Here is a 72089-nt window from a genome sequence, read left to right on the forward strand (position 1 = left end):
ATCCCATTTTCCACTGGCAAGGAGCTCAGTATAGTCCCTTGGATAACCAAACTCATGTCCAAATCCCATCTATGTGAGTCTATCTCCAGGGACCCTTCTTAGCATATCAGTGTCTAATCAGGAGATGTAAACCACTCAAAAATTTAAAGTGTGTAAAATTTAATACAGAGAATTATTCATTATAACAGGGGAACAACATAATGAGAGACTGGCTAGCACAAAGTAAAGAGAACTCTAGAGAATGTAGGACTAGCCCTGGTCAGGCATGGTGGCTCATGCCTGAAATTCCAGCAATTTAAGAAGCCAACACAGGAGGACTGCTTGAGGCCAGAAGCTAGAGGCTGGCCTGGACAACACAGTGAGACCCTGTCTCTATTCAAAAAAAGAATAAAATTAGCTGGGAGTGGTGGTGCACACTTGTAGTCCCAGCTCCTCAGGAAGCTGAAGCAAAAGGATAGTTTGATCCTGGGAGGTCAAGGCTGCAGTAAGTCATGATTATGACACTAGAGTCAAGCCTGGGGGACAGAGCAAGACCCTGCCTCAAACAAAACCACCACCACAACAACCATTTACAGACAGAAAAGAAATAGAGCTAATAAGCTAAGGAAAGATGTTGAAATGTGACAAAGTAATATGAGGTCTTTTATCTATTTAAAATAATCAAACAAAAAATAACTTATTAAATTATAATACCCTGTGCTGGCAAAGGTGCAGTGAAATGGACTCCTTCTTATACTATGAGGGGTGTTTAAATTGTACCTAAGCCTTCCAGGGTAAAGCTTGGCAATTTTTTAAAATAATAGAGACAGGGTCTTACTTTACTGCCTCCTCCAACTCTTGGCCTCAAGCAATCCTCCTGCCTTAGCCTCCCAAAATGCTGGGATTATAGCCAGGAGGCACCCAAAACCTTGTCAATTTATATCAAGGGCAATGAGAATGTCCATTCACCATGACTCACAGTAATCTCACTTCTGGAAATACCTTGGGAGACAATTCAATCTAAACAAAAGGTCATCTGCATAAACATGGTGAAATTCTGGGAGTAATCAAAGACAGAGTGGTTAAGTGAAATAAGAAACAGTTATAAGAAATTATATTATGGTATTTATAGGCACCTAGTAAAAGGTCAGTTCATGTTAGCTGCTACTTTTTTGTTGTTTTGAGACAGGGTCTCACTCTGTCACCCAGGCAGGAGTGCAGAGGCCTGATCATGACTCACTACAGTCTCAACCTCCCTGGGCTCAAGTGATCCTCCCACAGCTGCTTCCCAAGTAGCTGAGACTACAGGAACATGCCACCACACTAGGCTAATTCATGTATTTTTCTGTAGGGATGGTGATTCCTTTGGTTTCCAAATCCTGTCTGAAACTCTTGGCCTCAAGCCACCCTCCTACCTCAGCCTCCCAAAGTGTTGTGATTACCGGTGTGAGCCACCACACCTGTCCAGCTGCTACTTTTATTATTATTATTATTCCACTCAATTAAAAATAATTTTCATTAAAATTATCATTTTCAAGGTTATGGAACAATATGTGCCCTACAGCATAATTGTAAAAATATATACAGTCATCCCTCAGTATACAGAGAGGATTAGTTCCAGCTCCCCATCTCTGCATATACCAAAATCCATGCATACTCACGTTTCACTTTCAGCCCTCTGGAACCCACATATAGGAAAAGTCCAAGTATTAGTTGGGCATAGTAGCAAGCATCTATAGTCTCAGCCACTTGGGAGGCTGAGGTGCGAGGATCGCTTGAGCCTGTGAGGTTGAGGTTACGGTCAGCTGTGATGGCACCACTACACTCCAGCCTGGACAATGGAGCAAGACCCTGTCTCAGAAACAAAACAAAACAAAACAAAAAACAAAAAATGGGTTAGAAATTGTAGTGAGGTCTATTGGGCAAAATTCCATATAAGCAAAGTATAAATTAATGAAGTAAATGGTGATAAATTAGTATGATTGACTTTCTGGAGTTTCTGACAATAAAGGTAAGAAAAATGCAAAACACAGAGACAGAGGGTAAAAAAAGAAATTAGGGAGGCATTCTACATGTTTAATAAAATGACACTGGCCATGTTCATGCAGCAGCAGTATGTCATGATATGACATACCTTGGAGAGAAGTTAACAGATGAGGAAGTTGATAAAAATGATCAGAGAGAGGCCGTGCGCGGTGGCTCAAGCCTGTAATCCCAGCACTTTGGGAGGCCGAGACGGGTGGATCACGAGGTCAGGAGATCGAGACCATCCTGGCTAACACAGTGAAACTCCGTCTCTATTAAAAAATACAAAAAACTAGCTGGGCGAGGTGGCGGGCGCCTGTAGTCCCAGCTACTCCGGAGGCTGAGGCAGGAGAATGGCGTGAACCTGGGAGGCGGAGCTTGCAGTGAGGTGAGATCCGGCCACTGCACTCCAGCCTGGGCGACAGAGCGAGACTCCACCTCAAAAAAAAAAAAAAAAAGATCAGAGAAGCAAATTACTGATAGTGATAGTTAAGTAAACCATGAAGAATTTCCACAACTGATGTCAGCAAAGTGGAAATATTGTACAGTGTGTGTTGAAGTTCCTGTACAACATTGTTTATTTGCCTTTTGTTTGTAAGAAATGAAGAAATGTATCTACTAAAAGTTCTTCTTGCTGTCGAAAGAATATGTGTGAATAAGTCATTTGAACTTATTCTTCTGTTTTTCTACTTTGATCTTTCTGCCATCATCCCACAGCCTTACTATAGAAATTTCTTATTTTTTTAGAAATTTGAACAAGTGCTTGTTGTGGTGGCTCATACCTCTAGGATGGGAGGCAGGGGTGGAAGGGTCACTCGAGGCCAGGAGTTTGACACCAGCCTGGCCAACAAAGTGAGACCCCATGTCTACAAAACAATTTAAAAATTAGCCAGGTATCATCATGTATACCTACAGTCCCAGCTACTCAGGAGGCTGAGGCAGGAGGAGCCTTAGCCCAGGAGTTCAAGGCTGCAGTGAGCTGTGATTGCACCACTGTACTCTAGCCTGGGTGACAGACTGAGACCCCATCTCCCAAAACAAAAAAGAAAGAAAGAAAATAGATCAAGTAGCAAGTTGTATGTGGCTTACTCTGAATATTTCTTTTTTTTTTTTTTTTTTGAGACGGAGTCTCCCTCTGTCGCCCAGGCTGGAGTGCAGTGGCCAGATCTCAGCTCACTGCAAGCTCTGCCTCCTGGGTTTACGCCATTCTCCTGCCTCAGCCTCCGGAGTAGCTGGGACTACAGGCGCCCGCCACCTCGCCTGGCTAGTTTTTTTGTATTTTTTTAGTAGAGACGGGGTTTCACCATGTTAGCCAGGATGGTCTTGATCTCCTGACCTCGTGATCCGCCCGTCTCGGCCTCCCAAAGTGCTGGGATTACAGGCTTGAGCCACCGCGCCCGGCCTATTCTGAATATTTCTAACTAGAAGTTCTTAATCTTTCTGGGTCTAGCATCCCTCTACATTTTTTAACTTTGTTGAAGATCTCTAAGACTTTTTCTTTATATAAATAATTATATTAAAATTAGAAAATAAGACAAAATTTTAAAAATATTATTCATTACATATTAATAATAGAACCATTACCTGTTGATAGAAGTAATACAAGACAAAATTTTTAAAATATTTGGCGGGGCGCAGTGGCTCACTCCTGTAACCCTAGCACTTTAGGAGGCTGAGGTGGGCGGATCACAAAGTCAAGAGATCAAGATCATCCTGGCCAACATGGTGAAACCCCACCTCTACTAAAAATACAAAAATGAGCTGGGCATGGTGGCACACACCTGTAATCCCAGCTACTCGGGAGGCTGAGGCAAGAGAATCGCTTCAACTCAGGAGGCAGAGGTTGTGGTGAGCTGAGATTGCACCACTGCACTCCAGCCTTCTGACAGAGCGAGACTCCGTCTCAAAAAAAAATAATAAATTTATTATTTATTACATATTAATAATAAAACCATTACATGTTGATATAATTTTTTTTGTTTGTTTTTTGAGACCGAGTCTCATTCTTTCGTCCAGGCTGGAGTGAAGTAGCGTGATCTCAGCTCACCGTAACCTCCATTCCCCAGGTTCAAGCAATTCTCCTGCCTCAGCCTCCTGAGTAGCTGGGATTACAGGTGCCCACCACGCCTGGCTAAGTTTTGTATTTTTTTTAGTAGAGACAGGGTTTCATCATGTTGGCCAGGCTGGTCTCGAACTCCTGACCTCAGGTGATCCACTCACCTGGCTCTCCCAAAGTGCTGGGATTACAGGCATGAGCCACCATGTCCAACCCGATTAATATATTTTTTAAAACACTGATTAGTCTGGCAACGACACTGGGCAGGGGTCTCCTCATTCCCAGTGACACAAGCCCCACTGTACGGCTCCAGGGTTGCAAGGGCTGGAGAGCCAAAAGGCTCTGACTTGAGATTTTATTATTTTATCTGTATTTCTATTTGTGTTGTGAGACAGCTCCTGCTCTGAAACCCAGACTGGAATGCAGTTGTGCACTTATAGCTCACTGCAGCCTCGACCTCCTGGGCTCAAGCCATCTTCCTGCCTCAGCTCCCCAGTAGCTGGTACTACAGTTGAGTGCCACCATACCTGGCTATTTTTTAAATTTTTTGTAGAGTGAAGGGTCTTGCTATGTTGCCCAAGCTGGTCTCAAACTCCTGACACCTCAAGAGATCTGCCCACCTCAGCCTCCTGAGTAGCTGGGACTATAAGTACACATCACCATACCTAGCTACATTTATTTTATTTTATTAAATATTGAAAAATATTTTTGGCCAGGCGCGGTGGCTCACGCCTGTAATCCTAGCACCTTGGGAGGCCGAGGTGGGCAGATCACCTGAGGTCGGCAGTTCGAGACCAGCCTGACCAACATGGAGAAACCCCATCTCTACTAAAAATACCAAATTAGCCGGGCATGGTGGTGCATGCCTGTAATCCCAGCTACCCAGGAAGGCTGAGGCAGCAGGAGAATCGCTTGAACCCAGGAGGCAGAGGTTGCGGTGAGCTGAGACGGTGCCACCGCACTACCACACTCCAGCCTGGGCAACAAGAGTGAAACTCCGTCTCAAAAAAAAAAAAAAAAAAAAGAAAAATATTTTTGTAGAGAGGAGGTCTTGCTATGTTGCCCAGGCTGGTCTTGAATTCCTTTTAAGATACTCCCATCTCTGCTTCCCAAACAACTGTGACTACAGGCATGAGCCACTGTACTGAGCCTGAAGATATTTCTTTAATCTAGCATCCAATACTTGATAGGATTGAGAAAGGCAGTAGTGTTTTTAAAAATTACTTAATAATTCAGTAAGAATCTATCTCAACCTTGACCTCTGCCTTCTCTCACACTCCACATCCAGTCTGTCAGGAAATCCTGTGGTGTCTTCAACATGTATTGAAGATCTCCACCCAGCAACCCCCTGGCCTCCTCCCCTGCTTCTCTCCTCTGACCATCTCGTACCACCACTATGACCCTGGTCAGGACCACTATCATCCCCCGCCTGGATGTTGCCGCAGCTTGGCCCCCATGCTTCTACCCAAATCTTCCCACAGTCTTTCTCAACTCAGCAGCCAGAGAATGCTTTTAAATCGGGAGAGAGATCATGTCGCCTCTCTGCTCAGAACCCTCCCACAGTTCCCATCTCAGTCAGAGTAAAAGCCAAAGCCCCAGCAATAACCTCCCAGGGCTTACACGATCTGTGCTGATCCCAGCCCAGCAACTCCCTGGCCTCCTGCCCTAATTCTCTCCCTCTCTCCTTCTGCTCCACTGACCTCCTTCCAGAGCCTCAGACACACCTCAGACACTTTATTCCGTTGTTTCTGCCTACAATCCTCTTCCCTCAGCACCTCGGCCAGCTCCTTCCCCTCCTTCAAATCTTGGCTTAATTTTCACTTAGGAGGCCACCCCTGACCATTTTATTTAACATTGCCATCTGTCCTCATGCCCACCATGCTAATTTCTTCCTTCCTTCTTTCTTTCCTTCCCTTCCCTCCCCTCACCTCCCTCCCTCCCCCCACCTCTCTTCCTTCTTTTTTTTTTTTTGTGTCAAGATCTCACTCTGTCACCAAGGCTGGAGTGCAGTAGCACAGTCACAGCTCACTGCCACCTCAAATTCCCAGGCTCAAGCGATCCTCCCACCTCAGCCTCCCTAGTAGCTGGGACTACAGACAGTGCATGCCATCATGCCTAATTAATTTTTTTAGAATTTTATTTTATTTTGAGACGAAGTTTCACTCTTCTTGCCCAGGCTGAAGTGCAATGGTGCAATCCCGGCTCACTGCAACCTCCACCTCCCAGATTCAAGTAATCCTCCTGCCTCAACCTCCCAAGTAGCTGGGATTACAGGCACGTGCCACCACGCCCGGCTAAGTTTTGTATTTTTAGTAGAGATGGCGTTTCACAATGTTGGCCAGGCTGGTTTCAAACGCCTGACCTCAGGTGATCCAGCCTTCCAAAGTGCTGGGATTATAGGCATAAGCCACCATGCCTGGCCATTTTTTTTATTTTTTGTAGACACAAGGTCTCACTATGTTGCACAGGCTGGTCTTGAATTCCTGGTCTCAAGTGATCTTCCTGCCTAAAATTCCTAAAGTGCTGCGATTGCCAGCATGAGCCACCATGCCTGGTTTCATGTTCATTTCTTCTTGCTGTTGCAACATAGTTTGCAGTTTCCTAAATTTAGTGGCTTAAAACACTACAAATCTACCATCTTACAATTCTGGGGCCAGAAGCCCAAACTAGGTTTATTAAGGCTAAAGTCAAGGTGTCAGCAGGGCTACATTCCTTTTGAAGGCTCTAAAGTGTACCCTTGGCTTTTCCAGCTTCTAGAAGCCATCCCCATTCCTTGGATCATGGCCCCTGACTCCATCTTCAAAGTCAGAAGTGAAGCATCTTCAAATCTCCCTCTCTGACCTCTGCTTCCATCAACCACATCTCCTGCTCCAGTTCTGACTCTCCTACCCTCATTTTTTTTTTTTTTTTTTTTTTTTTTTTTTGAGACAGAGTCTCGCTCTGTCTCCCAGGCTGGAGTGCAGTGGCCGGATCTCAGCTCACTGCAAGCTCTGCCTCCCGGATTTATGCCATTCTCCTGCCTCAGCCTACCGAGCAGCTGGGAAGGCGCCCACCACCTCGCCCGGCTAGTTTTTTGTATTTTTCAGTAGAGATGGGGTTTCACCGTGTTAGCCAGGATGGTCTTGATCTCCTGACCTCGTGATCCGCCCGTCTTGGCCTCCCAAAGTGCTGGGATTACAGGCTTGAGCCACTGCGCCCGGCCCCTCTTTCTTTTATAAAGACCCTTGTGATTGCTGGGCATGGTGGCTCTCACCCATAATACTAACACTCTGGGAGGTCAAGGCAGGAGGAACACCTGAGGCCCAAAGTTTGAAACTAGCCTAAACAACATAGTGGGACCCCACCTCTAGAAAAAAATGAAAACAAATGTTAGCTGGATGTGGTGTGTGCCTGTAGTCCCAGCTACTTAAGAAGCTGAGGTGAGACGATCACTTTAGCCCAGGAGTTTCAGATCAGCCTGGGCGACATAACTAAATTTCATCTCTAAAAAAATGAGCTGGGCATGGGTGACATGCATGTGTAGTCCCAGCTACTTGGGAAGCTGAAGTGGGAGGATCCCTTGAGCTCAGGAGGTCAAAGCTATAGTGAGCTATGATCACATCACTGCACTCCAGCCTGGATGACACGGGGAGATTCTGTCTCAAAAAAAGAAAAGAAAAGAAAAATATATTTGGTCTCTGTCCCTGGTTCCTGGTACAGAGCTTCTAAAGCTTTTATAAAGACCTCAGTGATAGAGGTGATAGGAGCATCTTTTGTTGTAATATTTGGTCTTGGTCCCAGGTTTCTAACACAAGAGCCTCTAAGAACTCTGGGATCTCCAGCATGATAAGAATGCATTTGGGGATGTTGTCGAGATGAATGGGTGGCTGCAAGCTCCTAGATCTCTTCAGGAGGAGGGCTGACTGCCAGAGGATGCAACCAGATGATTAGAGGCTTGGAACTTTCAGCCTCACCCGCTTAACTCCAGGAGGCAAGTGGGGCTGGAGATCGACTTAATCACCAATGGCCAAGGATTTTATCAATCATGCTTGCATAATAAAGCCTCCATAAACACCCTGAACAACAGGACTGCAGAGCTTCCAGGGTTGCTGAACACAGGAGATGCTGGGAGGGTAGCATGTTCAACGGAGTGCATGGGAGCTCTGTGCCCCTCCAAACTTACCTTGCCCTGGACATCTTTCTTTTCTTTTTTTTGAGAGGGTCTGGCTCTTTTGTCCAGGCTAGAGTGCAGTGGCACAATCTCAGCTCACTACAACCTAAGCCTCCCCAGTCCCCAGCTCAAGGCATCCTCTCACCTCAGCTTCCCTGTAGCTGGAACTATAGGTGCACACCACCACACCTGGCTATTTTTTTTTTTTTTTTTTGTAGAGACAGGTTTTCATCATATTGCCCAGGGTGGTCTCAAACTCCTGAGGTTAAGTGATCTTCCCACCTCAGCCTCCCAAAGTGCTGGGATTACAGGCATAAGCCACCACATCCAGCATGTACATCTCTTTCACTGGCTGTTTCTGAGATGTATCCTTTACAATGAACCAGTAATAGGAAATGAACTGGCCCGATGTGGTGGCTCACATCTGTAATCCCAGCACTTTAAGAGGCTGAGGTGGGAGGATCGCTTGAGCCCAGGAATTTGTGGCCAGACTGGGCAACATAACAAGACCCCATTTCTACGAAAAATAAAAGAAAGTAATTAGCCAGATGTAGTGGTGCAGACGTGTAGTCTCAGCTAATAGGGAGGCTGAGGTGGGAGGACCACTTGAGCCCAGGCAGTCGAGGCTGCAGTGAGCTATGACTGCACCACTGCACACCAGCCTGGGCGATAAAATGAGACCCTGTCTCTCAGAAAACAATAAACTGTTTTTCTGAGTTCTGTAAACTGTTCTAGCAAATTATTAAACCCAAGAAGGCGGTCATGGGAACCCCTGATTTATAACAGATTGGTCAAAAGTACAGATGACAACCTAGGACTTTCCACTGGCATCTGAAATGAGGGTGGTCTCGTGGGACTGAGCCCCTCATCTGTGGGGTCTGTGCCAACTCCAGGTAGTGTCAGAATAAAATTGTGGGATACCCTGTTAATATCCAGAGCATTGGAGAATTTGGTGTAGAAACTCCACACACACATTCAGTCAGAAGTGTGTGAGGAGAGACAAACACAGGCTTTTCTTTCACCTGTCTACCTGCTTAACTGCATAGGAGAGGCAACACGTGGTGCTCATGAACAAAGCAAGCATTAAAGTCAGACCAGACTCGACATTTGACTCAGTCTTAATATCCAGGCGAGCTTGGGCAAATCACTCATTATCCCTAAGTCTTCATCACTTCATTCATAAAATGGGGATAACTGTGGCACCTGCCTGTGATTTTATGAGAACTAATGAAATACTATGCTTGGTGTTAGTGTGATCATTATACCTATTCCAAACTATCTGACAAGGACAGTGATGCATGATAACATCAACAAATTAGAAATTGTAATGAGGGCTGGGCGCGGTGGCTCACGCCTGTAATCCCAGCACTTTGGGAGGCCGAGGTGGGCGGATCACAAGGTCAGGAGATCGAGACCACAGTGAAACCCCGTCTCTACTAAATATACAAAAATTAGCCGGGCGCGGTGGCGGGCACCTGTAGTCCCAGCTACTCAGGAGGCTGAGGCAGGAAAATGGCGTGAACCCGGGAGGTGGAGCTTGCAGTGCAGCCGAGATCGTGCCACTGCGCTCCAGCCTGGGCGACAGAGCGAGACTCTGTCCCAAAAAAAAAAAAAAGAAAGAAATTGTAATGAGTTCTCTCAGGCAAAATTCCATACAAGCAAATTACTGTCTCTCCAAAGCATTCCCATCATACTTAATTCACCATTCCCTGAACAAAATGTGCCGTCTTCATTGTCCAGGTCTTTACAGTGTTGGTTTCCCTGCCTGGGCAGCTCCCTCCATCCCATCCCAGCCCATTCCCCATCCCTCCACCTCCCCCTTCCCTCTCCACTCTCATACAACTCTTCCTCATCTTTCAGGACCCGGCTTCAATGTCACCTTAATTGGAAGCTTCTGTCACCCTCCAGAAGAGCTTCCCATTGCACTTGATGCATGCACTGTTATTTGATCATTTCTGAGTCATAGTCCAAGTCTTTTTGTACCTGAATAACATGTTGCCCAGTCAGTCTCTCTTCCTGGATTCTGAAGTCTTTCATGGTAGATCCAGCTAGAAGTGACAAAAAGACATTCTTTTGAAAAAGAGGGATGACACAGACAGACATAAGTTCTTAAATGTTTTAAATGGTACGTGAAATTTTAACAAAATTCAAAGGCTTGTGGGGAACACTTAGGAGGAAAAGTTACTAGGAATGTTATAAAGGGTTAATTTATATTTGATTGTACTTTATTTTATTTTATTTTTTGAGACAGTCTCATTCTGTCACCTAGGCTGGAGTGCAGTGGTACAATCAGGGCTCACTGCAGTCTCAAACTCCTGGTCTCAAGTAATCTCACTTAATCTTTATTTGGTTTAAGAAACTCAGTCTTGGTTGAGCATGGTGGCTTATGCCTATAATCTCAGCATTTTGGGAGGCTGAGAGGGGTATATTACTTGAGTCAAGCAGTTTGAGATCAGCCTGGGCAACATATTAAGACCCTGTCTCTACCAAAAAAACAGAGTGAATTTATGGAAGACAATTTTTCCACAGACTGGGGGTGGAGGGAATTATTTCAGGATGATTCAAGTGTATTACATATATTGTGCACTTTATTTCTATTATTATTACATTGTAATATATAATGAAATAATTATACAACTCACTATAACATAGAATCAGTGGCATCTCTGAGCTTGTTTTCCTGCATCAAGACTGTTCATGTGTGGTGACGGGAGACAGTGACAGATCATCAGCCATTAGATTCTCATAAAGAGTGTGCAACCTAGATCCCTCACATGCAAAGTGCACAACAGGGTTCGTGCTTCTATGAGAATCTAATGCTCCTACTGATCTGACAGGACATGGAGCTCAGGTGGTCATGTGAGTGATGGGAGGGGCTATAAATACAGATGAAGTTTCCCCTCACTCACTTGCTGCTCACCTCTGGCTCTGTAGCCCTGTGGTTGGAGACCCCTGCTTGAGTGCATTCAAAGGGATCCATCCCATGCCATTCTTCAGAGTCATCTTTACTGCCATCATGGTCAAATGTAGCACCCCTAAGCTCACACGGCATATGCCTCAGGTGGCATTTCATCACAATCAACAGTAAGTGGTAGCTTGAGTCATTGTGAGGTCAGTTCCTGGAAATCACCAGCATCCCATGTCCCACTGGCAAGGAGCTCAGCACTGCTCCGTGGATAACCAAACCCATGCCCAAATCCCATCTGTGTGGGTCTATCTCCTGGTATCCTTCCTAGCATCAATTCTGTATTTGTAGGAGTCCAATCAGGAGACATAAACCACTCAAAAGTTTAAACTAGAATGGGCACGGTGGCTCAAACCTGTAATCCTAGCACTTTGGGAGGCCAAGGTGGGTGGATCGCTTTGAGCTTAGGAGTTTGAGACCAAACTGGGAAACAGGACGAAACTCTGTCTCTACAAAAAACACAAAAATTAGGCGGGTGTGGTGGTACATACCTGTAATCCCAGCTACTTGGGAGGCTGAGGCAGAAGAATTGCTTTAGCCTGGCAAGTGAAGGTTGAAGTGAGCAGAGATTGTGCCACTCCAGCCTGGGCGACGGAGTAAAATCCGGTATCAAAAAATAAAAGAAAAAATATGTATGTAAATTTAATATAAAAAGTATTAAATTTTGGCTGGGCGCAGTGGCTCACACCTATAATCCCACGACTTTGGGAGGCCGAGGCAGGCAGATCACCTGAGGTCAGGAGTTAGAGACTTGACCAACATGGAGAAACCCCGTTTCTACGAAAAATACAAAATTAGCTGGGTGTGGTGGAGCATGCCTGTGATTCCAGCTACTTGGGAGGCTGAGGCAGGAGAATTGCTTGAACCTCGGAGGCGGAGGTTGCGGTGAGCCGAGATGGTGCCATCGCACTCCAGCCTGGGCAACAAGAGCAAAACTGAATCTCAAAAAAAAAAAAAAAAAAAAAAAAAAAGGTATTAATTTTAACAGAGGATCAGCATAATGAGGGACACTCTAGCACAAAGTAAACACAAAGTAAATATAGAACTAGCAGAGGCCAGGCATAGTGGCTCAAGCCTGTAATCCCAGCAATTTGGGAAGCCTAGGCAAGAGGATCGCTTGAGGCCAGGAGTTGGAGACCAGCCTGTGCAACATAGTGAGACCCTGTGTCTACCAAAAAAAGAAAAAAATTAGCCAGGTGTGGTCGTGGTGCACACCTGTAGTTCCAGCTACTTGGAGTCTGGGGTGGGAGGACCCCTTGAGCCTGGGAAGTCTAGGCTACAGTGAGCCAAGATCATGCCATTGCACTCCTGGGCAATAGTGAGACCCTGCCTTAGAAAGAAAAAAAAAAAGAAAAGAAAGTGCTAATCCCCCTACGGGAATCTCCTCTTCTCCTGCCTTCTCTGGAACCTCACTTGTCAGTTCTTCCTCCCACTTCCCCGTATCATTAACCTATCCCCCGCTTTTAGCTCCTTCCCACCATCATTTAAACTAATCAAACTTCTTATATTTTAAAAAACTTTCCCTAAACTCAGTGTTTCCCCTGCTTCAGGTCTCCAGTACACCCACTGAGCCATCTGCTTTCCCTGATGCCTTCTCTACACAGCAGCCTGGACCACATCTCTAATCCATGAATCTCATTATGTTACTCTTCCCCCATTTACATCACTCCTCCTTGCCTCAGGGATTAAGTCCAAACTCCTTAACAGCCCCTGCTCTGCCCTGCATTCCAAGGCAGACTCACTGCTCTTGCCCCTCTCCATTTTACCTGCTGTGGAGTCCAACTGAGCCACATCTGCCCCCTGAATGCCCACTCTCACTCCTCTGGGAGGCTCTGAAGTGGGTGATGCCCTCTGCTTAGAATACGCTTCCCCTTAAACCTCTACTCTCTTCCTGGGTAGCTTCGGCTCCTCTGTCACTTCTCTGCTTTGGCATCATCTCCTCCTGGAAGCCTTCCTTGACTCCCCAGATTCTCAGGAGTATGGGAGGTGAGGTGCTCCTCCCATATATGAATGGAGATTAGGGAGTATGTGTTATTCATGTTTAATTCACCAGTGCTTAGCTCAGTACCTGGCACAAAATAGTCACTGTGGTGGCCAAGGTAACGACAGCCCTCCCACCCCCCAGCAATAGCTCATGTCCTATGTTACACTGCACAAATACATAGGAAGGGGAATTAAGAGTGCAGATGGAATTAATGTTGCTAATCAGCTGACCTTAAAACAAGATTATCTGGCAGTATCTGGGTGAGCCCATGTAATTACAAGTGTTCCTTAAATGTGGAAAAGGGAGGCAGAAGGTTAAGAACCAGAGATAGTGGGCACAATGGCTCATGCCTGTATTACCAATACTTTGGGAGGCCAAGACAGGAAAATCCCTTGAGTCCAGGAGTTCAAGGCCAGCCCTGACAACATAGTGAGGCCTCATCTCTACAAAAAACCCCAAAATGGTGCTTACCTGTAGTCCCAGCTACTGGGAAGGATGAAGTGGGAGGGTCACTTGAGACTGGGAGTTTGAGGCTACAATGAGCCATGATAGGACAACTGAACTCCATCCTGAGTGACAGAGCAAGGTCCTGCTTCTAAAGAAAAAAAGGACATTGGAATTAGGGTCCCCTCCATCCTAAGGTGCCTACAAGGCATCTCTCTCTGCAAACGAGTAAACGTCATCCTCCAACTCCTCACAGAGTGGAGCAGCAGGAAAACTCCCTCACCTCATTTCTGTGTGGCTTGGGAGGCCTGACAGCCCAATAACCAGCTCCTTGCTGATGAAGCAATTGGGAAATGGCTCGAGTTGAGTTAAGGAGAATTTGGATCCTTCTTTTGGTTCTCATTAGGCAGGGTAGGGGCCAGGCATGGTGGCTCATACATGTAATCCTTGCACTTTGGGAGGCCACGGTGAGAGGATCGCTTGAGGCCAGGAGCTCAAGACCAGCCTGGACAACACAGCAAGACCCGGGTGGCATGCACCTGTAGTCCCCACTACTTGGTAGAATGAGGTAGGAGGGTTGATCACTTGATCCCAGGAGTTTCAGGCTTCAGTGAGCCATAATGGCTTACCACTGCACTCCATAATGCACTGTTCCATAATGGGCACCACTGCACTCCAGCCTGGGTGACAGAGCCAGACGATGTCTCAAAAAGTGACAAAAAAAAAAAGAGAGAGAGAGACTATAGGCAGCCACTGCCACATCTGGCTAATTTTTAAATATTCTGTAGAGATGAGGTCTTGCTAGGTTGCCCAGGCTGGTCTAAAACTCCTGGCATCAGGCCAGGCGCAGTGGCTCATGCCTGCAATCCCAGCACTTTGGGAGGCCAAGGCAGGCAAATCACCTGAGGTCAGGAGTTCAAGATCAGCCTGGCCAACACGGCGAAACCCCGTCTCTACTAAAAATACAAAAATTGGCCAGGCAGTAGTGGCATGTGCCTGTAATCCTAGGTACTCAGGAGGCTGAGGCAGGAGAATCACTTGAACCCAGGAGGCGGAGGTTGCAGTGAGCCAAGATCGTGCCACTGCATGCACTCTACCCTGAGTGACAAAGTGAGACTCTGTCTCAAAACAAACAAATACAAACAAACAAACAAACAAAAAACCTCCTGGCATCAAGAGATCTTCCTGTCTCAGCCTCCCAATGCCCTGGGTTTATATATTTTTTTCAGTATAATTGAAGACACTTGTTCTTATATGGCTTTAAGAGATAAAGAAAAAAAAAAACAGATAATAACAAATGTTGGTGAAGGCCGGGCATGGTAGCTCAGCCTGTAATTCCAGAACTTTGGGAGGCTGAGGTGGGCAGATCACTTGAGGCCAGGAGTAAGAGACCAGCCTGAGCAACATGGTAAAACTCCATCACTACAAAAACATATAAAAATTAGCCAAGCATGGTGGCATGCACCTGTAATTTTCAGCTACTCAGAAGGCTGAGATGAGAAAATCACTTGTGCCTGGGAGATCAAGGTTGCAGTGAACTGTGATGGCATCACTGTGCTGCAGCCAGAGAGACAGAACAAGCCCCTGTCTAGAAAAAAACAAAAATGTCAGTGAAGATGTGGAGGAACTGGAACTCACATACATTACTGGTGGGAACATAAAATCATGTAACCACTTTGGGTATTTCTTTTCGTGTCATTTTAATTGGATTTTTTTAAAAAATCAAGATAAGGTCTCACTATCTTGCCCAGGCTGATCTTGAACTTGTGGGCTCAAGTAATCCTCCCAGCTGAGCCTCCTGAGTAGCTGGGACTACGGGTGTGAGCCATTGCACCCAACTGGTGTAGCCACTTTAGAAAACAAACTGTCAGTTCCTCAAAAGGCTAAATATACAGTCATCATATAATACCACAATTTCACTCCTAGGCATATATCCCAGAGAAATAAAAATATATGTCCACACAAAAACTTGTACAGCAATCTTCACAGCACCATTATTCATAATGGCTAATACACGGAAACAACCCAAATGTCCACCAACTGATGAACAGATAAACAAAATGCAGTGTGTCTCTACCACGGAGTATTATTCAGTCATAGAAGGAATGAAATATTGATACACACTATGACATAAAGGAACTTTGAAAACACTGCTAAGAGGGAAAAAAGCCACAAAAGATCACATATTGTACAATTCTATTTGTCCAGATTAGGAAATTCTACAGCGACAAAAAATGAATCAATGGTTGCCTAAGGCTGGGGGCCAAGGCAGGTGGGGGGAGTAGGAGGTACTGGCTAAGGGGTACAGATTTCTCTATAGGGTAATGAAAGGTTCTAAAAGTGACTGTGGTGATCGATGCACAGCTCTGGGAATACTCTAAAACCTACTGAATTGCAGATTTCAATAAATAAATAAATGGAAGAGTATGTGAATCATATTTTAATAAAGCTATTATTTAAAAAATAAGTGGCTGGGCAGAGGTGGTCATACCTGCCTGTAATCCCAGCACTTTGGGAGGCTGAGGCAGGAGTTTGAGTCTAGTCTGAGAAACCTAGCAAGATCCCATCTCTATGATAAAAAATAAAAAAATTAGCTGGGCATGGTGGCACACGTCTGTAGTCCCAGCTACTTGGGAGACTGAGGATTGCTTAAGCCCAGGAGTCTGAGGCTGCAGTGAACCATGATCATGTCACTGTACTGCAGCCTGGGCGACAGAGCAAGACCCTGTCTCTAAAAAGGAAAGAAAAGAAATACAAGTTTTTTTGTTTTGTTTTGTTTTGTTTTGTTTTTTGAGATGGAGTCTCGCTCTGTCGCCCAGGCTGGAGTGCAGTGGACAATTTCGACTCACTGCAAGCTCCACCTCCTGGGTTCATGCCATTCTCCTGCCTCAGCCTCCCAAGCAGCTGGGACTACAAGTGCCGGCCACCATGCTCGACTAATTTTTTGTATTTTTAGTAGAGACGGGGTTTCACCGTGTTAGCCAGGATGGTCTCGATCTCCTGACCTTGTGATCCACCCGCCTTGGCCTCCCAAAGTGCTGGGATTACAGGTGTGAGCCACCGCGCCCAGCAGAAATACAAGTTTTTATCACTTTGTGAGTATAGTCAAGTTTGAGGAGAAATAGACAAGAATAAAAGAGCACTGAATAATGAGAGTAAGTGGCTGGTTAGGCCCAGTTGCTAGCTAAGTTGCTTCTGAAAAATTCATTAGTAAAGTTACAGCTCTAGGGACAGTCATGCAGTCAAAGAATGAATGCTAAATTCATTACAAATGCCGATGGTCTTTCTTTACATGCCTTCTAGTGAAAAACTCCTAAGTGCCTAAATAGCAAGTCTGCAATGATAGCAGCTGTTTATTAAAGACTACAAAAAAGAAATGGAGGCTGGGCGTGGTGGCTCATGCCTGTAATCCCTGCACTTTGGGAGGCTGAGGCAGGCAGATCACCTGAGGTCAGGAGTTCAAGACCAGCCTGGCCAACATGGTGAAACCCCATCTCTATTAAAAATACAAAAATTAGATGGGTGTGGTGGCGGCCGCCTTAATCTCAGCTACTCAGGAGGCTGAGGCCTGAGAATTGCTTGAACCCAGAAGGCGGAGGTTGCAGTGAGGCAAAATCGCGCCATTGCACTCCAGCCTAGGCGACAAAAGCAAGACACTGTCTTTTTATTTTTTAAAGCATCTTTTTCAAGAATGACATAGTGTTTCATGATAAAGAAGCCTTAATTTTGCATTTGTTCAAGTATTGATTCGATTTAGCAAATATGACAACAGACTTGGATAAAGTGCGAACAACACAATTTCATTTTCTCCTTAATCAAAACTGATTAGGTAGTCTAATATCAATTCTGATCTTATTAAAAACTGATAAGATAAAAAAATTAGGGAATGATGGAGCCAATAAGATGTTACAACCTGTTCCAAGGAGGATTCCAAAACCCACACATATCTGAGACCATTAAGTATGATGAAATATATTTGATTACTATATTTAAAAATAAACTGATTATATAGCCAATAACAATTGGGCAGGGGTCTCCTCATCCACAGCCACACAATGCGGCTCTGCGGTTGCAAGGCCTGCATAGCCTAGAAGGGACTGCTCTGACTTAAAATTTCACTTCATTCATATTTGTATTTTGAGACAGGGTCCTGCTCTGTCACCCAGGCTGGAGTGCAGTGGTATAATCATAGATCACTACAGCTTTGACCAACTAGGCTCAAGAGATCATCCTGCCTCAGCTGCACCAGTACCTGGGAATACAGGCAAGTATCACCATATCAGGCTTTTAAAAAAAAAATTTTATAGAGAGAGAAGTCTTGCTATGAGCTGGCCTCAAACTCCTAGCCTCAAGAGATCTGCCCACCTCAGCCTCCTGAGTAACTGGGGCCATAGGTACACACTACCATGCCCAGCTATATTTATTTTATTTTATTAAATTTCTTTTTTCATTTTTGTAGAGAGGAGGTCTTACTATGTTGGAAGGCTGTTCTCGAACTCATGGCCTTGAAATATACGCCCATCTCTGCCTCTCAAACTGTTGGAACTATAAGTGTGAGCCACTGCACCTGGCCTGACTTGAGATTTCTTTAATCTAGCATCCTTTACTTGGTAGGATTGGGAAAGGCAGCAGTGTTTTTTAAAATTACTTAATAATTCAATTAGAACCAAACTCAACCTTGACTCCTGCCTTCTCTCACAGCTCACATCCAGTCTGTCAGGAAATCCTATTGACTGACTTCATCTTCCACCTGAATATTGCCACACTTTAGACCCCCTGCTTCTACCCAAATCTTCCCACAGTCTTTCTCAACTCAGCAGCCAGGGAGGTGCAGGAAAAAGATCACGTTGCTTCTCTGCTGAGAACCGCCCCACCCCACCCCCAACCCCCACGGTTCCCATTTCGGTCAGAGTAAAAGCCAAAGCCCCAGCAATAGCCTCCAGTGCTTACACGATCTGTACTGATCCCAGCCCAGCAACTCCCTGGCTCCTCCCCTACTTCTCTCTCTGTATCTCTTTGCCCCTCTGGCCTCCTTCCAGAGCCTCAGACACACCAGGGAGTTTCCTCCTAATGCCTTTATCCTGTTGACTCAGCCTACAGTGCTCTTCTCTCAGCACCTTGGCCAGCTCCATCGCCTGCTTCAAACTTTTGCTCAATTTTCACTTATGAGGCCAACCCTGACCATTCTACTTAACATTGCCATCTGTCCCCATTCCCACCATGCTCCTTTCTTTCTTTTTCTTTTTCTTTCTCTTTCTCCTTCCTTTCCTTTCCTTTCCTTCTTTCTTTCTTTTCTGACAGGGTCTTGCTCTATTGCCCAGGTTGAAGTACAGTGGTGCAATCCCAGCTCACAGCAACCTCAACCCCTTAGGCTTAAACAATCCTCCAGGCTCAGTTACCCTAGGAGCTGAGACTACAGGTGCATGCCACAACACCTGGCAAATTTTTTTTTTTTTTTTTTTTTTTTTTGAGACAGTCTTACTGTATCGCCTAGGCTAGAGTGCAATGGCGTGATCTTGGCTCACTGCAACCTCTGCCTCCTGGATTCAAGTGATTCTCTGCCTCAGCCTCCCGAGTAGCTGGGATTACAGGTGCCCACTACCACACCCGGCTAATTTTTGTATTTTTAGTAGAGACGCGGTTTCACCATCTTTGCTAGGCTGGTCTTGAACTCCTGACCTCGTGATCCACCCCACCTTGGCCTCCCAAAGTGCTGGCATTACAGGAGTGAACCACCGCACCTGGCCTTTTCTTTAAAATTTTTGTAGACATGAGGTCTCACTATGTTGCCCAGGCTGGTCTTAAGCTCCTGGGCTTGAGCAATCTTCCCACCTCAGCCTCCCAAAGTTCTGGGATTACAGGTATGAGCAACCGCCCCTGGCTTCATGTTCATTTCTTCTTGCGCTGCAACAAACTACCCTATGTTTAGTGGCTTAAAACCCCACAAATCTACCATCTTACAGTTCTGGGGGCCAGAAGCCCAACTAGGTCTATTAAAGCTAAAGACAAGGTGTCAGAGGGGCTGCCTTTTCCAGTTTCTAGAAGCCACCCCCATTCTTTGACTCACCTTAAAGATGGCCCCTGACTCCATCTATAAAGCCAGAAGTGCGGCATCTTCAAATCTCCCTCTCTGACCTCTTTTTCCATCACCACATCTTCTTCTCTAATTCTGACTCTCCTACCTCCTTTCTCTTATAAAGATCCTTGTGATTGGTGGGCATGCTGGCTCCCACCTGTAATCCCAACACTTTGGGAGACCAAAGATGAAGGAATGCTTGAGACCAAGAGTTCAAGATCAGCCTGGGCAACACAGCAAGACCTTGTCTTTACAAAATTAAAATTAAAATCAGCTGGGCATGGTGATGCATGCCTGTAGTCCCAGCTACTGGAGAGGCTAAGGTGGGAGGATTGCTTTAGCCTAGGAGGTCAAGGCTGCAGTGAGCTATGATCACAGCACTGCACTCCAGCCTGGGTGGGAGAGTGAGACTCTGTCTCAAATATAAGAAAAGAAATATATATTTGGTTTTTGCCCCGGTTCCTGGCACAAAGTTTCTAAAGCTCTTATAAAGTCCTTAGTGATATAGGTAATAGGAGCATCTTCTGTTTTAATTTTTGGTCTTAGTCCCAGGTTCCTGACACAAGGGCCTCTAAGTTCTTTCAGATCGCAGCATGGTAAGAAAGTATGTGGGATGCTGTTGAAATGCCTGGGTGGCTGGAAGCTCCTAGACTGCTTCAGAAGGGCTGGTTGCCAGAGGAATCAACCACATTTTTTTTTTTTAAACGGAGTTTGGCTCTCATAGCCCAGGCTGGAGTGTAATGGGACAATCTCGGTTCACTACAACCTCCACCTCCGGGCTTCAAGTGATTCTCCTGCCTCAGCCTCCTGAGTAGCTGGGATTACAGGCATGTGCCACCATGCCTAGCTAATTTTTGTATTTTTAGTAGAGATGGGATTTCTTCATGTTGGTCAGGCTGGTCTTAAACTCCTGACTTCAGGTGATCTGCCCACCTTGGCCTCCCAAAGTGCTGGGATTACAGGCATGAGCCACCGTGCCTGACCCCAACCACATTTTTTGAGGCTTGGAAATTTCAGTCTCACCCACTGAGCTCCAGGAGGCAAAAGGGGCTGGAGATTGACTTAACCACTAACGGCCAATGATTTTATCAATCATGCCTCCATAAAAACCCTAAACAACAGGATTTGGAGAGCTTCCGTGTTGCTGCACATGAGGAGGTGCTGGCAGGGTAGTGTGCCCAAGAGAGGGCATGGAAGCTCTGTGACCCTCCCCACTTGCCTTGCCCTGTGCATCTCTTTCATTGGCTGTTTCTGAGATGTAGCCTTTACATTGAACCAGTAATAGAAAATAAACTGGCCAGATGTGGTGTCTCATGCCTGTAATCCCAGCACTTTCGGAGGCAGAGGTGGGGGAATCACTTGAGCCCAAGAATTTGAGAACAGCCTGGGCAATGTAACAAGACTCTATCTATACAAAAAAATAAAATAAATTAGCCAGATGTGGTGGTGGGAAACTTGTAATTCCAGCTACTAGAGAGGCTGAAGCAGGAGAATCACTTGAGCCCTGGAGGTTGAGGTATCAATGAGCTATGATTGCACCACTGCACTCGAGCCTGGGCAATAGAGCGAGACCCTGTCTCTTAAAAAAAAAAAAAAAAGAAAAGAAAAACTGTTTTTCTAAGCTCTGTGAGTTGTTCTTGCAAATAATTCAGCCTAAGAAGAAGGTCATGGGAACCCCTGATTTCTAACTGGTTGGTCAAAATACAGGTGACAACCTAGGACTTGCAACTGGCATCTGAAGTGAGGGTGGTCTCGTGGGACTGAGCTCCTAATCTGTGGGGTCTGCACTAACTCCAGGTAGTGTCAGAATGGAATTGTGGGATACGCAGTTGGTATCCAGAGAGTTGGAGAATTGGTGTAGAAGCTCTGCACACACATTTGGTCAGAAGTGTGTGAATAGAAACATGGATTTTTCTCTCACCTGTCTACCTGCTTAACTGCATAGGAGAGACAATGCATGGTGCTCATGGAAAAAGCAAGCATTAAAGTCAAACAAGACCCAATATTTGACTCAGTCTTAATATCCAGGTGAGCTTGGGCAAATCACTTATTATCCCCAAGTCTTCATCATTTTGTGTGTAAAATGGGGATAACTGTGGCACCTACCTGTGATTTTGCGAGAACTAATGAAATACTATGCTTGATGTTATTGTGATTATTATACCTACTCCAAACTATCTGACAAGGACAGTGATGCATGATAACATCAACAGATTAGAAATTGTAATGAGTTCTCTCAGGCAAAATTCCATACAAGCAAATTACCGTCTCTCCAAAGCATTCCCACCATACTTAATTCACCATTCCCTGAACAAAAATGTGCCATCTTCATTGTCCAGGTCTTTATAGTGCTGGTTTCCCTGCCTGGGCAGCTCCCTCCATCCCATCCCAGCCCATTCCCCATCCCTCCACCTCCCCCTTCCCTCTCCACTCTCATACAACTCTTCCTCATCTTTCAGGACCTGGCTTCAATGTCACCTTAACTGGAAGCTTCTCTCACCCTCCGGAAGAGCTTCCCATTGCATTTGATGCATGTACTGTTATTTGACCATTTTTGAGTAATAGTCCAAGTCTTTTTGTACCTGAATAAGATGTTGCCCAATCAGTCTCTCTTCCTGGATTCTGAAGTCTTTCATGGTAGATTCAGCTGGAAGTGACAAAAAGACATTCTTTTTTTTTTTTTTTTTTAAAGAGGGATGACACAGACAGACATCAGTACTTAAAAGTTTTAAATCGTATGTGAAAAGCAAACAAAATTCAAGGGCTTCTAGGAAAAACGTAGGAGGGATGGTGTCACTGGGAATATGATAAAGGGTTAATTTTTAGTTTATTTTGTTTTTTGAGAAAGGGTCTTGCTCTGTCGCCTCGGCTGTACTGCAGTGGTGCAATCACAGCTCACTGCAGCCTTAACCTCCTGGGCTTGAGCAATCTTCCCATCTAATTTTTATTTTATTTAAGAAACGCAATCTTACTCTGTTACCAAAGCTGGAGTGCAGTGGTGTGATCATAGCTTACAAATACAGCCTCAACCTCCTAGGGTCAAGAGATCTTCTAGTCTCAGCCTCCCCTGTAGCTGGGACTACAGGTGTGCACTACAATGTCAAGCTCATTTTTTTTTTTTTTAATTTTTAGTAGAGACAAAGTGTCGTTATGTTGACCAGGCTGGTGGTAATCTCCTACCCTCAAGCAGTTCTCCCACCTCAGCCTTCCAGAGTGCTGCGATTTCAGGTGTGAGCTGCCACACCTGGCTGAGGGGGGGGTTAATTTTTAATTATATAAAGAGCTCAAAGCAAATATTAGAAGGAGCCTAAATGCCTACAGCAGTTGACTTATAAATTGTGATACATCCGTATAATAAAATATTATGCAACCATGAAAAGGATTTAAAGCAATAGGTATTGGCATAGATATTCACAAAATATGAAAATGTGAAGTGACGTCCAATTAGCCTATATGTATCTTGAAGAATATGGCCCATTTTCACAATAGCAATTATTTCCTGAGATAAAATTGTGGGTCTAAAGAGTAAAGGAAATTTTTCACTTCTTTATTTAAAAGTATTTACTATTTTTATAATTTAATGAGATTAAACAAATAGATCATCAAATTAGCAAAATACACATTAACTCTATAAATAAATGGAAAAGACACAGACAGCCCAGGCATGGTGGCTCACACTTACAATACCAAGCACTTTGGGAGAGGGTGGTGGGAGGATTGTTTGAGGCCAGGAGTTCCAGACCAGCCTGGGAAACATAGCAAGACGTTGTCTCCACTAAAAATAAAAAATAAAAATAGCCAGACATGGTGGCATGTGCCTATAGTCCCAGCTACTGAGGTGGAAGGATCACTTGAGTCCAGGAGGTCAAGGCTGTGGTGAGTTGAGACTCTGCCTGGGCCACTACACTCAAGCCTGGAAGACATAGTGAGACTTAGTCTCAAAAAAAAAAAAAAAAAAAAAGACAATAAAGAAATAAAGCTAATAAGCTAACAAAAGAAAAGATATTAAAATGTGACAAACAGGACGGGCACGGTGGCTCATGCCTGTAATCCCAGCACTTTGGGAGGCTGAGGTGGGTGGATCATGAGTTCAGGAGTTCAAGACCAGCCTGATGAGTATGGTGAAACCCCGTCTCTACTAAAAATGCAAAAATTAGTCAGGCATGGTGGCAGGCACCTGTAATCCCAGCTATTCAGGAGGCTGAGGCAGGAGAATTGCTTGAACCTGGGAGGTGGAGGTTGCAGTGAGCCAAGATCATGCCACTGCACTCCAGCCTGGTGACAGAGCAAGACTCTGTCTCAAAAAAAATAAAATAAAAAGTGACAAATGAAAATAGTATGAGGTCTTTTATTTATTAAAAATAATTAAACAGAAAATAACTTGTTAAATTATAATACCCTGTGCTGGCAAAGGTGCAGTGAAATGCGCATTTTCTTATCCTATTGGTGATGTTTAAATTGTATATAAGCCTTCCAGGGTAAAGCTTAGCAATTTTTTAAAAATAATACAGACAGTGACTCACTATACTGCCTCCTCCAACTCCTGGCCTCAAGCAATCCTCCCACCTCAACCTCCCAAAGTGCTGGGATTATAGGCCGACAGCCACCATGACTGAAAGCTCAGCAATTTGCATCAAGTGTAATAAGAATGCTCATGCCCTGTGACTCACAGTAATCTCACTTCTGGAAATACCATCTTTGGATATAATTCAATCTAAACAAAAGCTCATACGCACAAACACAGTGAAAATCTCGGAGTATTTTTTTTTTCTCTTTTTAAAAAAATTGCGGAATGCTTCACAAATTTGCAATGTCATTCTTGCACAGAGGCCATGCCAATCTCTCTATTGTTCCAACTTTAGTATATGTGCTACCGAAGCAAGCATGAGTAATTTAAGATAGGGTGGTTACATGGAATAAGGAAGAGTTATGGGGAATTTAAAAAACTATGGTATTTATAGGCACCTAGTAACAGCTCAGTAAATATTAGCTGCTACTTTTATTATTATTATTATTATTATTTTTTACTTTTATTATTTTTATGGTAATTTCACTCAATTAAAAATTGTCACTAAAAATTACCATTCTGATGGAACATAATGTATCCTACAGTATAATTGTAAAAAACAGATATAATTTGTCCCTTGGTATATGGGGGAGATTGGTTCCAGCTCCTCCATTTCTGTGTATACCAAATTCCACATATACTCAAGTTTTCGAGTCAGTCCTGAGGTATCGAGATATATATATATATATATATATATATATATATATATATATATAATATATGTGTGTGTGTGTGTAAATGTGTGTATATATATATATATGAGAAAATTAGCGAGGTGTGGTGACAAGCACTTGTAGTCCCAGCTACTTGTGAGGCTGAGTCAGGAGGATTGCTTGAGCCCAGGAGATTGAGGCTGCAGTGAGCCATAATTGCACCACTGCACTCCATTCTGGGCAATAGAGTGAGACAGAAGGTTGACTGTTTAATAGAATTTTTCTGTTGACTTGAAGATATAGTCAGGACTGTGGCATATGAAAATTCTTCATAAGATAATTATCTAATCCAATTAATCCTGGAATTGGGAACAGAAAATGTTTTAGTGACTATTTATTCCTTCACTTGCTGTTATATAAACTATTGCCAGTGGGTACTTAATAACCAAAAGTGTCATCTCTGAGCTACTCACAATGAAAGGTGATGTCTGGGGCCCAGGTGTATTGAGGTCCCCATGTCTGGGTTATGGGTGCTGTGTGGGACTTACTTGTCCATCCATTTTCTGTATTCTGGCACTGGGAAACTTGGGTTTATCCATCTTGATAAAAGGTCACTTAAATTCCACTTGGCAAGAACCACAAATGGAAGAAAGGCCATGAAATCACAGGCTAGCCCTTGTTCTCAAGGTAATATTCAGCTTAGCTGGTTCTGTAAAAGAGGAATCACATTGTTGAAAAATCACTGCAGGTCAGCTGAGGTGGTCCATACCTATAATCCCAGCCCATCAGAAGACTAAGGCAGGAGGATCCTGTGAGGCCAGGAGTTCAAGACCAGCCTGGGCAACACAGTGAAATCTCTACAAAAAATTAGAAAATGAGCTGGGTGCGGTGGCACTTTTCTATAGTCCCAGCTACTCTGGAGGCCGAAGTGGGAGGATGAAAGTGGAAGCTGCAGAAGTGGAAGCTGCAGTGAGCTCTGATCTCACCGTTGCACTCCAGCCTGGGTGACAGAGTGAGACCCTGTCTCAACATATACATACATACATACACACACACACACACACACGCATGCACACAGCCACATGCAGACACACACACACACACCCTCATCTCAGTCTGTCCAGACTTTAGACTAAAGAAAAGGGTCTTCTGGTTACAGAAGAGGTATGCTCTTTTGTGGGACAGGGAGGGACCAGCAACTTTGTTCACGGTCTTTTCCTCATCCTCTGCTTAGTTTTCCAAGAACCCGCACAGTGGAAACAGTGTCTGGGAAAGGACCAAAATCTTTAGACTACCAGGGGAGAAATACACCTCCTTTGTCAATTAATAAATAGAACACCTGCCTTAAAAGCCAGGGAGTTCTGCTAGAATGAATCACTCCCTACGACCCTGACCTATGCAGGGAACATAAAAAACTGGAGTTTGGCTGGGCACAGTGGCTCACACCTGTAATTCTAGCACTTTGGGAGGCCGAGGCGGCGGACCACCTGAGGTCAGGAGTTCGAGACAAGCCTGGCCAACATGGTGAAACCCTATCTCTACTAAAAATACAAAAATTAGCTGGGTGTGGTAGTGGATGTGTGTAATCCCAGCTACTTAGGAGGCAGAGGCAGGAAAATCACTTGAACCCAGGAGGCAGAGGTTGCAGTGAGCCGAGATCGCACCACTGCACTCCAGCATAGGTGACAGAGCAAGACTCTGTCTTAAAACAAAAAACAAAAAAACAAAAAGCGACTGGAGTTTGGAGTCCTGTAATATTTTAAGCCACATTCCAGATTGTAGAGACCTTACCAAAGTACGGCCTTTCCACAAAGCACTGCCGAACACCAGCTGGCTGTCTCCATGGGGCACCGCCATATCTCTGGCTCTTGTTTCCCCAGGAGATGCTCTATTCTAGCCTTCTCTTACATTTTGTATTCCACACATTTCCTAGCGTAAGGCCTCAAAACATAGCAGGCTGCAGAGTCACTGCTGATCTACTGCATATCCGACTTCAGATTCCAGCAGGGCACTTTGTGTTTGAGAAATTAAAGAGGACAGAATGGACCCAGACTGACACTGGTCAGCTTAGCAGTCCAAAGATATAAGCTGCTCAAATGGACTACAGTGCCTCTGATTTTCTGAGTCTGCCCTGCTCCTAGGGCTCTTTGGATGCAATTAATTTATCCTTGTTGAAGAAATGGTTTGCTAGAATATAAAAAAATTGGTCAGGCACGGTGGCTCACGCTTCTAATCCCAGCACTTTGGGGGGCCGAGGCAGGTTGGGTAACGAGGTCAGGAGTTCAAGACCAGCCTGGCCAACATGGAGAAACCCTGTCTCTACTAAAAATACAAAAATGAGCCTGGTGTGGAGGCACGGGCCCGTAGTCCCGGCTACTCAGGAGGCTGAGGCAGGAGAATTGCTTGAACCTGGGAGGTGGAGGTTGCAGTGAGCCGAGACGGCGCCACTGTACTCCAGCCTGGGTGACAGAGCAAAACTCCATCTCAAAAAAAAGAAAAAGAAAAGAGAATATAAAAAATTTAAAGAAGAAAAAACGTTAAAATAAAATTTTCTCCTAAAGAGCACTCAAAAGCACACTCCCACCAATGCTGGATCTATTTAGCTCTCTCTTGCTTTATTTTTCTGAGATAGGGTCTCACTCTATCACCCAGGCTGGAATGCAGTGGCAAGATCACGGCTCACTGCAGCTTTCAATTCCTGGACTCAAGCTATCCTCCCACTTCAGCCTCCTGAACAGCTGGGATTATAGGTGCATGCCACCATGCCTGGCTAATTTTTAAATTTTTTTAGAGAGGAGGTTCTCACTATGTGGCCCAGGCTGCTCTTGAACTCCTGGGTTAAACTAATCCTCCCACCTTGGCCTCCCAAAATGCTGGGATTATAGGTTTTAGCCACTGTGCCCAGTCTATTTATCTTTCTATGACTCATATATTAAATCTTCCTCCTTAAATTGCCTCCTACCCACCCATCTGCAGGGATAGCAAACACAGGTCTCAGTGAGTCAGGCAACCTACAAGAGGGAAGGAGGCCTGAGTAACGTGGGAGACCGGGGGAAACTGTAGCAAACTGCAAGGTACTCAATTCAACAGTTCTTCAACACTGTGATGGTCAAACCAAACACAGAAACAGGAAGTACAGTTCAGTCACCAGCAGGCAATGTGGGATATTTCATCTACATGCTATAGGGCAAACTGCTTAGGATGAATGACCTAGTCTCCACCAACCTGCTCTTCAAGTCCAGCCGCTCCTGCCCAAGTCCCTATACTCTACTGACAGGACCCACATTCACAGGTCTCCTGACACCTTTTCTTGTTCACTTTTTTTTCCCCCAACAAATAATGCTGCTTTTTTTATTTTTATTTTTATTTTTTACTTCTTTTGAGACAGAGTCCCCCTCTGTCACACAGGCTGAAGTACAGTGGGGTGATTATGGCTCACTGCAGCTTCCATCTTCTGGGCTCAAGTGATCTTCCCACCTCAGCCTCCCAAGCAGTTGGGATTACAGGCATGTACCACCACACCCGGCTAAGTATATTATTTTTTCTTCTTTTTTCTTTCTTCTCTTTCTTTTTTTTTTTTTTTTTTGTTGAGATGAAGTCTCACCTTGTCACCCAGGCTGGAGTGCAGTGGGGTGATCTGGCTTACTGCTACCTTCAAACTCCCAGGTTCAAGCAATTCTCCTGCCTCAGCCTCCCAGGTAACTGGGATTACAGGTGTGTGCCACCATGCCTGGCTAATTTTTGTATTTTTAGTAGAGACGGGGTTTCACCATGTTGGCCAGGCTGGTCTTGAGCTCCTGACCTCAGGTAATCTGCCCACTTCAGTCTCCCAAAGTGCTGGGATTACAGGCATGAGTCACTGCTCCCAACCAGTGTATTATTTTTTTCTAGGGACAGGGTCTCACTATGTTGCCCAGGTTGGTCTTCAACTCCTGGGTACAAGCAATCCCCTGGCCCCCTCCTCCCAAAGTGCTGGAATTATAGGCTTGGGCCAACACATCAGGCTCTAACAAATATTTCTTGAGCACCTACTGCATACCAGGCACTATAATAGGTGCCCAGGAAACAGCAGTGAACAAGGTATAAGAGTTTCTGCTCTCTACAGAGCTTATAGGGTAGCAGGAAATTGATAGAGTATGAATGTTTGTCTCCTCCAAATCTCATATTGAAAATAAATCCCTAATGTTGGAGGTGGTGCCTGGTGGGAGGTGTGTGGGTCATGGGGGCAGATCCCTCATGAATGGCTTGGTGCCCTCCCCATGGTAATGAGTGAGTTCTCTCTCTACTAGTTCATGTGACAGCCGATTGTTTAAAGAGCCTGGCACCTCCTCCCCTCTCCCTTGCTCCATCTTCTCACCAAGTGATGTGCCAGCTCTTCCTTCACCTTCTACCAGGAGTGGAAGACTCCTGAGGTCCTCACCAGCAGATGCTGGAACTATGCTTTTTTTTTCTGAGACAGGATCTCACTCTGACACTCAGGCTAGAGAGCAGCGGTGTAATTACGGCTCACTGCAACCCTGACCTCCTGGGCTAAAGAGATCTTTTCACCTTGGCCTCCCAAGTAGCTGGGACCACAGGCATGCATCAGTGCACCATCATACCTGGATGATTTGCTTTTTATTTTTAGTAGAGACAACGTCTCACCATGTTTCCCAGGCTGGTTTCAAACTTCTGGGCTCAAGCAATCCTCCTGCCTCAGTGTCCCAAAGTGCTGGGATTACAGGTGCGGGCCACTGTGCCCAGCCTGGCACCATGCTACTTCTATAGTCTGCAGAACTGTGAGCCAAATAAACTGTTTCTCTTTATAAACTACCCAGCCTCAGGTGTTTCCTTATAGCAATGCAAAATGGACTAATATAGGAATCATATGCCAGCACTTACCAGACTGTGATGAGCACATGACAGAAGTACAGAGTGGGACTGAAACGTTCCCCAGGGGCTTCTTGTTGCATCATAGAGGATGGGGTGAGACATCTCGGTTGAGGCTAAAGATGAGTAAAGATGAGAGTGAAAGAGTGATAACGGGGGTAGGGAGAGGGTTTCCTGAAGAAGGACCAGTAAAGTCCCCCAAGGAAACTGTGAGGTCACTTCCTGGAAATCACCAGTATACCATATCCCATTGGCAAGGAGCTTAGCACGGTCTCTTGGATAACCAAACCTATGCCCAAATACCATCTATGTGAGTCTATCTCCCAGGACCCTTCTTAGCATATTAGAGTTCAATCAGGAGACATAAACCACTCAAAAGTTTAAAGTGGTAAAATTTAATACAGAGAATTATCATTATAATAGGGCAAAGCATAATAAGAGATTGGCTACCAAAAAGTAAAAAGAACTCTAGAGAATATAGGACTTTCAGAGGCCAGGCATGGTGGCTCATGCTTATAATTCCAGCAATATGAAAAGCCAAGGCAGGAGGATGCTTCAGGCCAGGAGTTTGAGACTAGCCTGGGAAACACAGCGAGACCCTGTCTCTACCAAAGAAAAAAAAAATAGCCAGGTGTGGTGGTGCACACCTGTAGTCCTAGCTACTTGGGAGGCTGCAGTGGGAGGATTGCTTGAGCCAGGGAGGTCATGGCTGCAGTGAGCCCTGAAGTCATGGCTGCAGTGAGCCATGATTTTGTCACTGCACTTTAGCCTGGGCAACAGAGGGAGAACCTGTCTCAAAAAAAAAAAAAAAAAAAAGTATAGGACCAGCTGATACAATGAGCAGTAACTGCCCCTACTGTCCCTACACTGAGATAGAGTGACCAAGGAGATAGACTCCTCACTAGGGCTGAGATCCAGCCACCCTTGGAGAGGGCACAGTCATGGGTAATTCAATGGCAGAATTGCTGCATTACCACATGGTGGAAGATGCTAGCAATCTGCCCTCTGGAATTTGCTGAAAATCCGCCCTCTATGATGCTAGATTAAGATATTAATGAACAGTTGTCTCACTACAAAACCACCCAGGCAGGGGCAGAGAAACTGCTGGTCACTGGGTGCTGCTGAGCACCATGCAGGGCAGGAGCCCAGTGCTGCAGACGCTCAGTGCCTGTGGAGATTGATACACCACAATCAGAAAGAACAGCCTCTTACAAAGTCCCTCTAGCACAACGTACTGACAACATTTAATAATGCACCAGCTGACAGAGGAAGCATATAAGGAACCCATGTCTATGTTTGCAGAGCAGGCAGTGAAGGGTGAATTTGGAACTGGTGGGCAGTCATTGGATGGATAGTTGGTACATGACACATTTCAATCTACCAAAGAAAAAAGGAAGAGAGAAAAGAGATACAGGACCAGGCATGGTGGCTCACTCCTATAATCCCAGCAGTTTGGGAGGCCAAGGCAAGTGGATCACTTGGGTCTAGGAGTTCGAAACCAGCCTGGGTGACGTAGTGAAACCTTGTCTCTACTAAAAATAAAAAAGTTAGCTGAGTGTGGTGGCTTGTGACTGTAGTCTCAACTGCTCAAGAGGCTGAGGCAAAAGGACTGCAAGTATCTGAGAGTTCGAGGCTGCAGTGAGCTGTGATCACACCACTGCATTCCTGCCTGGGTGGCACAGCAAGATCCTGTCTCAAAAAAAGAAATGTTGGTGAAAATGTGAAGAAATTGGAACCCACATACATTATTGGTGGGAACATAAAATGGTTTAACCACTTTGTTTGGGTATTTCTTTCTTGTCATTTTAATTTGATTTTTAAAAAATCAAGATAGGATCCCACTATCTTGCCCAGGCTGGTCTCTTTTAACTTGTAGGCTCAAGTGATCCTCCCACCTCAACCTCTCATGTAGCTGGGATTACAGGTGTGAGTCACTGCACCTGACTGGTGTAACCACTTTGGAAAACAGTTTCTCAAAAGGCTAAATGTACAGTATTATAGAATGCAACAATTTCTCTCCTAGGTATATATCCCAGAGAAATAAAAATATATGTCCACACAAAAACTTGTACATGAATCTTCATAGCAGCATTATTCATAGTGGCCAATACATGGAAACAACCCAAATGTTCATCAGCTGATGAATAAACAAAATGTGGTGTGTCTCTACCATGGAATATTATTCAACCATAGAAGGAATGAAATATTGACACATGCTATGACAGGAAGGAACTCTGAAAACATTGTGCTAAGAGGGAAAAAAAAGCCAGCCACAAACGATCACATATTGCACAATCCTATTTATATAGAAGGTCCAAGTCGGGTGTGGTGGCTCACGCCTCTAATCCCAACACTTTGGGAGGCTGAGGAAGGCAGATCATGAGGTCAGGAGTTTGAGACCAGCCTGACCAACATGGTGAAAGCCCATTTCTACTAAAACTACAATAATTAGCCAGACATGGTGGTGGGCGCCCATAATCCCAGCTACTCAGGAGACTGAGGCAGAAGAACTGCTTGAACCCAGGAGGCAGAGATTGCAGTGAGTTGAGATCGCACCACTGCACTCCAGCCTAGGTGACAGAGCAAGACTCCGTCTCAAAAAAAAAGAAAAAAAAAATTCCAGATTAGGCAACTCTATAATGACAGAAAATAGATCAGTGGTTGCCTATGGGAACACAGGGGCATGGGGGGAGGAGAATATAGTGGCTAAGAAGTGTGGATTTCTCTACAGGGTAATGAAAGCTTCTAAAATGGATTGTGATGATAGATGCACAGCTTCGTGAATATTCTAAAAACCACTGAATTGCATACTTTGATAAATGAATTACATGGTATGTGAACTACATTTCAATAAAGTTGTTATTTAAAAAAAGGAAATAGGGGGCTGAGCACAGGTGGCTCATGCCTGCCTATAATCCCAGGAATTTGGGAGGCTGAGACAGGAGGATCACTTGAGGCTAAGAGTTTGAGACCATCCTGGGAAAGATAGCACTATCCCATCTCTACAACAAAAAATAAAAAATTTAGCTTTGCATGGTGGTGTACGTCTGTAGTCCTAGCTACTTGGGAGGCGGAGGCGGGAGTATTGCTTGAGTCCAGGAGTCTGAAGCTACAGTAAGCCATGATCACACTACTGCATTGTAGGCTGAGTGACAGAGCAAGACCCTGTCTCTAAAAAGGAAAGAAAAGAAATGCAAGTTTTTATCACTTTGTGAGAGTAACCAAGTTTGAGGGGAAACAGGTAAGAACAAAAGAGCACTGAATGGTGAGAGTGGGAGGCTGGTTAGGCTCATTGCTAGCTAAGGGACTTCTGAAAAATTCATTAGTAAAATCACAGCTCTGGGGGTCAGTCAGGCAGTCAAATGATGAATGTTAAATCCATTACAAATGCCCATCGTCTTTCTTTACACTCCTTCTAGTGAAAAATTCCTAAATGCCTAAATAGCAAGTGTTCTGAAATGACATCTCAAATTTTAAAAGAAATAACATCTCAAATTTTAAAAATCATGAGTCAAATATGATTTTCCTCCTCCCATTTTACAGGTGTGCAACCTGAAAACAGAGAATTTAAGTAACTTTCCTAAGTGGCAGAGCACAGATTTAAATCCTATCACTCTGGCCTCAGAGTTTGTGCTTTATTTTCTTTTATTATTTTAAAATTCATCATTTTTAAAACCAAGAGGCTTATGCAAAATTCTGCTAGGATTCAAAAAAAGCCTCTTGCTTTTCCTGACCATGGGTGCAGGCAGGGCTCATGCTGCATTTTCTTTACTTATAATTGGATAGAGACATGACGGATGGAGACATGATGACAGGATCTCTCCTGGTCATCGTGCACCAGAAAGGAGAGTGGAGAGAAGCACAGGGAAGCCAGTCTTACCATGTTTGAGCAACTGAACCAATGTCAGCCTCAGCCTACCTGCACAATTACTTTTATGTGAGAAAAACAGGCATCTCCCTATTTGGAAAATCACAGCTGGCTGCAGTAGCAAACAATCCTCAAGTTATTCCTGGTAACGTTATTTCTACAGTCCCAGTCATTTTAACTCATTACATTAGCTCTTCATTTCTCTATTGTTCCTAACATCTAGTTCATAACCAAGAGTTTATGTTATTAAATAAGCTTTGGGTTAACAGGATCAATGAAGGAAGAGTTTAAAGATACCAAAAAAAGCTCATAGAAGTACCTGCCAAATGTGCCAACTGACTACTATGAACTAATTTACTTTTGAGAAACATGCTGTTTCTTATATGCTACTGACAGTGCCTGTAAAAATGGTGCACATTAACTGGCTGTTTTATTTTCTCCCCAATCTTAATATCTAATATCCACAGACCAAGATCAGAGCACCAGCATATACAATGCCACTTTATACTAGAGTTAGGAGGGGGGGCCAAGAGTAGAAATCAGAGTCACTTTGCTAGCTGCTGTCCTCTGTCCAGAATATTTTAAAGGAGACTGTATTCCCCCAGGGCTCACTGACCTGGCACTCTCTCCTTGCGGAGGCTCACACCACTGTCTTGTGCAGCCCTCACTGCTTTTGCAGAATGTGTCACCACGCTATAAAACACCTTCTCCTCCACCTTTCAACCTAAGCATGTGTTACTGGGTTTCGGGACAGCTTGTCTTCTCACCGTCCCACCTTTCCTTCTGACCGTCTTGGTCTTTGTGGGGGCCTCTCATCTCACCATCCTGGTGAAGCTTTGGGGTCATTACTTCTTCAGTTGCTTCCCTCACCAATATATCAAATGAAGACAGTATGGACTAATTGCTTTTAGAGTACAACTACTGTGGCCCTAGAACCAGCTGGTCCCAGGACTTCTTCTGACTCTAAAGTTTTTGAGATACCAGATATAGTTGGAATAAGATATACGACCATGCTCCCTAGAAGGTGAGATTATCATCATTTCCTGGACCTTTTAATCTGCACCTTTGTTCATGCTATTCCTTCTAACAGGAGTAGCTTTGTCTCTGCCTGATGACATTCTCCTCTTCCATCAAGGCCTAACTTAAATGTAATTTTCTTCATAAAGTTCCTGTCACCTTGGAATTAACCCCCCTTTTACATAGTGTCATTGTTCACCTTATTCAAATCTTCATAAATTGAGGCTCAGATCTGTGTGGTCACGGAGTGTGTCTTTTTACCAAAAGGAACACCTCGGCCAGGCACGGTGGCTCATGCCTGTAATCCCAGCACTTTGGGAGGCCAAGGCAGGCAGATCACCTGAGGTCAGGAATTCGAGACCAGCCTGACCAACATGGAGAAATCCTGTCTCTACCAAAAATACAAAATTAGCTGGGTGTGGTGGCAGGCACCTGTAATCCTAGCTACTTGGGAGGCTGAGGCAAAAGAATCGCTTGAACCCAGGAGGCAGAGGTTGCTGTGAGCCAAGATAGTGCCACTGCACTCCACTCTGGACAAGAGTGAAACTCTGTCTCAAATAAATAAATAAATAAATAAATAAATAAATAAATAAAACACCTCATGCACTTTACAAGGAGCTTCTTCAGGAAAGGATGACACCTCGTGTAGAGGAGAGATCTCTGATACTCTGATCTTTTCCAAAAGGAGGAAAGTAAAGGTTGGAATATATTTTTAGTTCTTTGCATTTCTGAACAGAAATAGTCTATTACTAAGTTGCTCAAAGATGCCTATAAGCTTTCATAGGAGAAACATCTAATTCACAACCAAGACTTTATGTTATTAAGTAAGCTTTCCTTTAACAGGATCAATGAATGAAGAGTTTAAATACTTGCTGTAGTCCCCATTTAGTCATCTGGTATACTCTGTGTGAGGTATACTCTCAGTCATCTGGTATCCTCTCTCTGAGTATGCTAGATGATTAAATGGAAATTACTGCACCACTAAACACCAGTACTGCAACTCTTACTTAAAAATTCAACACTTAGGACATAAAGAATGATCCTAGGCCAGGCTCGGTGACTCAAGCCTGTAATCCTAGCACTTTGGGAGGCTGAGGTGGGCAGATTGCCTGAGCTCAGGAGTTTGAGACCAGCTTGGGCAACATGGTGAAACCCATCTCTACCAAAATACAAAAAATTAGCTGGGCATGGTGGTGTGCACCTGTAGTCCCATCCACTTGGGAGGCTGAGGCAGGAGAATTGCTTGAACCTGGGAGGCGGAGGTTGCAGTAAGCCGAGATCGCACTACTGCAGTCCAGCCTGGGTGACAGAGTGAAGCTCTGTCTCAAAAAAAAAAAAAAAAAAAAAAAAAAAAAAGATCCTAATGCAGTTACTTCCTTTTAAATTTATGAGGAGATGGAAGAAATACCCATATTTGATGGTTGGTTGGGAACTGTCTTTGGTATTGTATGAAGTATTTTAATACTGTGAACATGAAAATATGAGAACCCTGCAGACCCCGTGGGCACAGACAGAAGGAAGTACATTGGAGGGTGTTGCAGGAAATACTTTCATTCCAAGCACTGCTGTTTAAAAACAAAGAGGACAAAAGATGAAGAAACATTCCACGTGACCCTCTGCACCCTTATTTGTTGCAATAAAGGAAAAGCATTTTAGGAATTTTTTTGAGTCCAGTTTACGATGTGATCCATGTTAGTTATTTTCTGTTAATGATTTTCAAAATCTCAGTTAAAAACATTCAGAAGTTTAGCTTTATCACAGGCAGCTGTTCACATGTAAAACTAGTTTGGTTACCTTCATCTGTATAAACATGTGGCTAGTGAACTGACATAACTATTAAACTGGAGAATCAACAGAAACATGCCAAGGACTGACCCTTACCTTCCACAGTGACCTCAATGTCAGAAAGCTTTTCATTACTCTCAGGGCTTCATGGTCTTTTCAGAAACTGCGAAGCTGTAAAATAAGCACAGAATTACTTTAGCATATTGTAGGAAAAAATACAGAAGGAGATGCTTTATAAGAGCAGAGTATTAAAATTTATTCAGTTTGGCTCTTTTCAAAGGAAACTACAGAATTAAACTTGTAGTGTAATCCTCCACAGGGAGCTCAACAAAGCCATGGAAACATGAATGAAGTGGGATTGCAAATGTGACACTTCCAATAAATTTTTTTTTAAAAAAAGAAAGAAAAAGAAGTCCATTAAATAAAATACCTTAAAAAGCCAAGAAACTAACTGCAAGTCCCCCAAAGAGAGTGGTCAATGATTCCGTGTGATTTAAGGAATGCTGAGAAAGAATGTCTTAATGCAGTGAAATATAATACGCAATACAGGTAATCTCTTACCTTTAGTGTTTATTAGCCATTCCAGGAGGCAAGTAGGAAATAACTAGTTCAGGTCTAGAAAGAAAACCAAGAAATGTCATGGTAGCCAGTACAATGGTGGCCTCACAGCTAGTAAAACAGTCATGATATGACCAGTGTTTTTCCCTAACGGCGTTCGCAGAGTCATCCTGTAATGTAACAATAATTCCTATCACTGTGGACAAAAACCCTGACTTTTCCTTCCCATGACTGGCAAGTAATTATATGAAGAATAAATTACTTCTTTCATGAAAAAGAAAATTAACACTAGTGTACTTCTTCAGCCACTAAAATTCTACAGAAATGTAGATATAATAAGAAACTCAATCATCACATCAGGCCAGGTGCGGTGTCTCACAGCTGTAATCCCAGCACTTTGGGAGGCCGAGGCGGGTGGGTCATCCGAGGTCAGGAGTTCGAGACCAGCCTGACCAACTTGGTGAAACCTTGTCTCTACTAAAAACAGAAAAATTACCCGTCTCTACTAAAACACAAAAATTAACCAGGCATGGTGGTGCATGCCTGTAATCCCAGCTACTTGGGAGGCTAAGGCAAGATAATCGCTTGAACCCAGGAGGCAAAGTTTGCAGTGAGTTGAGATCACGCCATTGCACACCAGCCTGGGCAACAAGAATGAAACTCTGTCTCAAAAAAACAAAAAAGAAAAGAAAAGAAGCTCAATCATCAATATTTAGTTGCTCACAAGATTGACCCAGGAATAACAGAGCAGATAAAACCCAGCAAATTAAACTTCATTCAAGTACTTAGGCATACTGTGGACCACCGCAGTGCCTCTGAACACCATGAAGGCAGTGGTCACTAATCTTGCACTGATGAAGACAGCTGAGTACAGGATGGGGGACTGCAGGGGCAATGGACAGTGCCAGCACTGCAGCTCAGAGCCAGGCTTTTCCATCAAGGACTTACAGCCACGCCTGTCACCTCTAGCTAGAAAAACATTTTAGTAGAAATGTCAGTTGATTATTTTAATTCCAGAAATGACTACAGTGGCAAATAGAACCTACTTTTTTATTATTGTTGTTGTTGAGGCAGAGTCTCACTCCAGACTTAAGAGTCTGGAGTACAGTGCTGTGATCTCAGCTCACCGCAGCCTCTGCCTCCCAGCTTCAAGCGATTCTCCTGCTTCAGCCTCCCAAGTAGCTGCGATTACAGGCACCAGCCACCATGCCTGGTTTATTTTTTGCATTTTTAGTAGAGATGTTGGCCAGGCTGGTCTCAAACTCCTGACCTCAGGTGATTCGCCTGGCTTGGCCTCCCAAAGTGCTGGGATTACAGGCATGAGCCACCATACCCGGCCTGGAACTTACTTTTTTAACAACAAACTTGATTTTATTACCTCCATGGACGATCCTTTCAAGTCATGGAATTCCAAACCAAGAGGGCTTTGAAAGGAAATCCTGTCTGGCAAGGCTTCTACATACAGGAACTCGGGGTTTGATTCAAACACAGGATATGGTACTTTTACTGCCTCAGTGAGTCCAAGAGCTTCAACTGAAAGTGCAAGAGAAAATAATTTGTAGAAGATAAAATTTGACACAGACATTCTTTTATTTGTATCTGCATTCTCAAATACATTATGAACAAGTTCCCTACAATCGAGCAATATTCACTTCATATTGAAGGCATTTTGCTTAGGATATTGGGCAAATCTGAAGAACAAGCCTAAAAGTACTTTTAGGAGGAATATTTTAACACTTTCTTTTTTTTTCTTTTTTTTTTTCTTTGAGATGGAATCTTGCTGTCTTGCCCAGGCTAGAGTGCAGTGGTGCAATCTCAGCTCACTGCAATCTCCATCTCCCCGGTTCAAGCGATTCTCCTGCCTCAGCCTCCCAAGTAGCTGGGACTACAGTCACAGGTCACCACACCCAGTATTTTTAGTAGAGATGGGGTTTCACCATGTTAGCCAGGATGGTCTCGATCTCCTGACCTCAAGTGATCCACCCACCTCAGCCTTCCAAAGTGCTGGGATTACAGGCATGAGCCATCATTCCCAGCCCATTTTAATACTTTCAATCAAAACGAGAGTTATGTTATTAGTCAAAGTGACCTCTGTGTTCTAAGCAGAAATGACCAAAGTCCATACCATACAGCTGTGGCCCCTGGCAGCCTTTGCATTCTCAAGAGGCAGGGTAGCTGTTCAAAGACAGGTGGTGTCTATGATGCAACTAAGTAGTACTCACTAAGTTCAAGTGATCAGACGCAGAATAGTCAGTATTCCTGATAAGGGACAGGAAACGTCAGCACCAGGTATTGAGACAATGGACAGGAATGCCCCGGGAATGCTATGCGTGCTCCCCACTCCTTACTTCCTTGTCCATGACAGACACACCCAACCAACTGAAACACACTTTCTTGCTGAGTCTGTTCAGAATCGTTCAAGACAGCACTCCAGGAAACCGCTGTCAACAAATCTAAGAATTTTTCACACGTGTGTTAGCCAGATTAGAAGTACAGACAGTGGAATGACACTTATCCCAGCGCCTCCCTTCCTCTCCCGTTCTGACACATGAGAAAGCTGAATCCAAGAGAAATGAAGTTGTCTGCTTGATTTCAATAGCAAGTGTAGTAGCAGAAATAAACCAAAGTCCAGTTGCTGGGACCTTCCTTTTTTAGGTCCTAAACTTCTATAATTCATTCAGACACAACCCTTCATTGATATGTTAAGTTAAAGACCGACAGTAGGGGAAGGACTATGGGTCCCTTCATGTTCATATGAAAGGGCGAGACTCTTATCTCCAAAATATAAAAAATACAAAAATATTTCAATTAAAAAAAAAGTGTGACGGTTTTTGGCAATGTTTAAATAGAAAATAAGAGTATCCCTTTCAAATAAGCTGACACTTTCTGAACGTGTAATAACCAGGGTCACAGAATCACAGAGGCCAGTGAGAAGATTAAAAAGTACCCCTGTGAGCCCCAGTGACACAAACACCGCCAGGAACATTTCCTGTTCCTGTCCCTCCAACTCATCCACAGCAACATAATGTCGGCAAGTGGCACGATCTGCCTCCCCTACCTCCAGGCAGCCACAGGGAAAGTAGAGAGCAAAGGGACCATTCCCTGTGTCACTGATTAGTGAGGCTCAATGGGAAACACGAAGCATGAGGGGCACCCAAAGGTAGGTGACAAGTTCAGTGTCTCCCCTTTGTCTTCCTGCTTCATGTATTATCTGCATCTTCTGCTCTTTTCATGATAAGGAAGGAAGCAGCAATAGCGTGTCTACTGTGGAAATGTGGGACTACTCATCGGGCATCATGGAACTTAATGTAGAAGTTTATACAGCCCTGGGAAGCTTTCAGAACCTGGTCTCCTAAGGCTCCTGGTTTTCTAAGGCTCTTGACCAGGCTGTAGACGGTGAACCCCCAGGAATTCACACAGGTTTTCTAGGGTCTTCACACTGCTAAGCGCAGTAATGGCAACTCCTTCATTTCCTTTTTAAACAATTGTTTTCCCAATTATCCCTTTAAAATTGGGCAGTTCAGGCTGGGCATGGTGGCTCACACCTATAATCCCAGCACCTTGGGAGGCTGAGGCGGGCAGATCACTTGAGGTCAGGAGTTTGAGACCAGCCTGGATGACAATGTAAAACCTACTAAAAAATACAAAAATTAGTGGGGTGGTGGATACCTGTAATCCCAGCTGCTCGGGAGGTTGAGGCATGAGAATCTCTTGAACCCAGGAGGCAGAGGTTGCAGTGAGCAGAGACTGTACCACTGTACTCCAGCCTGGGCGATAGAGCAAAACTCCATCTAAAAAAAAAAAAAAAATTGGGCAGTTTAGAGCCTCTGATGTAGCAAGTGTGCACAATTATTTGTGGTAATGAGCTATTGAACATCATTAACGAGGCTATGGTGGTTTTTTAAAATTGTGATTGGCCAGGTGAGGTGGCCCACGCCTGTAATCCCAGCACTTTGGGAGACTGAGGCAGATGGATCACCTGAGGTCGAGAGTTCGAGACCAGTCTGACCAACATGGAGAAACCCTGTCTCTAGTAAAAATACAAAATTAGCTGGGTGTGGTGGCGCATGCCTCTAATCACAGCTACTTAGGAGGCTAAGGCAGGAGAATCACTTGAACCCAGAAGGCAGAGGTTGTGGTGAGCCAAGATCGCACCACTGCACTCCAGCCTAAGCAACAAGAGCGAAACTCCATCTCAAAAAAAAAAAAAAAAAAAGAAAAGAAAAGAAAAATCAATACCCAGCAGACTGTCAAGCATGCATAATGTGATCAGGTGCCAAGGAATGTCCATAAGGATAGAACTGCAGTCAAGTCTCCTGAATTTCCTTCCTTGGGCCCCTTCCCTGGGCCCAACCCCTACCCATATAACCACATCCTCACTCTTCTTCCCTAAACACAAATTGAGGGACACTCAAAGCAAGCATTGTACTCACTTCTTAACTGATCCATCCCCTCCTCCATCTCCAACACATGGGAGTACTTATGTTAGCCTTGTAAATAAGAAACACTTAACATCCTAGTTATTTTTCTAGTCTGCCTTTTTTTAACCACTCACCTGGCAGAAACTTATTCTCCTGGTCAGTAGCTATTTGTAAAACTGGTCTGCCTCCCTATTTTCGCACCAAAGATACTAATTCTTTAGTAGAAAGGGGAGTATTCTAAATCAGACAATTAGCAAATCACCTAGAATTCCCACCCTTTCCACAGAGGCACACAAACAAGAGAATTAACCCTATTTGTCTATAATAAACAGGATGTTCTACCCACCACTGAGCCCCAGAGCTTGTTACTAGATGACTAATCCCCACCAGTAATGGCTACAATGGCCCAGTTCCCTATTTTATTACTGTGTGCAGAAATTTGAAAGGCACTCCTCTCCCACCCCCATCTTCCTTTACATACTTTTGCATATCAATCCATTAAGAATCTGAGTGTAATTTATCTTATTCGCTCTTATCCTGTTAAATTGCTCTACAGCTGCCATGGAAGTAATTGCAGTGATCAGTGATTCAGACTTCTTGAGCAAAGGGCCTTAAGTAGGTTTCATTATTAAACCTTCCAAAGGTTTTATTATTGAAATAAACCCGAGATAGAGCAGTATGCCTCCATAGGGCAGTCATACTAATGATTCTTTTTTTGTTGTTGTTGTTGAGACAGAGTCTTGCTTTGTCGCCCAGACTGGAGTGCAGTGGCCAGATCTCAGCTCAGTGCAAGCTCCGCCTCCCGGGTTCACGCCATTCTCCTGCCTCAGCCTCCCGAGTAGCTGGGACTATAGACGCCCGCCACCTCGCCCGGCTAGGTTTTTGTATTTTTTTTTAGTAGAGACGGGGTTTCACCGTGTTAGCCAGGATGGTCTCGATCTCCTGACCTTGTGATCCGCCCGTCTCGGCCTCCCAAAGTGCTGGGATTACAGGCCTGAGCCACCGTGCCCGGCCTATGATTCTTAAGTTACGAGGGATGTCAGACTCATCATCAATGTTGTGCTTGTGAGTACAAGTAACTGGGAATTTATCAACCAATAAAACCAACTGGCATTCTAAGAATGAAGAATAATTATCTCATTTTAAGTAGCATATGCAGTGCTGTGCAACCCTTTAAAAAGCTGCCTTTGGCCAGGTGTGGTGGCTCACACCTGTAATCCCAGCACTTTGGGAGCCCAAGGCAGGCGGATCACCTGAGGTCAGGAGATGGAGACCATTCTGATTAACATGGCGAAACTCCGTTTCTACTAAAAATACAAAAAAATTAGCCAGGTGTGATGGCACATGACTGTAATCCCAGCTACTCGGGAGGCCGAGGCAGGAGAATCACTTGAACCCAGGATGCGGAGGTTGTGGTGAGACGAGATCGCACCATTGCACTCCCGCCTGGGCAACAAAAGCGGAACTCCGTCTAAAAACAAAAACAAAAACAAAAACAAAAAAACCTGCCTTTGGCCAGGTACAGTGGCTCAGGCCTGTAATCCCAGCATTTTGGGAGGCCGAGGTAGGTGGATCATATTTACCTTCTAAATATCTCTCAAAACCTCACTTTCCCTTCATATTCACTGGCACCTCCTATTCAGCATCTCATCACTCATTCAACAATATTTAATGAGTACGAAGCATAGCTAGGTGTTTTTAAATAGAATAAAAACAGTGTGATCTTTGTTTTCTGGTGGCTCAACATCTAGTTATTTCTTTTTTCTTTTTTTTTCCCAAGACAGAGTCTTGTTCTGTCGCCCAGGCTGGAGTACAGTGGCACGATCTCAGCTCACTGTAACTTCCACCTCTTGGATTCAAGCAATTATCCTGCCTCAGTCTCCCAAGGAGCTGGGAATACAGGTGTGCACCACCACGCCCAGCTATTTTTTCTATTTTTAGTAAAGACGAGATTTCATCATGTTGGCCAGGCTGGTCTCCAACTCCTGACCTCGTGATCCACCCACCTCGGCCTCCCGAAAGGCTAGGATTACAGGCATGAGCCACCGCGCCCAGCCAACAGCAAGTTATTTCTTATCTGAACTATTAGGTATACTCTTGTCTCTTACCATTCATTCTCAGAGTAGTACCCAGTCTGGGAATGGTAAGAGACAAGAGTATACCTGCGTACACCATGCCAATAGTACCCAGAGTTTCTCCTCTTCAAAACATAGATCATTTTGTTCAGGGGTCAGTAAACTTTTTCTATAAAAACCAGACAGTAAATATTTTAGGTTTCTGGGTCATATGTCCTCTGCTGAAACTACTCAACTCTGCTCTTGTAACATTAAAAACAGCCATGGACAATATGTAAACCCATGGGTGACACTGTATTCCAATATGGTTTATTCACAAAAGAAGGCACCGGGCCAGATTTGACCCATGGGCTGTAGAGTTTGCCGACCCCTGATTTAATCACAGTGCTTCTTACTCCATTGGAATTATCCAGATTCCTTTCCATAGCCTAGAAGGTGTTCCATCCTCATCTGAATATTACTTCCTCCTTCAGGCTCCACTATGCTCCAGCCACCCTGACCATCTTTGTGGTGCTTAAACACCATGCCAAGTCCGTTCACATCTCAGGTCCCTGCACTCGATGTCCTACCCATCAGGACCACTCTTGCCCAGATCTTCTTTGAGCTGCCTCAGCTCAAATGTCACCTCCTCAGAGAGGTCTTCACTGCCCACCCCAATAGGTCAGTGCCCATCCCAATGCCCAAATATTCTAACTCCCACAGCTCCATTTATTTTCTTCAAATTACTTATCACCATCTGAAAACATATCATTTGTTGCATATATATAGTCTTCTTTCCCACCACCACACCACCACTAGAATGGAAGCTCCCTGAGAACAGAGACTGTCTTACTCATTCTCCCCTAAGTTCCCAGCACCTAGATCTGTGCCTGGCACCTGGCAGGGGCTCAGAAAATATCTGTTATCGGCCGGGCACAGTGGCTCATGCCTATAATCCCAGCACTTTGGGAAGCTGAGGTGGGTAGATCACCTGAGGTCAGGAGTTCAAGACAAGCCTGGCCAACATGGTGAAACCCCATCTCTACTTAAAAAATACAAAAATTAGCCAGGTGTGGTGGTACACACCTGTAATCCCAGCAACTCGGGAGGCTGAGGAAGGAGAATCGCTTGAATCCAGGAGGCAGAGGTTGTGGTGAGCCGAGATCACACCATTGCACTCCAGCCTGGGCAACAAGTGTAAAACTCCATCTCAAAAAAAAAAAAAAAAAAAAAGAAAGAAAGAAAAAGAAAAGAATATGAACAGTTGGCGAGATCAAAACTTCTGGCCCAAAGGGCCTGCAGCTGGTCTGACCATTCATCAAACAATCTGAGTTTAAATGGAGACACATTGGACTGCCACATGCAATAAAGGAACTGAAGCAGCAAATGGTCTTGATTTGGGTTTCCTTTCTACCCTACATGGCTCCAGCAAATGGAGGAGTGAGTGTGCCTGCAGTGTTCCTGACACATCTAGGGTAGTTCATATTCACAGTGGTCAACCTTTGGGATTCCCCACACAGCACAGGGTCATCATCCATCTAGGCTAACCTAGAATGTCCAGATAAAAGCTCCTGTTTAGAGACTGGAGAGAAAATTGTCAAACCTGAACGCCCATGAACTGTCTCAGGCAGGGGAGAACACATGTAGAAAAGACTACAGAGTCTGACGTCAGAAGCCTAATTTCAGATTGACCTGTACAGCTTTATGATTGTGAGTAATTAACTTACTTTCTCTAGGCTCTGTTATTCTCACATCAATAATGAGAAAAGCAGACCAAATAGTTTCCCAGATCTCTTCCAATTTTAACACCTTCTGACTTTATGATTAAAGAGTGATACTAATAAGGCTAAAACTGTGTCTTAACCCCAATAGGAGCCTGCTGGGATTATGCTAAGCAAAACTATTCCACACAGACAGAGCCATTCTGACCACATCCCTCCCTACACCAGCTAACATACAGATAGGCACCACTGGTATGAGAAGTCCCTCCTACAGAGGACATTGACTGATTCAGTAATAGGTTGATTTAGTCATTCAACCAACAAATATTTACTGAGCACTTTCTAGGTATTTAGGGATACAACAGAACAAAACAGACAAAATCCCTTCCCTTATGGAGCTTACGTTTTAGTGAAGAAGAGTGGGGGAGTCAGACATCAAATAGGAAATGAGTTGAGGATATATTTCACGCAGAGCACCCTGGAGCCGCTTTTGATAAGTTGATTTTTGAGCCTCAATCCAAAGCAGTGAGACAATGAGCCATGCAGATGCCAGAGGAAGAATGTTCCAGGCAGAGGGAACAGCAAGGCCCAGAGATAGGACAGGGTCAAGCATGCCTGGCATGTTAAAGGAAACACCATAAGCTCAGTGTTTATACAGAGAAGTAAGAGCAGAAGAGTAGCAGGAAGCACAGAGACACAGGTAGTAGGGGGGCAGATCATGTAGAAAACAGAAAGCCACACAGAGTTTGAACAGAGGGGTAAACAAGATCTGAATTCCACTGTAAAAGGACTGTTCTAGCTGTTGTATTGAGAGTACAGGTGTGGCTCACACCTGTAATCCCAATGCTTTGGGAGGCCAAAGTAGGCAGATCACTCGAGGCCAGGAGTTCAAGACCAGCCTGGCCAACACGGCGAAACCCTGTCTCTACTAAAAATACAAAAAAATTAGCCAGGCATAGCGGTTCGCGCCTGTAATCCCAGCTACTAGGGAGGCTGAGGTAGAAGAATCGCTTGAACCTGGGAGATGGAGGTTACAGTAAGCAGAGATCACAGCATTGCATTCCAGCCTTGGCGAGAGAGTAAGACTCCGTCTCAAAAAACAAACAAACAAACAAACAAACAAACAGAATAGACTGAAGGAGGCAAGCATGGAAACAAGGAAACCAGTTAGGAGATTACTGAGATAATCCAGGTGAGAGATGATGGCAGATGGCCCAGGGTGGCAGCAGTGAGGAATGATGAGGGACAGACTCTGGGATATATTCTGAAGTTGAATCAACAGGACACTGGAGGACAGGATGATCTTGGAAAATCTTGGGGACTACTGCAGAATCGAATGAAGCTAAATGGCATTAAATTTCAACATCCACTGTGAAATCCTGGGATCAGGGATTTGTTCATCTCTGACACCTAGTGTCCCACCCAGTACTTGGCACATAATGAAGATATAAAAAGTCTTCAACTCTTGAATAAATGTGGAATGAATATATTACAAAGCCAAAAAACCTGCAGTTTGATAGGTCATTAGGAGACCAAAAACATCTGGTACTAGATGTATTTTACTAACAGAGTCTCGCTCTGTTGCCCCGGCTGGCAATGGTGTGATGTCAGCTCACTGCAACCTCTGCCTCCCAGGCTCAAGCAATTCTCATGCCTCACCCTCCCCAGTAGCTGGGACTACAGGAACCCACCACCATGCCCGGCTTTTTTTTTTTTTTTTGTATAGTAGAGATGGGTTTTCACCATGTTGCCAAGGGTGGTCTCAAACTCCTGAACTCAGGCAATCCACCCATACCCATCTTGGCCTCCCAAAGTGCTAGGATTACAGGTATGAACCACCGCACTCAGCCTAAATCTATTTCTTTTTATAAAAAATTCCCTTTAATATGGCCGGACACGGTGGCTCATGCCTGTAATAGGGCAGATCATGAGGTCAGGAGATCGAGACCATCCCGGCTAATACGGTGAAACTCCGTCTCTACTTAAAATAAAAAAATAAATAAAAATAAAAAATTTCCCTTTATAACTCATTTCATAGTAGTAACGAAGCAACTTCACATTATACAGGTAAGAATCTGAACAACTTGGCCATTTCCCTGAGAGGCCAGATGTAGTCACCAAACCTCAGCAACTCCCATCTAAAATACAGGGATAAGTGTTACACAAGTAAATAGTAAATCACGGGCCAGGCACAGTGGCTTATGCCTGTAATCCCAGCACTTTGGGAGGCTGAGGCGGGTGGATCACGAGGTCAGGAGATCAAGACCAGCCTGGCCAACATGGTGAAACCCCGCCTCTATTAAAAATACAAAAATCAGCTAGGTGTGGTGGCAGGTGCCTATAATCCTCCAGCTACTCTGGAGGCTGAGGCAGAGAAATGCTTGAACCTGGGAGGTGGAGGTTCCAGTAAGCCGAGACTGTGCCACTGCACTCCAGCCAGGGCAACAGAGGGAGACTCCATCTCAAAATTAAAATAAAACAAAACAAAATAAAATAAAATATAAAAATAAAGACATAAAAGATGTCACTTACATGAACAGGTGTTCAGGGCTCGTGTGGAGGAGCTGTGGATAAGGACGAAAGTCGACTTGGAAACAATGGAGTCCAACTGGAGTTACTGGATGAGGAAAGGAGAGAAAGAGAGAGAAAAGGAAAAGGGTAAGGGGAGTGGAAGATTCGCCTTAGTGTGAAGGTCATCTATGATTGCTGACAAAGGCAGTGGAAAATGTTGGAGGAGATCTGAAAATATTGCTAAAGGTTGGTGGTTTCAGAAAATCTTGTAACATTTCCTTTACTTTAAAACTTAGCATCTCAAGGGTTTTTAGTATGAGTTTTTTTTTTCCGCCCCCCCGCCCCCCAATGGATTTCAGAGTAGTTGAACCATTCAGCCACAGAAAATAACTCTGGTATGAACCACATTTGAATATTACCAATAAAGACATGGGACTCTCCTCCTCTGAGGTCGAGTGCGTCTATTCACTTGCTGCTCAGCCTCCTCTTCTGCCCATCCTCACCTCCTTTTCTGGCATTTGCTCCTCCCCAGGAGGAGATTCACACCCTCCTCACAGAGCCAGCTGCCACCTCCCACTCTTTGAGGCTCCATCACATGCCTGGCTCCACCACCTTCTCATGTGTGACATCTACCTTTCCCCAAGCTGAGAACACAGTGCACCCATGGTGTGTTTAAGGAGACAGTTCTGATGGCCACAAAATTATTTTGTTATGTGGTCTGTGATTTGAATTGCCCTGTCCTGTCCAAAGACTAATGCATGCTTCATGGTCAGGCCAAGTAAGGTTATGTTGGAATGAGAAACTACCAAGCACCTTTAATTCCTTCCAAGATCTTTTATGAGTGGGACAAAGTCAAGAGCTGTTAGTGATGGCGAGAGTGGAGATTCTCCTTCTGGTGACAGCTGCTGCACTCTGGTGATGATGGCAGGTCCAGCACTGCTCCAGCACCCAATCCTTGCAGTGTCTTCTATGGCGCTTGCACATTCTTTATATAATACAGGCTTTGCTGTCTCAGTTTCTGCAATCACTGTCACAACTGCCCCTAACAAAAGCAGTGACTGCATTCCTCACAACCTTGAATTTGAGCTTTGTCTTGAGAAATGAAGGTTTCTACAGGTTTCATCATGTTCACACTAATCCAAACTGAAGATTTAGCTCCAGGAATATTTATCTTTCTCTATTACTTCCCTTAGCAAAAAATGTGTTAACTTCCAATCTTCAATTCTTCACCAATGCTTTGATGCTTTGGCTAAATCAAAAGCATGCTGAGGGCAGGGCACAGTGGTTCACACCTGTAATCTCAGCACTTTGGGAGGCTGAGGCAGGCTGATCACAAGGTCAGGAGTTCAAGACCAGCCTGGCCAACATGGTGAAACCCCATCTCTTCTAAAAATACAAAAATTAGACAGCACAGTGGCATGCACCTATAATCCCAGGTACTCCGGAGGCTGAGGAAGGAGAACTGCTTGAGCCTGGCTGCAGTGAGCCAAGATTGCACCACTGCACTCCAGCCTGGGTGACAGAGTGAGACTCTGTATCAAAAAAAGGAAGAAAGAAAAAAAGCTTCAGGGCGGTTCCAAGATGGCCGAATAGGAACAGCTCCAGTAAACAGCTCCCAGTGTGAGTGACACAGAAGACGTGTGATTTCTGCATTTCCAAATGAGGTACCAGGTTCATCTCATTGGGGCTTGTTGGACAGTGGGTGCAGGACAGTGGGTGCAGCCCACTGAGCGTGAGCCAAAACAGGGTAAGGCATCACCTCAACTGGAAAGTACAAGGGGTCAGGGAATCCCCTTTCCTAGCCAAGGGAAGCTGTGACAGATGGCACCTGGAAAATCGGGTCACTCCCACCCTAATACTGTGCTTTTCCAATGGTCTCAGCAAATGGCACACCAGGAGATTATATCCTGCACCTGGCTCGGAGAGTCCCACACCACAGAGCCTCGCTCATTGCTGGCACAGCAGTCCGAGATCAAACTGCAAGGTGGCAGCAAGGCTGGGGGAGGGGCACCCGCCATTGCTGAGGCTTGAGTAGGTAAACAAAGTGGCCAGGAAGCTCAAATGGGGTGGAGCCCACTGTGGCTCAAGGAGGCCTGCCTGCCTCTGTAGACTCCACCTCTGGGGGCAAGGCATAGCCGAACAAAAGGCAGCAGAAACCTCTGCAGAGTTAAATGTCCCTGTCTGACAGCTTTGAAGAGCGTAGTGGTTCTCCCAGCATGAAGTCTGAGATCTGAGAATGGACAGACTGCCTCCTCAAGTGGGTCCCTGATCCCCGAGTTGCCTAACTGGGAGGCACCCCCTAGCAGGGGCAGACTGACACCTCACACAGCAGGCTACCTCTCTGAGACGAAGCTTCTAGAAGAACGATCAGGCAGCAACATTTGCTGTTCAGCAATATTCGCTGTTCTGCAGCCTCCGCTGCTGATACCCAGGCAAACAGGGTCTGGAATGGACCTCCAGCAAACTCCAACAGACCTGCAGCTGAGGGTCCTGACTGTTACAAGGAAAACTAACAAATAGAAAGGACATCCACACCAAAATCCCATCTGTATATCACCATCATCAAAGACCAAAGGTAGATAAAACGACAAAGATGGGGAAAAAACACAGCAGAAAAGCTGAAAATTCTAAAAATCAGAGCACCTCTCTCCCTCCAAAGGAATGTAGCTCCTCGCCAGCAATGGAACAAAGCTGGATAGAGAATGACTTTGACTAGTTGAGAGAAGGCTTCAGACAATCACACTTCTCTGAGCTAAAGAAGGAAGTTCGAATCCATCACAAAGAAGCTAAAAACCTCGAGAAAAGATTAGACGAATGGCTAACTAGAATAAGCAGTGTAGAGAAGTCCTTAAATGACCTGATGGAGCTGAAAACCATGGCACGAGAACTACATGACGAATGCACAAGCTTCAGTAGCCAATTCAATCAACTGGAAGAAAGGGTATCAGTGATTGAAGATCAAATGAATGAAATGAAGCGAGAAGAGAAGTTGAGAGAAAAAAGAGTAAAAAGAAACGAACAAAGCCTCAAAGAAATATGGGACTACGTGAAAAGACCAAATCTGCGTCTGATAGTGTACCCGAAAGTGACGGGGAGAATGGAACCAAGTTGGAAAACACTCTGCAGGATATTATCCAGGAGAACTTCCCCAACCTAGTAAGGCAGGCCAACATTCAAATTCAGGAAATACAGAGACCACCACAAAGATAATCCTCGAGAAGAGCAACTCCAAGGCACATAATTGTCAGATTCACCAAAGTTGAAATAAAGGAAAAAATCTGAAGGGCAGCCAGAGAGAAAGGTCGGGTTACCCACAAAGGGAAGCCCATCAGAATAACAGCAGATCTCTTGGCATAAACTCTACAAGCCAAGCCAAAAGAGAGTGGGGGCCAATATTCAACATTCTTAAAGAAAAGAATTTTCAACCCGGAATTTCATATCCAGCCAAACTAAGCTTCATGAGTGAAGGAGAAATAAAATCCTTTATAGACAAGCAAATGCTGAGAGATTTTGTCACCACGAGGCTTGCCCTACAAGAGCTCCTGAAGGAAGCACTAAACATGGAAAGGAACAACCAGTACCAGCCACTGCAAAAACATGCCAAATTGTAAAGACCATCAATGCTAGGAAGAAACTGCATCAACTAACGAGCAAAATAACCATCTAACATCATAATGACAGGATCAAATTCACACATAACAATATTAACCTTAAATGTAAATGGGCTAAATGCTCCAATTAAAAGACACAGACTGGCAAATTGGATAAAGAGTCAAGACCCATCAATGTGCTGTATTCAGGAGATTCATCTCACGTGCAGAGACACACATAGGCTCAAAATAAAGGGATGGAGGAAGATCTACCAAGCAAATGGAAAACAAAAAAAGGCAGGGGTTGCACTCCTAGTCCCTGATAAAACAGACTTTAAAACAACAAAGATCAAAAGAGACAAAGAAAACCATTACATAATGATAAAGGGATCAATTCAACAAGAAGAACTAATTATCCTAAATATATATGCGCCCAACACAGGAGCACCCAGATTCATAAAGCAAGTCCTTAGAGACCTACAAAGAGACTTAGACTCCCACACAATAATAATGGGAGACTTTAACACCCCACCGTCAACATTAGACAGATCAATGAGATAGAAAGTTTTTTTTTTTTTTTTTTTTTTTTTTTTTGAGACGGAGTCTCGCTCTGTTGCCCAGGCTGGAGTGCAGTGGCGCGATCTCGGCTCATTGCAAGCTCCGCCTCCTGGGTTTACGCCATTCTCCTGCCTCAGCCTCCTGAGTAGCTGGGACTACAGGCGCCCGCCACCGCGCCTGGCTAATTTTTTGTATTTTTAGTAGAGATGGGGTTTCACCGTGGTCTCGATCTCCTGACCTTGTGATCCGCCCGCCTCGGCCTCCCAAAGTGCTGGGATTACAGGCGTGAGCCACCGCGCCCGGCCGAGATAGAAAGTTAACAAGGATATCCAGGAATTAAACTCAGCTGTGCACCAAGTGGACCTAATAGGCATCTACAGAACTCTCCACACCAAATCAACAGAATATACATTCTTCTCAGCACCACATTGCACTTATTCCAAAATTGACCACATAGTTGGAAGTAAAGCACTCCTCAGCAAATGTACAAGAACAAAAATTATAACAAACTGTCTCTTAGACCACACTGCAATCAAACTAGGACTCAGGATTAAGAAACTCCCTCAAAACCACTCAACTACATGGAAACTGAACAACCTGCTCCTGAATGACTACTGGGTACATAATGAAATGAAGGCAGAAATAAAGATGTTCTTTGAAACCAATGAGAACAAAGACACAACATACCAGAATCTCTGGGACACATTTAAAGCAGTGTGTAGAGGGAAATTTATAGCACTAAATGCCCACAAGAGAAAGCAGGAAAGATCTAAAATTGACACCCTAACATCACAATTAAAAGAACTACAGAAGCAAGAGCGAACACATTCAAAAGCTGGCAGAAGGCAAGGAATAACTAAGATCAGAGCAGAACTGAAGGAGATAGACACACAAAAAATCCTTCAAAAAAATCAATGAATCCAGGAACTGGCTTTTTTGAAAAGATCAACACTGATAGACTGCTAGGAAGACTAATAAAGAAAAGAGAGAAGAATCGAATACACGCAATAAAAAATGATAAAGGGGATATCACCACCGATCCCACAGAAATACAAACTATCATCAGAGAATACTACAAACACCTCTACGCAAATAAACTGGAAAATCTAGAAGAAATGGATAAATTCCTAGATATATACACTCTCCCAAGACTAAACCAGGAAGAAGTTGAATCCCTGAATAGACCAATAACAGGCTCTGAAATTGAGGCAATAATTAATAGCCTACCAACCAAAAAAAGTCCAGGACCAGACAGATTCATAGCGGAATTCTACCAGAGGTACAAGGAGGAGCTGGTACCATTCCTTCTGAAACTATTCCAATCAATAGAAAAAGAGGGAATCCTCCCTAACTCATTTTATGAGGCCAGCATCATCCTGATAGCAAAGCCTGGCAGAGACACGACAAAAAAAGAGTTTCAGACCAATACCCCTCATGAACATCGATGCAAAAATCCTCAATAAAATACTGGCAAACCAAATCCAGCAGCACATCAAAAAGCTTATCCACCATGATCAAGTGGGCTTCATCTCTGGGATGCAAGGCTGGTTCAACATACGCAAATCAATAAACGTAATCCAGCATATAAACAGAACCAAAGACAAAATCCACATGATTATCTCAATAGATGCAAAAAAGGCCTTTGACAAAATTCAACAGCCCTTCATGCTAAAAACTCTCAATAAATTAGGTATTGATGGGATGAATCTCAAAATAATAAGAGCTATTTATGACAAACCCACAGCCAATATCATACTGAATGGGCAAAAACTGGAAGCTTTCCCTTTGAAAACTGGCACAAGACAGGGATGCCCTCTCACATCATCCTATTTGACACGGTGTTGGAAGTTCTGGCCAGGGCAATCAGGCAGGAGAAAGAAATAAAGGGTAGTCAATTAGGAAAAGAAGAAGTCAAATTGTCCCTGTTTGCAGATGACATGACTGTATATTTAGAAAACCCCATTGTCTCAGCCCAAAATCTCCTTAAGCTGATAAGCAACTTCAGCAAAGTCTCAGGATACAAAATCAAAGTGCAAAAATTACAAGCATTCTTATACACCAATAACAGACAAACAGAGAGCCAAATCATGAGTGAACTCCCATTCACAACTGCTTCAAAGAGAATAAAATATCTAGGAACTCAACTTACAAGGGATGTGAAGGATCTCTTCAAGGAGAACTACAAACCACTGCTCAATGAAATAAAAGAGGACACAAACAAATGGAAGAACATTCCATGCTCATGGATAAGAAGAATCAATATCATGAAAATGGCCATACTGCCCAAGGTAATTTATAGATTCAATGCCATCCCCATCAAGCTACCAATGACTTTCTTCACACTATTGGAAAAAACTACTTTAAAGTTCACATGGAACCAAAAAAGAGCCTGCATTACCAAGACAATCCTAAGCCAAAAGAACAAAACTGGAGGCATCACGCTACCTGACTTCAAACTATACCACAAGGCTACAGTAACCAAAACGGCATGGTACTGGTACCAAAACAGAGATATAGACCAATGGAACAGAACGGAGCCCTCAGAAATAATACTACACTTCTACAACCATCTGATCTTTGACAAACCTGATAAAAACAATAAATGGGGAAAGGATTCCCTATTTAATAAATGGTGCTGGGAAAACTGGCTAGCCATATGTAGAAAGCTGAAACTGGATCCCTTCCTCACACCTTATACAAAAATCAATTCAAGATGGATTAAAGACTTAAATGTTAGACCTAAAACCATAAAAACCCTAGAAGACAACCTAGGCAATACCATTCAGGACATAGGCACGGGCAAGGACTTCATGTCTAAAACACGAAAAGCAATGGCAACAAAAGCCAAAATTGACAGATGGGATCTAATTAAACTAAAGAGCTTCTGCACAGCAAAAGAAACTACCATCGGAGTGAACAGGCCACCTACAGAATCTACAAAGAACTCAAACAAATTTACAAGAAAGAAACAACCCCATCAAAAAGTGGGCAAAGGATATGAACAGACACTTCTCAGAAGAAGACATTTATGCAGCCAACAGACACAGGAAAAAATGCTCATCATCACTGGCCATCAGAGAAATGCAAATCAAAACACAATGAGATACCATCTCTCACCAGTTAGAATGACAATGATTAAAAAGTCAGGAAACTACAGGTGCTGGACAGGAGGTAGAGATACAGGAACACTTTTACACTGTTGGTGGGATTGTAAACTAGTCGAACCATTGTGGAAGACAGTGTGGTGATTCCTCAAGGATCTAGAACTAGAAATAGTGACCCAGCCATCCCATTACTAGGTATATACTCAAAGGATTATAAATCATGCTGCTATAAAGACACATGCACACGTATGTTTATTGCGGCACTATTCACAATAGCAAAGACTTGGAACCAACCTAAATGTCCATCAATGATAGACTGGATTAAGAAAATGTGGCACATATACACCATGGAATACTATGCAGCCATAAAAAGGGATGAGTTCATGTCCTTTGTAGGGACATGGATGAAGCTGAAAACCATCATTCTCAGCAAACTATCGCAAGGACAAAAAACCAAACACCACATGTTCTCACTCATAGGTGGGAATTGAACAATGAGAACATTTGGACATAGGAAGGGAAACATCACACACCAGGGCCTGTCATGGGGTGGGGGGAGGGAGGAGGGATAGCATTAGGAGATATATCTAATGTAAATGATGAGTTAATGGGTGCAGCACACCAACATGGCACATGTATACATGTATACATATGTAACAAACCTGCACGCTGTGTACATGTACCCTAGAACTTAAAGTATAATAAAAAGAAAAAAGAAAAAAAAGCTTCAGTTTTCCCTACACTGCATATGTTCATACTGGCAAATCAAGGAGTGCCTGTATTGAGTTTCTGCAAAATATTTTTGGGGGAGGTGAAAGAAGGAGCAGTTCCATCATTTTAAAAGGTTAATTTTTTAAAGCTTAAAGATTAATCTGTGCTTTTAAAAAGGATTTCACAACTATTTTACCTGTTGTATTTGTTCTTGGCTGAATAACTACATTTGTATTGTGAGTAAGAAGTTTTGGACTGTAAATACATAGTTGATATTGATATTATAATAAAGCATTTAGAAGAAATTTACAGGCCTTTCTCACACAGCTGTGCACTTTTAATTATTATTATTATTATTGGAGACAGAGTCTTGTTCTCTTGTCCAGGCTGGAGTACAGTGGTGCGATCTCAACTTACTGCAACTTCTGCCTCCCAGGTTCAAGCAATTCTCCTGCCTCAGCCTCCCGAGTAGCTGCAACCACAAGTGCGTGCCACCACACCTGGCTAATTTTTGTATTTTTAGTAGATACGGGGTTTTGCAATGTTGGCAAGGCTGGTCTCGAACTCCTGACCTCAGGTGATCCACCTGCCTCAGCCTCCCAAAGTGCTGGGATTACAAGCATTAAGCCACTGTGCCTGGCCAATTTTTAAACATAGTCCATTCTGCCTTCATTTTATAGTGAAAACAATCATTTTGGTGACTTGAATTTTAAAAAAAGCAATTTTCAGACATTCAGGTGAGACCACCTGGATGTCTCCAAAGTCATTGTTTATTTGTAAGATAAATATGCCAAAGTCACTTTTCCACTAAACCAGCTCAATTCTGCTTCTGAATCTTAGATGAACTGTCCCACAGCATAGCCAGAAACAGCTTGCTGTATCATCTTAAACCTTTCCTCTCCATATATAACTCAGTCCCAACGAATATACACAAATGCACAACCTTAATCAGTAAGCAAGACTCAACCCACTTCAACATTCCTTTCATGAGTAGAGACAGGCCTTCTGTTCCAACCCCCCACACTCAAACTACCCATGTATTACCCTTCCAAATCAAGCCAGCTTAACCTTTCTAAAGGGCAGATCCAAATTATTTTAAGAGGGAATTGCTATGAGACCATTTAATGACTGCCACTGCTTTTGTAGGATCCAAGGCCTCCCTCCACTTGGCCACCCAAGTCTGTGCAATCCCATCATGCCCACATGGCACTCCTCACTCCACAGAGAATGGGTGAGGTATGTGAATATGAGGGCATTTTTGACACCCCTCTGCCTTTTCTCATATTTGGAACATGTTCCCTCCCTTCTGGATGCACAAGTGACTGATCTGGGTGTGCCATCCTTGCCTTCTTCCCCAAAAATGCTCAATAACTCTTCATTGCATTCTTCATAATATTAAGCCTCCCAAGGACAGGGTTCTTGCTAGACCTAATTTTGCACAGCTGATACTTATGCTAAATAAATGTTTGTACAGTAAGTGAATCTAAATGTTAATTGTAAATATAAGGAAGTCATGATGGGAGGGGAACAAAAAGCCCTTCTTCATCAAATTAATCTCTCCTTAGGGAAGACACTGAATTTGTTTCTGCGGATTATCATCTTACTTTTTAATAAGAAATTTAATTTGATTGCCCACTTGAATGATGTTTTCCAGCCTCGGGATTCCATACCACGAGGGCTTCTGAAAGGAATGTTTTCTGGTAGTCCTTCTACATACAGATCATTTGCATGGGCTTCAAATTTTTGGTACAGTAGGGCCTTGGCTTCAGTGCTCCCCAAGGCTTCAACTGAACAAAACCAAAGCAATTCAGGAGACTACGCTTATGTTGAAATCAGATTTTAGTACAATCCAAAGCAAGGTGCAGGTCAATTTTTTTAAATTGGAAAAACTCTGGAAACATATTTACTAACTATTGAAGCAGGCTTAAAGCAAAGGCAAGCATAAATGACTCATTATTAGACAGATCAATGAGACAGAAAATTAACAAGGATATTAAGGACTTGAACTCAGTTCTGGACCAAGCGGACTTAATAGACATCTACAGAACTCTTCACTCAAATTCACAGAATATACATTCTTCTCGGCACCACATCACACTTATTCTAAAATTGACCACATAATTAGAAGTAAAACACTCCTCAGCAAATGCAAAAGAATGGAGATAATAACAAACAGGCTCTCACTGTACAGTGCAATTAGAAGTCAAAATTAAGAAACTCGGCTGGGCGCGGTGGCTCAAGCCTGTAATTCCAGCACTTTGGGAGGCCGAGACGGGCGGATCACGAGGTCAGGAGATCGAGACTAGCCTGGCTAACACGGTGAAACCCCGTCTCTACTAAAAAAATACAAAAAACTAGCCGGGGGAGGTGGCGGGTGCCTGTAGTCCCAGCTACTCGGGAGGCTGAGGCAGGAGAATGGCGTAGACCCGGGAGGCGAGCTTGCAGTGAGCTGAGATCTGGCCACTGCACTCCAGCCTGGACGACAGAGCGAGACTCCGTCTCAAAAAAAAAAAAAAAAAAAAAATTAAGAAACTCACTCAAAACCGCACAACTACCTGGAAACTGAATAACCTGCTCCTGAGTACATAACGAAATTAAGGCAGAAATAAAGATGTCCTTTGAAACCAATGAGAACAAAGACACAAAGTATCAGAATCTCTGGGACACATTTAAAGCAGTGTTTAGAGGGAAATTTGTAGCACTAAATTACTAATGCACTGAATGTCCACAAGAGAAAGCAGGAATAATCTAAAATATAATATTTATGCAGCTAACAAACATGAAAAATGTTCATCATCACTAGTCATTAGAGAAATGCAAATCAAAACCACAATGAGATACCATCTCACGCCGGTTAAAATGGCAAACAATAAAAAGTCAGGAAACAACAGATGCTGGAGAGGATGTGGAGAAATAGGAACGCTTTTACACTGTTGGTGGGAGTGTAAATTAGTTCAACCATTGTGGAAGACAGTGTAATGATTCCTCAAGGATCTAGAACCAGAAATAACATTTGACCCAGCAATTCCATTACTGGGTATATACCCAAAGGATTATAAATCATTATACTATAAAGACAAATGCACACGTATGTTTATTGCAGCACTATTCACAATAGCAAAAACTTGGAACCAACCTAAATGCTCATGAATGATAGACTGGATAAAGAAAATATGGCACATATATACCATGGAATACTATGCAGACATAAAAAAGGATGAATTCATGTCCTTTGCAGGAACATGGATGAAGCTGGAAACCATCATTCTCAGCAAACTAACACAAGAACAGAAAACCAAAAACTGCATGTTCTCACTCATAAGTGGGAGTTGAACAATGAGAACACATGGACACAGGGAGGGGAGCATCACACACCAGGGCCTGTCAGGGGGTGGGGGGTTAGGGGAGGGATAGCATTAGGAGAAATACCTAATGTAGATGATGGGTTGATGGGTGCAGCAAACCACCATGGCATGTGTATACTTATGTAACAAACCTGCATGTTCTGCACATGTACCCCAGAACTTAAAGTATAATAAAAAATAATAATAACAAAATTCTGCCCCCAATCCAAGGCCACCAATAATTTAATTAAAGCCTATAAAATAGGACACACACACAAGTCACTCTGTTTCCTTGACTCCACAACTTGTATATGTGGCTTACAATGCATTTACTTTATTATCAGTCTCAATAAACTCTGGGGGAGAAAGCCGGGGGTAACCCACCTAATTCTTTCATGAAATGTCTAACATGGCCTCGAGTGTGTAGGATCTTTTCTCAAGCCCCTATGCCTGAGTGCTACTTGCTGATGGCCCTTCCCCATGATTGAGGAAGCTGAGTCACTCACTAGCTGAACACTAAGTACAAGACAGCATGAGAATCATGCTTGCAGCTGCAGTTAGCTGGGGGGCTGGTAGAAGGCACTGCTCCATGATTGCATATTCTGAGTTCTGCTATCTTAACGATATGTGTATATGTTTTCTATCTTTGAAGATACTTGCATTTTTACATATCAGAATCCCAAGGCTGAGAAATAAAAATTTTAAAAATTAAAAATAATAATAATGATAAAAATAAATGACCCATCATTAACAACCAGATTTTGGCAGATTTAAGTGTCCTGGCCCTAAGACAATCTTAATAACTCTAAGATCTTAAAAGTTTAAACTTTGTTTTTCAATATTCTTAGGAAGAAGAGAGAGAAAGAGAAAGAAAATCATTATAGACAATAAAGAACACAACCTAAATACTATTTTTTTTTTTTTTTTTTTGAGACGGAGTCTTGCTCTGTCACCCAGGCTGGAGTGCAGTGACATGATCTTGGTTCATTCCAAGCTCCGCCTCCTGGGTTTAAGTGATTCTCCTGCCTCAGCCTCCTGATCAGCTAATATTACAGGTGCCCGCCACCAAACCTGGCTAATTTTTGTACTTTTCAGTAGAGACAGATTTTTACTATGTTGGCCAGGCTGGTCTCAAACTCCTGACCTCAAGTGATCTGCCCACCTCGACCTCCCAAAGTACTGGGATTACAGGTGTGAGCCACCGCAGCTGGCCTGCAAATACTATTTGGAAGCAGCCTTTTGCTACTATCTGCTTGTGAAATTAATAACCCTCCTCCATTGGCTGCTGCAAACAGGCACATTTCAGGCTAAATTTTCATCCACACTGCAACCATGAGATCAATGTTCTTTACCCCTTCAACCTCATGAGCACGCTATTTTAAAAGAAATAACTTTCCATGAAGAATTCATGGAATGGGAAATAAAAATAGTAAGCAGAGGCCAGTTTAGATTAAAAGAGGCATAACAACCAAAGTTAGCACATGAAGATTGTTTGGACCCAGATTTAAAGCAAAATTTTTCAGATAATGAGGAAATGATACTGTTCAGGTAAGAGTACGGAAACTTGGCCAGTTACGGTGGCTCATGCCTGTAATCGCAGAAGTTTGGGAGGATGAGGTGGGCAGATCACCTGAGGTCAGGAGTTCGAGACCAGCCTGGCCAACATGGCGAAACCCTGTCTCTACTAAAAATACAAAAATTAGCCGGGCATGGTGGCGTGCGCCTGTAAGCTCAGCTACCCAGGAGGCTGAGGCAGGAGAATCGCTGGAGCCTGGGGGGCAGAGGCTGCTGTGAGCTGAGATCGCGCCATTGCACTGCAGCCTAGGGCGACACAGCAAGATTCTGTTTAAAAAAAAAAAAAAAAAAGAAAGAAAGAAAAAGAAAAGAAAAAAGAGTGAGGAAAGTCAACTAAGGGCTACAGATGAGCTGACAACAAAAAATCACTGTAATTTTGTCACATGTGATGAGACAGTAGCTGTGTAAGAAAACATTAATGCTGTTTGGGGATGCATACTGAACAGATAAAATGACGTGATGACTGATTTGCTTTACAATATCCCTGCAAAGGGAGGCAAAGGAATAGAAGAACAAAATGTGGGACAATCTTAATGATACAGAAATTGAGGAATGGGTATTTTAGTGTTCATTGTACTATTTTCTCTACTTTTGAATAGGTATAAAAACTGCAATTTAAAAACGTAAAAAAAGAGCCAGGCGCGATGGCTCATGCCTGTAATCCCAGCACTTTGGAAGGCTGAGGCAGGTGGATCACTTGGGTCAGGAGTTCAAAACCAGCCTGGCCAACATGGTGAAAGCCTGTCTCTACCAAAAAAAAAAAAAAATCAGCCAGGTGTTGTGGCAGGCACCTGTAGTCCCAGCTACTCAGAAGGCTGAGGTAAGAGAATTGCTTGAACCTGGGAGGCAGAGGCTGCAGTGAGCCAAGATCATGACACTGAACTCCAGCCTGGGCGACAGAGTGAGAATTCACCTCAAAAAAAAAAAAAAAAAAAAAAAAAGTAAAAAAGAATTGACTAATCCCTGCTCTGAAGCCACATCCAAACAAAACTCTAAAAAGAAAGATTCAAGCAATTTATATTGTGCTATTTATATACAGATCTCCCTTGCACCTCTGTATGTAACATTCAAATATTTTGCAACCTGATGGTTGGCGGTGGCTCAAAGCTCGGCATGGTGGCAGGTGCCTGTAGCCGTAGCTACTTAGGAGACTGAGGCAGGAGGATAACTTGAGCCCAGGAGTTCCAGTCCATTCCAGACAACATAACAAGACCCTGTTTCTTTCTTTCTTTTTTTTTTTTTTTGAGATGGAGTTTCACTCTTGTTGTCCAGGCTGGAGTGCAATGGGGCAATCTCAGCTCACTGCAACCTCTGCCTCCTGGGTTCAAGTGATTCTCCTGCCTCAGCCTCCCAAGTAGCTGGGATTACAGGCACACGCCACCATGCCCAGCTAATTGAGTATTTTTAGTAGAGATGGGATTTCTCCATGTTGGTTAGGCTGGTCTCGAACCCCCTACTTGAGGTGATCCACCCACCTCAGCCTCCCAAAATGCTGGGATTACAGGTGTGAGCCACCGCACCCAGCAGACCCTGTTTCTTTAAAAAGAAAAGTTGGGGAGCCGTCAGGGAGCTCATTGATGAATTATTTTGGTGATAACAACTGCCATCAAAACACAACTATAAAATCCAAAATTATATCTATTGCCAGATCTTTCTCCTTACTTCCGGACTTATTTATTCAACTGTCTCCTTCACCTCCACACCTCAACTTAAATGTCAACTTGAAAGAAATTAATTATTAATTAATTAATAATTTAATTATTTATTAGTAATTAATGTTTTTGTTCTTAGATTGGCTTTCCTCTAACATCTCAATGTTTGTCTTAAATTCTTACTTCATGACATTAGCACCAAATCTGAAGGGCTCTAGTATAGGAACTCTTTGAGATAAGAAACATGTGTTTTTGAGAAACCACACAAAATGAAATAATTATCACAGTTGTAAAAACAAATATGCCCATGAACAAACAACAGTAAAAGATTAGAGGCTTTTGGTCACACTAGAGAGGATGTTAAATAAAATTATTCTGTTAATTCAACAAGGAAATATATAAACCTAATTCTAACGAACTTTTTATAAAATAAAAAAGAACCAGTTGGAGTTGAGAGTGAAAAGTGGAAGTTTAGAAAGAGGCGAAGCCAACTACAGAACGTGCTCATCACATATCATCGAGGCTGATCCAATCACACCCCCTGCCTCCCCATCCCCCTTATTCCACTTAATTATTTCCCAGACCTTATACCTTCTTACAAAGTAAATATCTCTTACTTACTACACATGTTTCCCCACCAGACTGAATGCTCCAGAATGCACGGGGCAGGGCACTGTCTTCTGCACTGCCCAGTTCCCGGCACCTGACTCACAGGTGCCAAATGACTGCAGGATTATGAGGTTGGAAGTAGTAAACATTTCCTGAATACTTGCAGTGGTTCACAGCAATGAAAAATCTAAGATTTCTTCTCTCCCTTTCAGGAACCTTAGAGAAAGCAGCAATACTGTCAGAGGTGTTTGAATGACAGCAACTCAATCTTAAATAGGAGCTGGGTAAAATGAGGCTGAGACCTACTGAGCTGCATTCCCAGATGGTTAAGGCACTCTAAGTCACAGGGTGAGGGAGGAGGTCAGCACAAGATACAGGTCATAAAGACCTTGCTGATAAAATGGATCGCAGTAAAGAATCCAGCCAAACCCACCGAAACCAAGATGGCGATGACAGTGACCTCTGGTCATCCTCACTGCTACACTCCCACCAATGCCATGACAGTTTACAAATGCCATGGCAACATCAGGAAGTTACCCTATATCGTCTAAAAAGGGGAACCATAAAATAATCCACTCCTGGCCAGGTGCAGTGGCTCATACCTGTAATCTCAGCATTCTGGGATCACCTTAGGTCAGGAGTTTGAGACCAGCCTGGCAATGTGGTAAAACCCCATCTCTACTAAAAATACAAAAACAAATTAGTTGGGTGTGGTGGTACACACCTGTGATCCCAGCTACTCGGGAGGCTGAGGCAGGAGAATTGCTTGAACCCAGGAGGTGGAGGTTGCAATGAGCCGAGATCACACCACTGCACTCCAGCCTGGACTCCATCTCAAAAAAAAAAAAAAAAAAAAAGTAAGAGAGGCTGGGCATGGTGGCTCACAACTGTAATCCCAGCACGTTGGGAGGCTGAGGTGGGTGGATCACCTGAGGTCAGGAATTTGAGACCAGCCTGGCCAACAAGGTGAAACTACATCTCTATTAAAAATACAAAAATTAGCTGGGCATGGTGGCAGGTGCCAGTAATCCCAGCTACTTGGGAGGCTGAGGCAGGACAATGGCTTGAATCTGGGAGGCGGAGGTTGCAGTGATCCAAGACCACACCACTGCACTCCAGCCTGGGTAACGTGAGCGAAACTCCATCTCAAAAACAAAACAGTAAGAGAAAACTGGAGCTGAGTCCTGCTCATTATATTTACTTTCCTAAAATAAAACAACATTATAAAAAACATTACTCAGTAATATACTTTAGTTGAAAGGGGAAAAAACAGACTTACCAAAATTTTTTGCAGAAAAGCTGATCCACCATCTTTCTTAATTTAGTGATTCTGGCATACCATTCTTCCTTTACTGTTGAAATCACAGGAATACAAGTTTTCTCAATTTCGTGGGTTTAATAGCTTGGGTTATTAAATATTATTATTATAAAATAGGCAATATTATTTTTTCTTTTCCTGTGACTAAAGTTATTTCTAAGATCCAGAATGTATTTATTACTGAAACAATGCTGACACACACTGCACAAAAAAGGAAGAACCAGACATTCATTAAAGCTAGGAAAAAGCAGAATTCAGTGTGCTCAAGAACCACTAGCGGGCCAGGCGCGGTGGCTCACGCCTGTAATCTTAGCACTTTGGAAGGCTGAGGTGGGCAGATCACCTGAGGTTGGGAGTTCGAGACCAGCCTGGCCAACATGGTGACACCGCAGCTCTAATACAAATATAAAAATTAGGCGGGTGTGATGGCAGGTGCCTGTAATCCCAGCTACTTGGGAGCCTGAGGCAGGAAGAATTGCTTGAACCTGGGAGGTGGAGGGTGCAATGAGTTGAGATCACACCACTGCACTCCAGCGTGGGTGACAGAGCAAAACTCCATCTCAAAAAAAAAAAAAAAAAAAAAAAAAAAAGAACAGCTAGCAGGTGCCATTTGGTATGGGGAGACTATGCATATAATCTTGCAGCAATCCTTCCATTTTAGTAAATCTAAACAGTGTGATTCCATTCTGTTTTGTCCCCACTCTACTCCAGAGCCAAAACAAGTAAGAAAATCAGTTATATTTCTGTTTCTTTCAAAACACATCTAACAATTAAGAGACGATATGCATGGCTCCATATTCTAAAAGGAAACCTCTTATATCCTGGGTATCATGGACATTTGATGAATGTTTGCTCAGTTGTTTGGTGCAAGCTTCAATAATAACCTGTTCAATGCATTATGCCAGATAAATCTTGCATCTCAAAAGTAGGAAAAATATTGTTCTTTTAGTTCTGTCTACCCATAAATGCAACATTTACATGTATTTATAATGGGTTAATAAAAATAAAGTGAATTTACTGTTCTAGAGAGTATTAGAATTTTGACAACATGAATTCTCCTGTCCTGGCATGTAATTAAAAGTTAGAGGAATATTATTTCATGTGGAAGATACCATTAAAAAAAATCAATGTTAAGCATTAAATAATTATTTTACATAATCTTCTAATCTGACTTAAGACTGAAGACCTACCTCCTGAAGCTGGTTTATCAAGTTGTAAATCTTCATGTGTCGAACTCACAAGTTCATGTCTGCAAGGTGAGAATAAATACTTAATATTCACTAGGCAATATTCAGCAAAGTAATATCCATTAGTACATATTTAACATTTAATCACCAAGGGTGGCTTTGGAAAGAAAAGACAGGCTGGGCACAGTGGCTCACACCTGTAATCCCAACACTGACTGAGGCAGGCAGATCACAAGGTCAGGAGTTCGAGACCAGTCTGGCCAACATGGTGAAACCCCATCTCTACTAAAAATACAAAAATTAGCCAGGCATTGTGGCAGATGCTTATAATCCCAGGTACTCAGGAGGCTGAGCTAGGAGAATCACTTGAACTTGGGAGGCAGAGGTTACAGTGAGCTGAGATCACACCATTGCACTCCACTATGGGTGACAAGAGCGAAACTCCAGCTGAAAAAAAAAAAAGAAAAAGAAAAAGAAAAAGAGAAATATACCATTACTTTAAGGCAATGTAGATACAGCCAGAATTTCTACAGAAATCTGAACCACATTACAAAACTAAAAAAAAAATACCAACTAATATCATTTAAAACATATAGCACTAAACGGAATAGGTAATATTTTCTTTCTTCTTTTTTTTTTTTTTTTTTTTTTTTTTTTGAGACGGAGTCTCGCTCTGTAGCCCAGGCTGGAGTGCAGTGGCCAGATCTCAGCTCACTGCAAGCTCCGCCTCCTGGGTTTACTCCATTCTCCTGCCTCAGCCTCCCAAGTAGCTGGGACTACAGGCGCCCGCCACCTCGCCCGGCTAGTTTTTTATGTATTTTTAGTAGAGACGGGGTTTCACCGTGTTCGCCAGGATGGTCTCGATCTCCTGACCTTGTGATCCGCCTGTCTCGGCCTCCCAAAGTGCTGGGATTACAGGCTTGAGCCACCGCGCCTGGCCTCTTTTTTTTTTTTTTTTGAGAGAGTCTCGGAGTGCAATGGCACGATCTCGGCTCACTGCAACCTCTGCCTCCTGGGTTCAAGCACTTCTCCTGTTTCAGCCTCCGGAGTAGCTGGGACTACAGGCATCCACCACCGTGCCCAACTAGTTTTTTTATTTTTAGTAGAGATGGTGTTTTCACCATATTGGTCAGGCTGGTCTTGAACTCCTGACCTCAAGTGATCCACCCACCTCAGCTTCCCAAAGTGCTGGGATTACAGGTGTGAGCTAACGCACCTGGCTGGAAAAGGTAAAATTTTCCAAACATAAACATTAGTGTAACTTTATTGGACTTAAAAAAAATTTTTTTTTTTAGTAAAAGAAGCAGAAGATTCTCCTGAACTGCATCATTTCAACTAGCATTTATTTACTCATGATTAAAATAATACAACAGCTATAAAAAATCAAGAGGTGGCAAGGTGCAGTGACTCATGCTTGTAACCCCAACACTTTGGGAGGCCAAGGCGGGTGAGCACCTGAGGTCAGGAGTTTGAGACCAGCCAGGCCAACATGGTGAAACCCTGTCTCTACTAAAAATACAAAAATTAGCTGGGCATGGTGGCTCTCACCTGTAGTCCTAGCTACTAGGGAGGCTGAGGCGGGAGGATCGCTTGAACCTGAGAGGTGGAGGTTGCAGTGAGCTGTGATCACGCCACTGCACTCCAGCCTGGGTGACAGAGCAAGACTCTGTCTCAAAGGAAAAAAACAAAAAGTCAAGAGCATAGGGAGTATTAAAATCAGACAGAACCAATGGTCTCTCATCTGAACAGCTCCATTTTTTTGCTATCATTATGTGTTAAGGTCTACTTGCTACTAAACATTAATATTTGTACTAAAGTTTCAAGTGTACCACATAACACATTAGTGCTGACTTAGGTTTAATGTCCTTTGCTGTACACTATACTTGAATATTATACTTACATACCACAACAAAAGTATCTTTCTCTAAGGCAATTAATATTAATACTGCTTTAAAATTATAAAATGTGGGCCGGGTGCGGTGACTCATGCCTGTAATCCCAGCACTTTGGGAGGCCAAGGCAGGTAGATCACAAGGTCAAGAGATCAAGACCATCCTGGTCAACATGGTGAAACCCTGTCTTTACTAAAAGTACAAAAATTACCTGCGTGCGGTGGCACATACCTGTAGTCCCAGCTACTCGGGAGGTCGAGGCAGGAGAATTGCTTGAACCTGGGAGGCGGAGGTTGTGGTGAGCCGAGATTGTGCCATTGCACTCCAGCCAGAACAACAAAAGCAAAACTCCGTCTCAAAAAAAAAAAATTATAAAATGTGAAGATTTGTTTTATAATTTCACAACACCTGAATATAATTGTCTTTAAACTAAATAATAAATCACCACCACAACAAAAGCCCCACAACATAATCTGTTTCACTTTATAAAAAGCACTGACATTTAAAAAATTGTCATGGTCAATTTATAAAACTGTCATAGCAAATTATTTTTACTCAGAATAGTACTAAATTAACAATATAACAAAAATATAGACCAGGTGTGGCGGCTCATGCCTGTAATCCCGGAACTTTGTGAGGCCGAGGCAGGTGGACCACTTGAAGTCAGGAGTTCGAGACCAGCCTGGCCAACATGGTGAAACCCTGTCTCCACAAAAATACAAAAATTAGCTGGGCGTGTTGATGCACGCCTGTAATCTCAGCTACTTGAGAGGATGAGGCAGCAGAATTGCCTGTAATCCCAACTATTCGGGAGGCTGAGGCAGGAGAATCGCTTGAACCTGGGAGGCGGAGGTTTCAGTGAGCTGAGATCGCGCCATTACACTGCAGTCTGGGCATCAGTGTGAGACTCTGTCTCAAAAAAAAAAAAAAAAAAAAAAGATAAAAGTAGAGACAATAGGGGCATCTTGGTGAATACCAAATTTAACAAAGCAGATTAAAAGAAAAAATTAGTTTCAAAAAATAATATTCAATTAAATTCCTAAGATCCAGGGCTTTGCAATAAATATGTAAATAAATCCCCAATATCCATGCTGAAAGTTTAAAAGAAATGCTAACGATAATTAAACAAATACTACTTTTTCTCAGCTTTGCAGTAATATAGAAACAAAGAATGTTTCTAATATTTAGACAGAAACTACAAAGCAACTTACAAGGAGAGACGTGTAAGGATGGTAGGATTCACCAGCAGCCCTGGGCTTGTCCACAGTACCCCCATGATAAACAATAACTCCATTGTGTATATGAACAAAGTATTACACGACTTTTCCAATTTAAACATACTGTATTTTCTTTCAGACAATTCTTCAACTTATTTACATAGATCAATGATATGATTATTCCATTTCTCTGAAAACTGAGCAAAAGCTGATTCTCAATAATATGTCCCTAGGTCAGAGCAGCACTAACATATGACTTATTTCCTACATTTTACATACTAACAGTCTATATCATTTTACTGCTTTTGGAAACATTTTTCCCTTTTTTGGTGGTTCTTAGAATTAGTTTAATGGGAGACTATAAGAGATGTTTTAAAGTTTAGTACCTCTTTTTAACCTTTTAATTTCTGAAAAGCAGGAAGGCAGAAAAGATCAATCAAATTAAACACGACAACAGGCAGGCCACAATGAGGAGGTCTCCGGGGGTCTTTTAGCAAACTTCCTAAAACATGTCTCAGCTGTGTGGAAATAAGATTTTACAGTGGCTGGGTTCAGTGGTGCAGGCCTGTAATCCTAGCACTTTGGGAGCAGAGGTGGGCGGATCACTTTGAGCTCTGGGCAACAAAGCAAAAACCCCCCTCCCCTCCCCAACCCCTTGCCTCCGCCCCCATCTCTATCAAAAATACAAAACTTAGCCGGACATGGTGTCAGGTGCCTGTAGTCCCAGCTACTCAGGAGGCTGAGGCAGGAGAATCACTTGAACCCAGGATGCAGATGTTGCAGTGAGCCAAGGCCGCACCACTGCCAGCCTGGGTGACAGAGCAAGACTCTGTCTCAAAAAAGAAAAAAAGAAAGAAAGAAAAAAAAGATTAAGTAAGAGGGACCCCAGACCTTAAAAATACAAGTTTAAGAGGGACCCTGACTGAGCGCGGTGGCTCATGCTGGGACATTGGGAGGGCGAGGCAGGCGGATCATGAAGTCAAGAGATCTAGACCATACTGGCCAACATGGTGAAATCCCACCTCTACTGAAAATACAAAAAGTTAGCTGAGGGTGGTAGGTGCGCACCTGTAGTCCCAGTTACTAAGGAAGCTGAGGCAGGAGATTTATGTGAACCCAGCAGGTGGAGGTTGCAGTGAGCCGAGGTAACGCCACTGCACTCTAGCTTGGGCAACAGAGCAAGCCTCCATTGAGGCAAGGTTTCTCACTCTCAGGTCCGAGGGGTTCAATAACCGGGCCCTTAGGGAGGTGTGAGCCCCCTGAAACGATGCAAGGTTTTGTGTGGAGAGCATGCACATGTGTTTCTGGGAAAATGGTCCACAGCTCTCATTCTCAGCAGGCTCCACACAAAAACGGTTAGAACTCTTGCTACAGAGCTGTGGGAGCAGCTAGGTGAGGGGCCTGCCAAGGACACTCTGGGGACTACCTGGGCAGTCTTGAGCCCACCTGGGCAGTCCTGAGCCCACTGTCGCCTAGGCAGGCTGCGCTGCTTGGCATTTGCAGAGCTGAGGGGATGGGGCATGCAGGGACTGTGAAATCGCCCTGAGATGACCCACAGTCCTCAGCTGGGAAGTGAGGGGTGTGTATCCTGCGGCATCCTCCATCCCTAGGGCCATGGGGCCAGGAGAACTGGCCCTTGCAGCAAGTGAAAAGCCTATTATTGACTCCCTCCCTGGCCATGTAGACAGTGAACCAAAGGCACTCATATCAAGTAAATGCCTTGGTCTCTGTGACCGAGGTGCCCAGTAGGCATTCCCAGGTGCAGGGAAGGTCCTGACACCAACATATGCACCTGGTCACCTGAGGAAAGAGAAAGGACTATCCAAGGGGATGGGGCTGAGCTGGGTGTGGAGTGGTCCTTATGGGTCTTGGTGAGCAGGATGGGGAGGAGTATGAGCCAGGCCTCAGGGCAGGACAACCAGGAGACGGCCTGGAAAAAGTGCTGGACCCACGAGGCTTTAAGGCTGGCCAGAGAGGGAGGCAGGATAGGCTGGAAAGTCCCGAGGTCTGAAGATTGGCCCTGGCAGGCAGAAACCAGGTAAGATGGGCAGTTACCTGCATCCTGGGGGGCCAGATGCATCCTTAGCCCAGAGCAGGCGCCAAGATTTCTGGCTCTGGGTGTGACTTCAGTCTGGGGAAAAGCCCCAACCCCCACCAGGACCACCTGCCCCCCAGAGTACTTCAGATGCTAAGCCCAAGCAGGGGCAGGAAGCTGGACTGATGCCTGGGGTATCCCAACAAAGTCCCTGCTACCCCCAAGCTATGGGGCTAAAGGGGGATTACAGCCCAAACCCCACATGCTGGCTCTCAAACTAACACTGAGCCCTCAGTGCCCAAAGGGAGATTCAATCAGCACACTTTCCAGATGGGAAAATGACCTCAGAGAAGTGGAAGAGCCTTGCCCAATGCCCCAGACCAGGGCTCTAGCCCAGAGTGTTCTTTTGTCACTGTGTCCAGAGGGCAGCAGCTACTCTGATGTACCCACCTAAGCCTGGCAACTTTCTCCAACTTTGGAAGCCCAGGAGCATGGCCTGTGTCCACAGATGCACCTGGCATGAGGCGTACCCAGAGAGACAGAGGCAGATGAGTTTCGCTTTCTCCACTGGATTGTGACGGCCTCCAAGGAGACAAAGATCTGCTTATGAAGGCAGCGGACAGTGAGCAACTGGGGGTGGTTTAACTCTAGATGGATCTGCAGTGCCTGGATGGGATCTGTCTCAGACAGAGCTCAGTTCTGCAGGTCACTTCAGGCATGGAAAGGTCACAGCTACCAAGTGTAGGAGTCTGGATTCAAAGCCAACAGCATGACTCCAAAGTCCCTGCCCTAGCCCCTGGACCACCCACCTCTCAGAGTCACCCTTGCAAGCTCATCAGATGCTCAGGCCAGCAGCACAGCTGGCCAGGGCAAGGGAAACTTGGGGAACCTCAGAGGACCCCTAGGTATTCCAACCTAATCCTGGCACCACTGCCCCTCACCATCCTTCTTCCTGCGTTAACCTTACCCCCTACACAGAGCCTGGGCCACTTAACTTGGCATCAAACAGATGCCTCAATAAATCAGAGTCTGATCTTCTTGAAAAAAAAAAAAAAAGACTTAACAGATACACAGTTGCAAGTTAGAATACTAAAGAACATAAACATACAACAACTTAATGAACATATAAATTCAATATATAGCCAATCATTGTAACTATGACATAATAGAATATTAAAATACTATTTTCAACATGTATACAAGCTTAATGATCTATTTATATCCAAAATATGAATCATCAACATAATTTGCCACTAATATTCAGTCCCTTCACAGGACACATGATCCACTAGGAGTTAACAGATTAGCAGCTGACAGGCAGTGACACACAGCAAAAACGAAAATGAAGAGATGAAATAGCTTTGAAATAAAGAAGGTTTTAAAGCTAAGAGAAACCATTGAATTATTAAGTCATTAGCACTAATTTTGAGTCAACTAACTAATTAATGTGAGATGAAACAATGTCCTATGCTTTGGTAAATTCGAACGATGTTTAAACAATGTCTATAATGTGACTTTCAAAAAGCTCCTGGCTTTACAAAGGTGAGATTATAATGTAGTAATAATGCTAAAGCATGTCCCCCTGCAGATGAGC

The 72089-nt window shown here is 43.8% G+C and overlaps 1 long non-coding RNA gene and 1 other non-coding gene across 2 annotated transcripts; both read right to left on the reverse strand.

The window, feature by feature from the left end:
• Positions 1-1640: 1640 nt before the first annotated feature.
• LOC106997378 (uncharacterized) lies at positions 1641-37151 on the reverse strand. The gene is made up of 9 exons (XR_013415255.1): positions 37000-37151; positions 36535-36609; positions 29781-29884; positions 25448-25608; positions 22262-22326; positions 13631-13754; positions 10194-10258; positions 2114-2442; positions 1641-1830 (listed from the first exon to the last, which is right to left on the reverse strand). It is a non-coding gene; the product is annotated as an uncharacterized LOC106997378 (long non-coding RNA).
• Positions 24461-24565, reverse strand: LOC114677181 (U6 spliceosomal RNA). The gene has a single exon (XR_003728485.1). It is a non-coding gene; the product is annotated as a U6 spliceosomal RNA (small nuclear RNA).
• Positions 37152-72089: the final 34938 nt, after the last annotated feature.

The sequence above is a fragment of the Macaca mulatta genome, chromosome 3 (assembly GCF_049350105.2).
Source record: "Macaca mulatta isolate MMU2019108-1 chromosome 3, T2T-MMU8v2.0, whole genome shotgun sequence".
NCBI lineage: Eukaryota > Metazoa > Chordata > Mammalia > Primates > Cercopithecidae > Macaca > Macaca mulatta.